Raw genomic sequence first — 72,089 nt, 5'->3', positions numbered from 1 at the left:
TGGCGATGCGTGGCTTTGTTTCCAGATCTTTCCGTAGACCTCTGAGTTTTTGTGCGTCTTGTCGACTGTTTTTGAATCTTTTCATCGACCAAATCTGCAGTAAACACTCCACCTCCGCATCACACCAACGTGAACCTTTCACCGCCATTGTTTGAAATGTCCGCGCATGGTCCCTCCTTCTTTTTTCTATGTCCCAACAGGCGCACAGGAAATGACCTCAGAACTGCCGTAGGCCTCGTGCTCGTACACGTGCGCACGAAACGCGCTCTACAAAAGCACTAGGCTTTAGCCGAAAAAACGGTTTTAGCACGGTGCGGAAGGACAGTGTGAGTGCGCCCTAAATCACCCGTAACTGTCGAGAGGTATCCTGGTTCGAATCCTGGCTGGGGCCCTTCTGTGTGTAGTTTGCATGTTCTTCCCGTGTCTGCGTGGGTTTTCTCCGGGTTCTCCGGTTTCCTCCCACAGTCCAAAGACGTGCAGGTGTTCGGTTCATTGATGACTCTAAATCACCCGTAGGTGTGAATGGTTGTCTGTCTCTGTTCGTCTCTATGTGTCCTGTGATAGACTGGCGTCCTGTCCAGGGTGGACCCCGCCTCACGCTCAATGTCAGCTGGGATCGGCTCAAGCCCCCCCACGACCCCCATAGGGACAAGCGTTTGAAGATGATGGATGGATGTAAAAATATAATGGAGAGGAGAGCAAATGCACCCTGCTAGCGGCTAGAATGACTTGACTTTATCATTTCTTCCTCATTCAAGATCACAGACACTCGAATATTTGCTCATACTTTTGGAAATGAAGTTTTCTCCTACTGTTTGCGCTCCCTCATAGCTCTTCATACATTTCCACCTCCTGCTGGAATGGCCGTGTTATGTTCAATACCAACTGCTGGCTCCGTAGTGTATATTTTCTTTATCTGTTTCTTCTGTTACTGCAACGACCTCATTTCCCCGCATGGATCACTGAAGCCTCATCTTATTTCATACTCAACTCTCTCTGTCTCCTTCTCCCACACTGCAGATGCATGTGCTTCATGACACGCTGAAAGCAATAAGAGAAGGCTGTCAGAGGACACAGAGAGATGGATGGAGACAGGAAGACAGACAGATGGAGATGGAGTCAGGTGGGTACACACTGACAGCTCTGAGTAATGGCCGCCATTAACTGTGTCAATCCGTCATCACTCCCAATCTTAACACTAACTAGGGCAAATCTATACTCTATGCTGCGGACTTCATGCTCAAAGACACACCAGAGAGACGTCCCGTAGATTTTCCTACATCATAACATCATTAGAAAGGAGCTATTTATATTATGCATACATTAAAAAATGGGTGACACGGTGGTGTGGTGGTTAGCACTGTCACCTCACAGCAAGAGGGTTCCTGGTTTGAAATCCTGGCTGGGGCCCTTCTGTGTGGAGTTTGCATGTTCTCCCCGGAGTCGGAGAAATTGTGTTTCGTGAACGACATGAATTCAGGATCACCATAGACGCTTCTGCTTGACGTGTACAGCTGTTTGTCTGCAGCGAATGACCTCATCATATTATACTGACACGGTGGTGTGGTGGTTAGCACTGACGCCTCACAGCGAGAGGAGTTTGCATGTTCTCCCCGTGTCTGCGTGGGTTTTCTCCGGGTTCTCCGGTTTCCTCCCACAGTCCAAAGACGTGCACGTGTTCGGTTCATTGGTGACTCTAAATCACCCGTAGGTGTGAATGGTTGTCTGTCTCTGTTCGTCTCTATGTGTCCTGTGATAGACTGGCGTCCTGTCCAGGGTGGACCCCGCCTCACGCCCGATGTCAGCTCGGATCGGCTCCAGCCCCCCGCGACCCCGACGGGGACAAGAGGTTGAAGATGAATGATTGAATGATACATTATCAGACTGCCAGCTGCATGATGAACTCTACTGTGGGCCCTAATGTTCAGCAGGTCATGAGCATGAGGAAATATTATAGATAAAATTAAATAACGCTCTCTGTATTAGCCACAGCATGCTAAGCCTAGACAGGGAGTGCAATGCTGAAATCCCCCAAAACAGAACCCAGTGCCAAGCGTTACGCCCATGCTAAGCATCAGCCAGACCAGGGGAACCATATCTATGTGTAGCAGCGAGCCTGCTGCAGACCTTGTCCCCAAAGCAAGTTCAGTCAAAAGCCGACCTTGGCTAACTCGAATGCTTTTGGTCGGGATGCAAGAATGCAACCCATGAGGTCATACTACACTTATGTGAAGTATCTATGTATAGCAGCAGCTCGCTGTTGACCCTTAGCTACCCCAAATAAGAAGGTTGGTCTTGCCTCGCACATGGATGACATTGCAGGTACCGGGACAAAGAAGATAGAGAACAAAAGCAGCGTTAGTTTGAAAGATGACAACAGTTGAATAATGTTTAATGCAGATGGAGTACGTGTGAGAATGTACTGCGGTGTCAGGAATGAGAAGCCCGTGCAAAGATTGTAGGAGTAGTGCATTCGCCGCACCGCAGGAACCCAAAAGATGCAGTGAAGAAAATCGCTTCCAGTAAAATGTGGCATATGATCCAAAGCCTACGGGGAGAAGCCTGTTTGTGCACTATAGGGTAATGAGAAGGGAAACCGCTTATCATTGCTTCCTGGCTGCTCCTTTTATCCGCTGAAGAGGAGACGTACGAAGGGGTTCCCAAGATGGCTACACACTGAAGGGTCTGCACATCTAAAACTAAACTGAATAAGTACTATGTAGAAGTACTACCGACGCTTCGATTGTAGACGGTTGCACTTTCAGATTTTAAAATAGTGAACAATAAAAGCGCGATCATAGGGATGTTAGCAGGAATAGCAGGGGCAGAGAAGACGACGCAGATGTATGTATGTATGAAATAATATATATAATAAATACCAGTCATACATTTTTAATTGTACACAGTTTTGATGCACAGATGCACTGATTTGTCACACACACACACACACACACACACACACACACACACGCACACACACACACACACACACACACACACACACACACACACACACACACACACAGGCTCTAAATCCAGCCAATCAGCAGGTTATTAAACAGTGGCGAGTGTGTGGAGTCCTCTGTAGACCTATAGGTCCATCTGTCACTCTCCTGCTAAGCCTATGATGAGTCACAGAGTCACTGCTCTACTGCACAGATTAGGACACTGACACACACACACACGCACACACACACACACAAACACACACACAGACACCCTCAGGCACCCAGGCAGCTCCAGTGATGCGCCGCAGGGTTGTGCGGCGATGGGAGTGTCACTTAAACGGCCCATTTGTGTTACATCCCGTTGTGTTCTTCAAACCCCGTAATGCAGCACAAGTGGACTTCACAATTATTGTTTTCCATCACATCGTTGTTATGATCTGGACATTTCCGACCACACTTAGAGTCGGCTTCATTTCAGGAGGAAGAGAAAAGAGAAAGAGGCACTGATGGACTGTGCCGGAGCTTTTTGGGAACAATTGGCTGCTGTTGCACAAACTTCCAGGCAGTTGAGTGCTTAATTCATACTTGTTTCATAGCTTTTGTGACAGTGATGGAGGCAGGATGTTTCCTGTTGACCATGCAGGACTCTCACACAGCCTCAAAATGGACGTTTTTGTCCATAAGTTCAATCCCTCCGACTTTTCCTTGCATCTCTCTGCGGGTTCTTCAGAATTTTTGATTCGTATACATTGTACCGTATTCTCCGCACTATAAGTTGCACCTAAAAACCCTCAAATGTCTCAAAAGCTGACAGTGCGCCTTATAATCCGGTGCTCCTTATATATGGACCAATATTGAGCCACAACAGGTCTCCAACTACGGTGAGCAGCCGCCGACTCTATTTTCCCCCGTAGAAGAAGTAACGCGCGGTGCATGTTGAGATATACGACTGCGTGAAGCGTGCCGTTTCATTTCCATGTGTGTGTTTGTGTAAAGAGCCCAAAATGGCTCCTGTTAAGAGACACGCTTACGACGCAGAGTTTACACTCAAGGCCATTAGTCACGCAGTAGAACACGGGAATAGAGCAGCAGCCAGAGAGTTGAACATGAACCAATCAATGGTGCGGAAGTGGAGGAAGCAACAAGACGACCTCCCCTGACTGTTTTGTTGACGTTCCCTTTAGCGCAGCTCCATCTAATGGATGCAGAACGTAACCCCAGCCTCGACTGTAGCGTCTGTTCTATGCTCCTTATAGTGCGGAAAATCTCATCTCATCATCTCATCTTCAGCCTCTTATCCAGGGTCGGGTCTCGGGGGCAGCAGCTTTAGCAGGGGACCCCAAACTTCCCTTTCCCGTGCCACATTAACCAGCTAACTGGGGGATCCTGAGGCGTTCCCAGGCCAGTGTGGAGATCTAATCTCTCCACCTGGTCCTGGGTCTTCCCCGAGGCCTCCTCCCAGCTGGACGTGCCTGGAACACCTCCCTAGGGAGGCGCCCAGGGTTCATCCTTACCAGATGATCCTGAACCACCTCAACTGGCTCCTTTCAACGCAAAGGAGCAGCGGCTCTACTCCGAGTTCCTCACGGATGCTGAACTTCTCCCCCTCTCTCTAAGGGAGACTCCAGACCCCCTCCTGAGGAAACACATTTCACACGCTTGGACCCGCGACCTCGTTCTTTCGGTCATGACCCAGCTTTCATGACCATAGGTGCGGAAAGTACGGTAGTTATTTAATGCTATATTGTGATATATATCGTCAGCCCTAGTCTGAATGCCCACTTACTCTCCGTGATGCGAGTAGAAAATGATCAGGCAGTCGTTTACAATGATATTCAACATGTCCCTGGATCAGTCTGTCATACCCAGGTGCTTCAAGAAGTCCACCATCATTCCCGGGCCTGAGTAAACAAGATCCTTCTGCCTCAGTGACGACCACCTAGTGGCACTCACCTCCGTAGTGAAGTAATGAACATCTGCTCCTCATTACCCAGCAAATTGGACCCAGTACGGTTTGCCTACTGCTCCAACCGCAGCTCACATCCTCCGCGTCACCCTCTCTCACCGGGACGACAGAAGAAGCTGTGAGCGTTTAACGGCAGTGACAGTCTATTTTGCTCTGAAGCTGCGGCCTCGCGGGAGTAGCTGAAAGTAAATATGACATCAGAGCGAAGAATGACAGGCAGATTTTTCTGTCTTCTTCCTCTCACAAGGAGCGGGAGAGTGTTCACTCCCTGAGGAGCGACTAATGAGCTTTGTTGTCTGGTGAATACAGGTGTCCCCCTGCACAGCAGCAGCTTTTAAGAGCCTGACACACACACAAACACACACACACACACACATACACCGAACTTGTTGAGTGCATGAAAGCGCAATCAAACACCTTTTAGACTATTAAAGTGAGACCCAAGCACAATTTCTGATCACTAATACAACAAAATCCAAAAGATCTACTCTGTAAACGACAAAGCGTCGCTCATTTCCTGCAAAATTAAGGCTTTGAATGACTTTTCCTTCTTGAAATAAACTTCCCGCATCACGCCGGAGTGATAAATGTGCAATTTATAAGCTTCAGCCATGGGAATTGTTACCATGGTACCCAGGTAAAGTCAGCCAGCGGTGTCATCTCACAGTAACACCAGGGCAAGGGTATCAGCTCATCACGGTGTTAACAGCATGCCACCTATCTGTACATGCAAATGAGATTTCGACGAGATGAAAACGCCTCATTAGGCCTGAAAATGACAACGTGACAGGATGAAAATGAGTTAGAGGAGGTGAAAGGTTATTCTTGTTTTTACATCAGTTATGATGATGTTGAAATCACGACGTTAAAAGCTGAGCGGCGGGAACACACCAACAAAGACACAGTCATTCAAACAGAGAGGTTGCAAATGAACTGGGTGTGTAAACTGATGCGCGGTCTGAGTCCTAATTGTAATGTTCATCTTAATTTTTCTCTTCTGAACAAGTTTGACTTTCCTTTCGATGTGTTTCCAACCTGCTTCATCTGCCTGCATGTTGATTTCAGTAATGATGACTTAGGAGAATACACGTTTACAGCCTTATTACTGACAGGACTGAAGGACAAAGTTAAAGTTGTAAGCTGTTCTTTTGACCTTGAGACAGAAAAACAGGACACTCGACCACAGTACACGACGTTTGATCCAATGCGAAAAAATGATTTACCTTGACTAAGATCTTTACAACGGGAGCGTACCTATGTTCCCCGGGTCCTATGTTCCCCGGGTCCTATGTTCCCCCGGTCCTATGTTCCCCGGGTCCTATGTTCCCCCGGTCCTATGTTCCCCGGGCCCTATTTTCCCCCAGGTCCTATTTTCCCCCGTGTCCTATGTTCCCCGGGTCCTATGTTCCTCGGGTCCTATGTACCCCGAATCCTATGTTCTCCAGGTCCTATGTTCCCCGGGTCCTATGTTCCCTGGGTCCTCTGTTCCCCGGGTCCTATGTTCCCCGGGTCCTATGTTCCCAGGGTCCTATGTTCCCTGGGTCCTATGTTCCCCGGGTCCTATGTTCCCCGGGTCCTGTGTTCCCCAGGTCCTATGTTCCCCGGGTCCTATGTTCCCTGGGTCCTATGTTCCCTGGGTCCTATGTTCCCCGGGTCCTATGTTCCCCGGGTCCTATGTTCCCCGGGTCCTATGTTCCCCGGGTCCTATCTTCCCTGGGTCCTATCTTCCCTGGGTCCTATGTTCCCCGTGTCCTATGTTCCCCGTGTCCTATGTTCCCCGGGTCCTACGTTCCCCGGGTCCTACGTTCCCCGGGTCCTACGTTCCCCGGGTCCTACGTTCCCCGGGTCCTACGTTCCCCGGGTCCTCTGTTCCCCGGGTCCTATGTTCCCCGGGTCCTGTGTTCCCCAGGTCCTATGTTCCCCGGGTCCTATGTTCCCCGGGTCCTATGTTCCCCGGGTCCTATGTTCCCCGGGTCCTATGTTCCCCGGGTCCTATGTTCCCCGGGTCCTATCTTCCCTGGGTCCTATCTTCCCTGGGTCCTATGTTCCCCGTGTCCTATGTTCCCCGGGTCCTACGTTCCACGGGTCCTACGTTCCCCGGGTCCTACGTTCCCCGTGTCCTCTGTTCCTCGGGTCCTATGTTCCCCGGGTCCTATGTTCCCCGTGTCCTATGTTCCCCGTGTCCTATGTTCCCCGGGTCCTACGTTCCCCGGGTCCTATGTTCCCGGGTCCTACGTTCCCCGGGTCCTACGTTCCCCGTGTCCTCTGTTCCCCGGGTCCTATGTTCCCCGGGTCCTATGTTCCCCGGGTCCTATGTTCCCTGGGTCCTATGTTCCCCGGGTCCTATGTTCCCCGGGTCCTATGTTCCCCGGGTCCTATGTTCCCCGGGTCCTATGTTCCCCGGGTCCTATCTTCCCTGGGTCCTATCTTCCCTGGGTCCTATGTTCCCCGTGTCCTATGTTCCCCGTGTCCTATGTTCCCCGGGTCCTACGTTCCCCGGGTCCTACGTTCCCCGGGTCCTACGTTCCCCGTGTCCTCTGTTCCCCGGGTCCTATGTTCCCCGGGTCCTATGTTCCCCGGGTACTATGTTCCCTGGGTCCTATGTTCCCCGGGTCCTATGTTCCCAAGGTCCTATGTTCCTCGGGTCCTTTGTTTTCCGGGTCCTTTGTTCCCCGGGTCCTATGTTCCTCGGGTCCTATGTTCCCCGGGTCCTGTGTTCCCCAGGTCCTATGTTCCCCGGGTCCTATGTTCCCTGGGTCCTCTGTTCCCCGGGTCCTATGTTCCCCGGGTCCTATGTTCCCCGGGTCCTATGTTCCCCGGGTCCTATGTTCCCTGGGTCCTATGTTCCCCGGGTCCTACATTCCCCGGGTCCTATGTTCCCTGGGTCCTACATTCCCCGGGTCCTATGTTCCCTGGGTCCTCTGTTCCCCGGGTCCTATGTTCCCCGGGTCCTGTGTTCCCCAGGTCCTATGTTCCCCGGGTCCTATGTTCCCCGGGTCCTATGTTCCCTGGGTCCTATGTTCCCCGGGTCCTATGTTCCCCGGGTCCTATGTTCCCCGGGTCCTATGTTCCCCGGGTCCTATCTTCCCTGGGTCCTATCTTCCCCGGGTCCTATGTTCCCCGTGTCCTATGTTCCCCGGGTCCTATGTTCCCTGGGTCCTATGTTCCCCGGGTCCTATCTTCCCTGGGTCCTATCTTCCCTGGGTCCTATGTTCCCCGTGTCCTATGTTCCCCGGGTCCTATGTTCCCCGGGTCCTACGTTCCCCGGGTCCTACGTTCCCCGGGTCCTACGTTCCCCGTGTCCTCTGTTCCCCGGGTCCTACGTTCCCCGGGTCCTATGTTCCCTGGGTCCTATGTTCCCCGGGTCCTATGTTCCCCCGGTCCTATGTTCCCCGGGTCCTATGTTCCCCGGGTCCTATGTTCCTCGAGTCCTATGTTCCCCGGGTCCTATTTTCCCCGTGTCCTATGTTCCCAGGGTCCTATTTTCAAAACAACCCCTCAAACTGAACGGACGTGCTGCCAAGACTACATCACTCTGACAGGATCTATAAATAGGCGTGTTGTGGTTGAGATAGGAGAAATACTTATTGTGTTTTATTACATCATTCTGCCGAGGGGAGCGGTGTGACCCAGATACAGTCAATACATAACAGAACCAGGCGTGCAAAAATACCATAGCCGACAGGCGCGCACATCCCTTCAAACGCATATCGATCTCTCTCTCTCAGTCCACACAAACGAACACTGAGAGGTTGTTTTCTACACATAATGAAGCTGCGGCTATAAGACGAACATGACATGTGTGTCTTTGATCACAGATATGGGCCTAAATACTGTATATGGCGTTCTGATTTCTGCGTGCGAGCCAACTGTAGCGCGCAAGATATGATTTCACCGCGTGTGAATAAACAGCTTTTAATCAAAAAGCAAAGCGGCAGAGGAGAGAAACTTCAAAGTAACATGCTCCGAGCAGCCCGGGCTTATCTGGCGTGTCACACTTCATGAGATATTCATGCACTGTCTTTCTCGCCAGCCACCGATGTGAGGGAGGCTCCTGCAGGCCCGCGTCCTTGAATGAAAATATATGTGGCAGGCATGGGAGGAAGTGGAGAGTGAAGGCTGGAGCGGCTCCGCGGAGAGGCAGCCAGTGCAGCTCTGTGTCGTCTACGTACACTGGAGTCACTAAATATACTGCATCTACTGAGACGTTGGTCTCAGTTCATCTTTTGAGACTCTCGCAAACGTAATTTTAGATGAAATGCATAATTCATTCGTAAATAGAGAGAAGTCAAGGCTTCTACGTTACTGTCAGAGGGTCTACAGCCATGCCAGAAGCTCTACGGGGTTGCACTGAGGCACAATGGCGCTTTGAGCAACTCTAAATGCTAACATCAGCATGCTAACGTGCAAAAACAAGCACGAGCATGTGTACGAGCACGTGTACGAGGCCTACGGCGGTTCTGAGGTCATTTCCTGTGCGCCTGTTGGGACATAAAAAAAGAGGGTCCATGCGCGGACATTTCAAACAATGGCGGCGAAAGGTTCACGTTGGTGTGACGCGGAGGTGGAGTGTTTACTGCAGATTTGGTCGATGAAAAGATTCAAAAACAGTCGTCAAGACGCACAAAAACTCCGAGGTCTACGGAAAGATCTGGAAACAAAGCCACGCATCGCCATGACGTCATCAATGCGTGTGACGTGTTACGGCGTGATGACGTATAGGCAGCAAGAAGCATTCTCCGAGGCCCAGGTAGTGTGAGTACAAACGGGCCTGGAGGGGGGGGACAAGGACCCTAAAGCACGGGGCACGGGACGGAGGCACAGTGTGAGTGCGCCCTGAGAGCGACAGACGTGGTAGGGAAGTCAGAAAGTATTGAGAGACAGACTAAAGAGCGCATCACATGCTCTATTAAACATGAATCCAACGTACATTTGACCCCATTCATGTGAGACTGATTCAAGGTTCAGTAACACATCACCACTGACAACAGAACTGCTGTGAGTTATCAATTATACAGCACCTGCACAATCTAATGCAACGGCTCTGTGATGTCTCCAGTGAGTCTAAAAGAGACTCCGACTTAAAAGAGTCTGGCAAATACAACGGCAGACTGTATGAAATATAATAAAGCGGGTGATGAAACAAGTGACACTATCATCAAAGCGTTACAGAGGTGGGGAGATTGATGCTGCTGATGGTTTCGCCTTCTGCTAACTGTATCCAGAGGCTCACAGCTGCAGCTGATTCAGCTTCATGTTCCCGTAGGGCCTCGATTCACAGTGTGTCATCTCCAAGAGCTTTACAGGGGATCGAGAGATCGGCTGTTCGATCCCCACCTCCCCCGGTCCACATGTCGAAGTGTCCTTGGGCAAAACACTGAACCCTGAATTGCTGAGCATGGGTGCGTGAATGTGGTGTGAATGATTAGATGAGATTAGATGGTAGGTAGGAGTCCGCTGCCATCAGTGTGAATGTCTGTGTGAAAGTGCCTTGAGTAGTCAGAAGACTAGAAACGCGCTATATGAGTACAAGTCCATTTGCCATTTACCATTGCAGGTCCACAAATTTGTGAAGTAAAGAGAACAGTCATCCTCATAGAAATGCCTCTGTGTTACAGTATCAGGAAGTAATGAGTGTGCGAATGACTCGTAGTGGGACTGTAACTGTGTGAAGCCTGTGCTCGTGCGGTGGCAGGAACTCAGGACAGAGAGGGGAGAGGGAGATCTGCAGAAAGAGATCTCACTCTACTTCAAATTCTGGTGTTTTTTATCCGTCTGCCTCCTGCAGATTTAATTAACTAACTCCAATTGCTTCTAAGTTGACACATTTTCTTACCGTGGTGTATTAGGGCCATTGAATGAATATAAATGATGGAATCGACCCGGGGGAGGGGGGTAATATTTAGAAAAAACCCAGATTTAAGTCATAAATCTCTGAGATTAAAGTCGCAAATTTGCGTACGCGTATGAGCATCCCACCCATCCACCTGCGTCAGTAGTGGGCTACGCAGAGCACATCGAAAACAATCTCATCACAAGGTAACGGACTCTTGGCTGTGTGCGAGGACGAGTGCACACCCATCTCCTCAAGGTCGCCTGCGGTCAAGTGAGCCGTGATTCGCTTCTCTGTTGTCATGCCGGCAGCCCTTTATGTTTGTAGTGCTCCCGTATTCTGTCATTTATGGTAAATGCATTGAAACTGTGACAATGTCTCTTCAGAGTCAGGATGCTTATGATAATATGGGGATTCTGGACTAAAATCGGGGTCACACAGGGGGGGATGGAGCTGATCCCAGCTGACATCGGGCGTGAGGCGGGGTCCACCCTGGACAGGACGCCAGTCTATCGCAGGGCACATAGAGACGAACAGAGACAGACAACCATTCACACCTACGGGTGATTTAGAGTCATCAATGAACCGAACACCTGCACGTCTTTGGACTGTGGGAGGAAACCGGAGAACCCGGAGAAAACCCACGCAGACACGGGGAGAACATGCAAACTCCACACAGAAGGGCCCCAGCCGGGATTCGAACCAGGAAACCTCTCGCTGTGCAGCGACGGGGCTAACCGTGGCGTGTATTATTGTATTTTTATTGTTATTATTATCATTATTTCTATTAGCATTACTGTTTTTGCAACTATTCATATCATTCTAGTGTATCCACTGCCATCATTATGTCTCTCTCCCTCTCTCTCTCTCTCTCTCTCTCTCTCTCTCTCTCTCTCTGGAGGCGCCTCTTTCCTTTTCCTGGTGAGCGGATAATTACAAAGTAGATCAAGACTCTCTGGGGTTGTTAGTGTTTCAGTTAATTAATAAACCAATAAAGCCTTCATGCTTCCTGGTCTTACCGAGCTTTTTACCTCCTCACGCATCTCAAATGCGAAACCTTCTCCTTCTGCAATCACCACAAACTACGGTCTGTTGTTTTTATGGACCTGAGGAGACATTTCTACAACATGCGTGCTTGCATGTTGTCCCCGTGTCTGCGTGGGTTTTCTCCGGGTTCTCCGGTTTCCTCCCACAGTCCAAAGACGTGCAGGTGTTCGGTTCATTGATGACTCTAAATCACCCGTAGGTGTGAATGGTTGTCTGTCTCTGTAAAGTGGATCGGGTGGTCGGTTCTTGAGATATGCAGAGACACAACAAGACAAACCGCTCTCCAGTTATAGTAGGAGGATGTACGGCGTCATATAGAGATAACACAAAGGGATGATATTATTACTGTAAAGCACATCTGACGTGACGGAGCAATAGCAACAGCTATAAAGGGTCTAAATCAGATCTATGGACCCATTAGTTTGTGAGGTACAGCGAGTCTCACATCTACTCTCAGGCTCAGGCGGATAATAGAGAACTAATAGAAAGAGAAACTGAGCAGGAGAGCAGGAGAAGTGTAGCTTTGTGCTTAAGATGGGAAAAGAACAGAAAGCTCTTCGTTACACGCAGCAACTCACACACACACACACACACACGCTGGCTGTTGTATTCCCAGAGAGAAGGTGGCAGCGTGCTCTGTCTATCATGTAATCAAATATATGCGTTTGCTGAAAAGATGCTGGTGAGACAGGCACACACACATGCACACACACACACACACACACGCACACACACACACGCACGCACGCACGCACACACACACACACACACACTGGCTGTCGGCAGCGTGCTCTGTCTATCATGTAATCAGAGCATTATCTTTCTAATCCAAACTAATTGATTCCAAAGCCTCTCAGGAAGAAACAAAGCCATTTGTTCATAACGAGTCCATCCTTACACATGCACATGCACCAGATCCAACAGGCCCCGCAGGGTACGATGGGGAGGAGGGAGGGGGGGGGGGGGTGTACTCTCACGCGTTCACACTTGAGTTTGTAGGTCAGGACACGCTGCGTTTGAACGACAGCTGCTCCAGGTATGAAATCACAGAGGTGGGATTGTGGAGATGTGTTGAAGGATCTGATTTGTGTAGAAACAAAGATGAACTGCTTTGTCACGTCTACTCAGCGACCTCGGCCAACGTCGATGCTCCATCACTCTGTATATAAACTCTTGTTTCCTGTCATCTCCATTACCGCTGCGTGACATGTGTTGTTGCTACTGAGTGGGGCCGTCCAGATGTACAGTGCTGGGAGAGAGACTGACATGATGTGTGATGTCTGCCGTCTCCTCTACAGCCAGACTGTCGTATCGGCCAATCACAGACATATCGTGTCAGTGTCAGCGTGGTGTTGAGATTGTTTACAGATCATATAACGCAGAAAATGATGCGTGAGGTGATTTAAAACGGTGTCATACTGTATACTGCAGTTGACTGATAATGAATACGATGGTTTTTTCCTGTCTTTCGTGAGTGTTCATCTCTAAAGAGCTTAAAGTTCTCATTCACCGTGCTTGATTTCACTAAAATGGAGCCGTTTTGAGTCACATAACTCTGAACTTTTACTTCATTCAAGGTCCAAATTTTATGAGCAAGAGGACAAGGCTAGGGAATTGTTGTTGTCGGTGCATGGGTGGCGGCAAATATCTGCGTTTCAGTTCATCTCACAGACGGAAACACTTTTCAGTTAGACGTCTCTTTCAAAGATGAAGTCACGTAGTCAAATCATTGTATCATGTGATTAACGGTTCACATGTGTGTTCTCTTAGTCACACGCGTTGTTTAATACATAAGTCCGATCATCACGCTGTTTCTGAACTTTGAGCGTTAGTTGACGTTAGTTGACGTTAGTTCGAAACGCCCCGTCTGGTCGGGACGTTTGAAACAGATATGACGAACGAAACTGCAGATTTTAAACACAAACTATCGACCTCACTCTTGTTTTTATGCAACGTACCGAACAACATACATATTTGTGTCCTGTGCGTCATTGTCGAGATGCGCATTTGGATCAGATTAACCAAACTTTGATGTAGTTTTATAGGCCGTTGTATTCTTCGGACCGCTCGGTTGCTCCGGCAGGACTTGATCTCTCCTCTGACAGGATGCACATCCCTGCTCCGGATCAGGGTGAGGCTAGGCTAGAGCAGGGGTGGACGATCCTGGTCCTGGTGAGCCACTGTCCTGCATGTTTTAGGTTCTTCTCTGCTCCAACACACCTGGGGGGGGGGGGGGTCTTTCTCACCTTAGACTGCAAGTTTACGGCAATTCCCGGCAGTTATCTCGAGCTGATTGGGAGTTTCATGGCAATTGACCGCGGCGATAACTGCCGTAAATCCCACCTTTCATGCAGTGCATATCATTACCAACATATGACTATACTAGGGGTCTGTAACCTTTACGGTCAATAGAGCCATTTTGCCCCCTCTTACCACCAAATAAAAATGTGTGTGGAGCCGCAAAACATATTTGATGTCACAGCTTATGAAGGTTTATATATAGTTACTGTTGACTTTATATTCCTATTGTTACCTGTCATTTAAAATGTTGTTGTTTGCTAATTTATCACCACATATCAAGCATACAGGTAAGCAATCACCATGTGAAAGCAAATGAATATTTCCACGCAACACTATTCTCCTCCGATCATTTTTTTTGGGGGGGACTTATCCGCGACTAGCAGCTAGCATACCAGTGCAGGTCACCAACTCCAGATTAGCACCTGCAGGGAAAGGCGCTGGGCTGTCGACCGAGGATGTGATGCACATGAACTCTAAGATCACAGGTGTTCCCTTGTCCACTGCCCGTTGTTTATGTAATTTTTTGGCAAAGCTACAGGGAGCCACTGAAAAGGGGCTGAAGAGCCGCATACGGCCCAGGAGCCGCGGGTTGGAGACCCCTGGACTGTACCTATGTGACGTGAGGGTGGTTGGATATGCGGTGGTTGGATCACTCTTTAGGAGAAGAAACAGCAGCATGGAGACGGATAACTTTCTTAAGCAACACTTTACTCTTTTTCCCCGTCCACAAGTCAACAACAACCCCACTTCCTACTTCCTGGATGACACGTCGCTGAACTAACCAATCAGAGGCTAGAAAGGCTTTACCTTAAGCAACTGAGGCCGATTCAGGAGGTGAACATAACTGTCTTTAAGGTTTCAACTGTAAATATAGAAATAATACTTGTAAACATGAATGTGTAACTAGTTACTGTGTAAACATACTGTTAAAGCTTACACCTATATCTGGTTAGAAGGTTCTGGCCATGCCGTATCATCAAACCCTAGTGTTTTCGATGAGTGTTAGTGCAGGTTGACACGTGCAAAGACGTGCAACAGAGAAGCTCTGAAGAAGAAACTAGAGTCTTGCTCCCTCCCCACCTCGCAGCACGTGCAGGCTGAGCCCTCCAGTGGACGATCCAGGAACATCAAGTGCTCCGTCCCACTGTAACTGAGTCCTTTTTTAACACAACTGACATGACAACACACTGTTTATGCATGTTACTGTGAAATATGATGGAGCAGAAATCCAGTCTATATTCTAAATACCCTTTTTGACAGACATCTGATGAGGCCAGAGCTTCCTGTGGTAATGAATGACACACAATGGGCAATTATCCTCCAGGCAGGTCCTGTTTAATCCAGCAGACGCTTCCAATCACTTTACAAATGGCGATAGCTGCAGGATGACGCTCAGTGCTCACTAATCTCTCCCACGGATGCTGCAGTTTCCCAGGCATTTCCATTATTCCAGATATAAGGAGAGGAATACAGAGACCTAGGGGTGGGTTTTCATCTCATCTCATCTCATCTTCAGCCTCTTATCCGGGGTCAGGTCGCGGGGGCAGCAGCTTTAGCAGGGGACCCCAAACTTCCCTTTCCCGGGCCACATTAACCAGCTCTAACTGGGGGATCCTGAGGCGTTCATGAACTGCCACTTATTAAAGAGTTCAACGGTGATTTAGCCGTGTTTTAATTGTACCTTCATGGAAATCAGTGCCACAGAGGCAGATATGACCCGGACTTTGCTTCCACGGTGTGAGTCAAGCCCCAAAAATACAGCTTGAAATCATCTTTCATGCCTCGTAAACACCCGCCTCTGTGCCCACTCCCCCATGATGCAACTGAGTGCAATTAATGACACTGACTCATAAACCCACTGCACCATCAGGATATACTGTACACCCTATATGGAAGATTTGCAGTTAACTATGGTACAGTCCCAGTCCAAACGCAGAGCAGGAAGAAGAAGGGCTGCCTTCCCGTACCCAGTGTGGAGATCTAATCTCTCCACCTGGTCCTGGGTCTTCCCCGAGGCCTCCTCCCAGCTGGACGTGCCTGGAACACCTCCCTAGGGAGGCGCCCAGGGTTCATCCTTACCAGATGATCCTGAACCACCTCAACTGGCTCCTTTCAACGCAAAGGAGCAGCGGCTCTACTCCGAGTTCCTCACGGATCCTGAACTTCTCCCCCTATCATCAACCCATCATCATCAACAATTCAATAAACCTCTTAATGCTGCTGCAGGTGGTGTGTCTACTGCCCTACCAGACTTTCATGAATCAGCATAACAGTATAGAAATCTGTTAACTCGACAGCTGTCTGAAAAACGCACTAGATACTTTTTTAAATCGCATTCAGACGGTGTTGCACAGGGGCTGGAGCCGATCCCAGCTGACATCGGGCGTGAGGCGGGGTCCACCCTGGACAGGACGCCAGTCTATCACAGGGCACATAGAGACGAGCAGAGACAGACAACCACTCACACCTACGGGTGATTTAGCATAATCAAATTGTATAAACTGTGATAACTGTGCGCGGGTCGGAGAAACCAGGAGAGGGCATCACATGTTTGTGACAATGGACCTAACACATGCATGTCTTTTGGATTGTGGGAGGAAACCGGAGAACCCGTACCGGCCACTTCTGCGTAGCAAATATAACAACATGCACAGCAGCAGCAGCAGATACGCAGAGGGATGAATGGATCTGACAAGTAACAGCTGCAGCTTCTAAATCAGACACACCTCATTGTTTTTAACTACTTGAGCTACAGGATCCAGATGCTTAAGGTCCCGATCAGGACCAGGATCAGGATCAGCATTGCTCTGCTTTGTTGTAGGATAGCGATGTATTCAAACATGCCTGGTACTGCTCCTGAGGCTCAGCTCTGGACTGTGGGTAGGACATGGTAATGACTGGTTTACTACTGCTATGCAACGCAGTTCTCTTGCCAGTAGATGGCGACAGAATACCATTTTTTCTTCCATTTTTGTGTAAGACACTCTGTTGGACACTTCATTAAGTGCAAAGTAAATAATCACTAGCTGCAAACATATAGAAATAATGCAGATGATAAAAAGTGATGAAACGACTAAAAACAGACGCAAACCACCACAAAAATGTGACAAAATGACCAAAAACGGATGAAAACACCACAAAAATGTGACAAAACTACTAAAGACGGAAGAAAACACCACAAAAATGTGACAAAACTACTAAAAACAGATGAAAACACCACAAAAATGTCACAAAATTACTAAAAACAGACACAAATCACCACAAAAACATGACAAAACGACTAAAAACAGATGAAAACACCACAAAAATGTGACAAAGTTACTAAAAACTGATGAAAACACCACAAAAACGTGACAAAATGACTAAAAACAGACGCAAAACACCACAAAAATGTGACAAAATTACTAAAACATTGATGGAAACACCACAAAAATATGACAAAAAGACTAAAAACAGACGCAAACCACCACAAAAAAGTGACAAAATTACTAAAAACAGATGAAAACATCACAAAAATGTGAAAAAACGACTAAGGTTAAGGTTCAAAACTTACCAGTGAGAGGCACAGTGATTGACTGGTTTACTACTACTATGCAGTGCAGTTCTCTTGCCAAAAGATGGCGACAAAATACCATTTTTTCTTCCATTTTTGTGTAAGACACTCTGTTGGTTACTTTGCAAAACTGTGGCGAATGTTTCTAAGCAGTAAATTAAGGCTCAGAACCTTTAAAGCAGGGGTGTCAAACTCAGGCCCGTGGGCCAAATCTGACCCGCGCTGTAATTGTATTTAGCCCGCAAGATCATATCAAGGTCAATGAGAGCTGGCCCGCGAGTATAAAGCACACACACGTCTACTTTTCTGTTCACACACATGAGCATCCATGCTACCAGTCTCTGCAGACACACTTAATCCACCCCTCCCCAAAAACGACCCAAAGAAAGATGGAGGACAGGAGCTTTCAGCAGATGATCTGTGTGTGAAGGTAAAGAGCTGTTTGTCACCGTGGCTGTAACCAAAGAATCAAACAGAAGAAACACCACGACAAGAACAAGGACCTGCACTGGAAAGGTTCAACGTTACACATCTGGAGAGAAGGGACTTGTTTTCTAAGTAAAGAAAGATGAAAACACCACAAAAAAGTGATGAAACAACTAAAAACAGATGAAAACATCACAAAAACATTACAAAATTACAGAAAACAGGCGCAAAACATCAAAAAAACGTGACAAAATGACTAAAAACAGACGCAAAACACCACAAAAACGTGGGAAAATTACTAAAAACAGATTTTCAATTTGGCCCACTGTGTATTTGAGTTTGAGAGCGCTTATGACTCCGTCTTTGTGGAACACATCTTACCTCGCCCGCCAGTGAGAGGCACAGTGTCCTTCGCTCTTTCCTGCTGAGTCCTTTTTGAGGCATGTTGACTTCTTCCTCTTACGAGCGAGAAAACTGCAGAAGAAGAAAACAGACACGTTAGAATGGACAGAACGTGGACAGAGGTGGTTAGCGCTGTCGCCTCACAGCGTGGGTTCTCTCCGGGTTCTCCGGTTTCCTCCCACAGTCCAAAGACGTGCAGGTGTTGGGTTCATTGATGACTCTAAATCACCCGTAGGTGTGAATGGTTGTCTGTCTCTGTTCGTCTCTATGTGTCCTGTGATAGACTGGCGTCCTGTCCAGGGTGGACCCCGCCTCACGCCCGATGTCAGCTGGGATCGGCTCCAGCCCCCCCGCGACCCCGACAGGGACAAGAGGTTGAAGATGGATAGATGGATGGAGCGTTCGGACCCGGAAGTTACGTCACACTGAACACCTGGATGGGACTCATACCGTGGCTAACAACCAATCAGATTGCTGGATTCGAGCCATCTGTTTAATAAGTTTAAACTAAAGGTGCCTGGGATGAGTTTGAGCTTCTGATCACAGAGTGCACACACACACACACACACACACACACACACACACACACACACACACACACACACACACACACACACACACACACACACACACACACAGTTCCTCTCACAGGAAACACACTTCTGAGTGCAGGGGGACTTTAAGATGTGACCTATCTGTGATGCAATAAAAATATTGTTCATAAATGTAAAGCAAAATTAATTCCAGTGTGTTCAAGTGACGTTTTAATAGTTTTAAGTATATTAAGTATAATCATCCATCCGCGCAGGTGATGGTTCGTGAGCGCGCTCTGCTGCTGTGAGAGCCGGTCCGCGGTGCAGGGACCAGCGACCGCACAGCTGAAGGACACCGGGGGGACGGGGTCCTACCTCGGTCAGCTCCAGGAGTTAGTGCAGCCTCTCTGGAGTCTTAAGCCGGCGAGACAACAGCGACAACCGGCTCCAGGTTAGGGCTCTGACAGCACCGGTGTCCGGTCCCCTGCAGATGTCCCACCAGCCCCGGTAGCGTCCACCTTATCTCTTCACACTTTTCCGCATCTTCGTTGTTTTAATTACCGGATCTTTGGTGGTGCAGGCACAGGTCGGCTCTATATGGTAACCCTGGATATGCGCGAACTCTCGCGAGACTCGCTTCCTGACCACCTACACTAAGCTTAACCATTAGATTTAAATGCCTAACCTTAACCATCTAACTGTAACCATTCGGGTTCAGTTCCTTACCTCAAATAAACGTAATAAATCCTGGGTTAATGCTTAAGTTCAACAGTTCTCGCGAGACTTTCGCAAATGTTGGGTTACCATCTGGACACGACCGAGCGCACGGGGGTTTCGCTGCTAAGACGCATGCGCGGCTCAGGTCAGTCTGCTAAGGTGAATGCTGCGTTCAGGTTACGAGTAAAATCAGGTAAAATAGAAACCCACCAACAAAATAAATACATGAAATAGAATCCAACTGTGTTAAAGCATCAGCAGCGGGTCTGGGGTGTGGAGATCTAATCTCTCCACCTGGTCCTGGGTCTTCCCCGAGGCCTCCTCCCAGCTGGACGTGCCTGGAACACCTCCCTAGGGAGGCGCCCAGGGTTCATCCTTACCAGATGATCCTGAACCACCTCAACTGGCTCCTTTCAACGCAAAGGAGCAGCGGCTCTACTCCGAGTTCCTCACGGATGCTGAACTTCTCCCCCTCTCTCTAAGGGAGACTCCAGCCCCTCTCCTGAGGAAACACCTCTCGGATCAGTGATGAGTAGTGGTAATAACAGCTGTGGTACAGTGAGATATATTACTGATGATGCTTTAATGGCTACAAATGTTATAACTTATAAGACTAATGATACTTTATATGAGTAACAGTGATGATAGCAGCAGGAAGCGTCATGCAGGACCACGGCAGCAGCACCACCACCATCAGCAGAGACCTGAGAGGAGAGTTTTCAGATGACGGAGCGTACATTGGGCCCTGAAGGCAGCGTCGCCCCTATCTGTGTCTGTTCCAGCAGCAGTAACAAGAGTCCTATTCACACACACGCACACACACCGACTTAGTGTGCATGTGGTGTCCGTTTACCAGGGCAGCAGTGATGGAGCGGTGGGATGAAACCTTGGCAGCAGCTACTGTGTCAAAGCTGAGATGTTAAACCTCACACTGTACCACAGGCTCTCTCAACACAACACAACACACACACACACACACACACACACACACACACACGGAAATGTTGACAAATTGAAATGTTAAACATGCGAATCAGCAGATGATTGTTTGTTCTTTTGATGCCTGACTACTTGTGTTGGATTTGATCAGCATTACCCTGCATTCACACCAAAAGTGATGGAGGTGATTCCAGTCTGGGACAGGACCAGGACCAGGACCAGGATCAGGACCAGGACCAGGCTGGGACTGGACCAACTAACTGGTGTGGAGATCCAGGTATTGAACCTCTCACAAGGCCGATGATGTCACTGGAACCCTTTGTGCTCCAAGTGCCGACAACCGTCATTAGAGTGACAGTCGTTGGTGGGAAGTAGGCCTGGACTTTGTTAGTGCAGGTCCAGTTCCAGCCTGGTCCTGGTCCTGGTCCTGTTCCATTCGTTGGTGGAAGTAGGTCTGGACTTCATTAGTGCTCTATTGAGTCTTAACGACTGTGGAGTCACAGGAGGCCATTTGTGAACAGTTGTTCTTTGAGGTTGGATTGTTGAATGAAGGGATGAAAGGGCAGCATTGTAAACTGGAGATAAGTGGTGTCCCCCCCTGTTTAGCGATGGTTTCTCTACTTTTGCATTGAAGGTGGAATTCTGGGGTTTAAATCTGCAAAGTGAGTGGTCGACCATGTTGGTTTGTGCGAGGGGCCTCATGGTTGCACTCTGCAGGGGGCCCCCGGATAATTGAGCTACGCCACTTCACTAAACTACAAAGTTGACTCTGAGTTTGGGTGTCTTGTTATATGCAGACAGAGTGGGGGGGCCTCTCTGTGCCCAGGGACCCATTGTTTCATAATCCACCCATGGTTGGACTCTGCAGGGGGCCCCTGGATAATTGAGCTACGCCACTGCACTAAATGACAAAGTAGACTCTGAGTTTGGGTGTCGTGTTATATGCAGACAGAGTGGGGGGGCCTCTCTGTGCCCAAGGACATATTGTTCCATAATCCGCCCATGGTTGGAATAATGTAAAAAGTGTAAAAAGCACACACTGGAAACCTTCCTGTGGTCAAAGAGACTGTGTGTGTGTGTGTGTGTGTGTGTGTGTGTGTGTGTGTGTGTGTGTGTGTGTGTGTGTGTGTGTGTGTGTGTGTGTGTGTGTGTGTGTGTGTGTGTGTGTGTGTGTGTGTGTGTGTGTGTGTGTGTGTGTGTGTGTCCAGTAGCCCGTTGCGGCTGCACGGTGGCGCTGCTGATCCATCTCACTGCTCAAACGTCTCCAAAAGGATCCAAATAACGTCTGATGGTGAATCCAAGCCCGGGATACCTGCTCTTGACTCGTGACGGAGGCGCGTGAGGATGGGAGGTGTCAATGTCACGCGCCGGCATGAACAATTTATTCTCCAAATGTGGGAAACAACTGACCTGTTCCTGTCAGTCTGTCTGATCCATCTACTGTCTGTCAGCATTCCCATCCGTGCGCTGTCAGCTGGCGTCCTCCTCCCCAGTGCGCCTGCGCTCTCCCTCCTCCTCCTCCTCTTCCTCCTCCTCCTCTTCCTCCCTCCGTCAGCGGGGCTCCGTTCTCTACCTGACAGCTCTTCGGAAGACATGCACACAGCCGAGTCCCGGGCTTCCCACTAGCAGCGATCAAGGGGCCTGTGTGTCGGGGAGTGCGGGCCGGATCACTGCGCGGCTGTTGTCCCCGAGCATCCTGCTCCTCTACGCGGCGGCATGGAGCGCTCCTGATCCCGGGCTGGACGCTTTTGGAGAGCTCAGCCATTCTCGTCCCCCTTTCGTCACATCTCGGATCTCTCTTTGGATTACTCAGAGGCCCCGACCATGTCCGCGAGAGAGAAGGGGATCCCGACCAAAGACAGCGTCAGCCTGCTGCCCTGTTTCTACTTCGTAGAGGTGGGTTCCGCGCCGCACGCTCCCCCGGTGTCTGTGTCCCTCATCCAGCAGCGCTCCAGCAGCGAGGATGTAGTCTGATGTAATCACCACAGAGCCCTTAGCGGGGCTGTAGATGCACCTTGCATGGCGCGCAGCCTCATATGACTCCGCCGGTGCTGTTTTAGGTCAGATGGTTTAGGAGAATGGGGACATTAAAGCGCATTATCCAGCCCGTGGAGCGTGCACGCAATGCGCTCAGGTGACGGAACACCAACAACATACACCATCATTCATATACCTGCACAGAGTAGCTGCCTGCATGAGCCATACTATAAATACACGCACTGCTGCTTGCTCCATTTGTTATATGCTGTTTTTGGATCCATCTGTCATCACATGCGTCTGTTCCTATAGTAAAGTGCTGCTATGGTAACAGTTGACATGTGTCTCTGGTGATGGAAGAGCAACGTTTGGGTCATTTTTGCTATTAACTTTTCCAGCAGATCCAAACCGAAGACCTCCATTAGCATCAGTCCTCAGGATCAGGGGCGGACTCAGGGATTTGGGGTTCTGAGGCAAGGGGCCACCTCGAAGGCACCCATCATTATAAGAACTGAGAGAGACTGTGTGTGTGTGTGTGTGTGTCTGTGTGTGTGCCTGTGTGTGTGTGGTGAGGGTGAAAGTGAACAGTTACAATAGCAATAACCAAACAATGTGTACAGTCTTAACTAGTATACACAGTGTGTGGGGCGGAGGGAGGCATGGAGATGGGGAGTCAGTTTTGTTTCGCTCTAGCTCAATGTTGTTATTTTTGGTCACCCGGTGGCGGCGGCGGTGGCACTGACCTTTGGTAGCGTGGCGATATATATTTTCCGGCGTCCTCTCGCCTTCTCCTTTTATCAGCCCAGGATAATTCTGCTTCCTGTTTCCCTCCAACTTCTACTCGTGACTCATTCACCGACGTAAACAAACCTCTGCACCTGACTTCCTTCTTCTTCTTCTTCTTTTTCTTCTTCTTCTTCTCCTTCTTCTTCTTCTTCTTCTTCTTCTTCTTCTTCTTCTTCTTCGTCTCCTTCTTCTTCTTCTTCTTCTTCTTCTTCTTCTTCTTCTTCTTCTTCCTCTTCTGATGTATGATAGTGTGTTTTACTATATTTAACCCTTGTAATCATCAAAGACACTGTTGCCAATTACGGTGTTGACAGGACTCCATTTGCTCTGGACTCGGTCTAGACTTGGTCTCGACTGCCTTTGAACTTGGTCTTGAACTTGACCTGGTCTTGGTCTTGACCTGGTCTTGGACTTGACCAGGTCCTGGACTTGGACTTGGACTTGGACTTGACCTGGACTTGATTACGTTTGTCATGAATACAGCTCTGCAAGACAACAGACTACATTAATACAGGGTTCCTACGCAGTACGGATATTTAGATGCTTATTATTTACACAACAAGCATCTAACATTTGGTATTTAGATGTTTTATATCGCCCGAGAGGTCTGGAAATTTGAGTCTGGAGAAGTCTGGAGTTTTAAAATGGAAAATGTGTCAGAACCCTGATAAAAAGTGATGGTTTTTAAACGGGGGTCAGTCAACCAGACCCCTGTGATGATGTGTTTTTCCTGTTTTACGCAGCATATCAGGTCAAAAAAGGTTTATCTGAGAATAATTCAAATGCACCAATGATTCCAAGCAGTTAACACAGATTGCACGCAGCTTGTGGTGACTGTCACTTGCCCCCCTGCTTTACGCACGCTCCAATTCACCTCTGGCCGGTGGCTCTCCAATCAAACGGGCATTGCCGGTGTAGTGTTGCCTCTAATGCTGTATGATGGGCGCTGCCGGGATGACTGCATCGGCCCCGCGGATTCCTCCCGCAGCCACCCGCAGATAGGGGATTCCCTGGATCTGGTAACGATTTTGGAAGCTTTCATTTCCATTTCAGTGCATTCTCACAACGGTAATGTGGCCGAACGAGAAACGTCGGCCTTGAGCTTTCCTTATACGGCTCTTCTTCACTGAAGGATTTTATGCCATCTATTTTTACAAACAGCAGTAAGCGTTTAAACTAGGCCAGTGCTGAAAGTTAATTCTACTCGGTGAACTAGCTACATTACTTGTGCATATAATTAGGCCAACTCAGGCTCGTTCTGTGTGTGTGTGTGTGTGTGTGTGTGTGTGTGTGTGTCAGTGACTGGTATGCAGAGAGCTGGTGGCCCGCTCAGCTCAATCCCATCCCGCTCTCCTGTCAGCCGTGACAGCAATGTCTCACAATAGATGCGGAGAGCGTGCCAATCATCCCCGGAGAGCTTTACCTCAGCTATCAGGACTGATGGCTCTTCACCTGCCGTATGAATTCTTAATGCCGACTGCTTTAGAGTCAGAAAGAGGCAGATCTTACACCGCACTTAAATGTAATAGGGCTAAAAAAATACTCTGCATGGAAATTTGTAGTTTGGGTTTAAGGGCGCACTCCCACTTTGCGTCCATCCCGTGCCCCGTGCTTTAGGGTCCTTGTCCCCCCCTCCAGGCCCGTTTGTACGGAATTCTTCTTGCTGCCTATACGTCATCACGCCGTAACACGTCACATGCATTGATGACGTCATGGCGATGCGTGGCTTTGTTTCCAAATCTTTCCATAGACCTCTGAGTTTTTGTGCGTCTTGTCGACTGTTTTTGAATATTTTGATCGACAAAATCTGCAGTAAACACTCCAGAATGGAGTAAATGACCTCAGAACCGCTGTAGGCCTCGTGCTCGTACACGTGCGCACGCTCGTGCTCGTACATGTGCAAACGTGCTTTACAAAAGCCCACCTCTCCCAAACGGGCCATGGACGGCATGCTGGCCGCAGCTAGGCGCGGTGCGGTTGCACTCACACTGGTCAAAGGAACCAGGCTTTACCCGTGAAACCTGTTTGGGCACGGTACGGATGGACAGTGTGAGTGCGACCAAAGTGATGCAGAATATAAAGTATGATTTCATAACTCAGACTAAAGATGCCCTATTATGCTCGTTTCCAGGGTCATATTTGTAATTTTCGGGTCAAAAACAACAGGTTTAGATGCTGTGATCTTTAAAAAACACATTACACTTCTCATATTTCCATTGATGCAGCACCTCTGTGTTCAGAGTTGAGCACAGCCAACACAGGCGGTCGGCAGGCCTCACGTCTGAATGCAAGTACTTCATTATTCACGCTTTGGTATTATTAAACATGACTATTAAACATTACACCTATATTTATAGGTCAGAAATGACGGGAAAGCCTAATAGGTCCTCTTTAAAGGTCAGATGGTAACATTCAGTGAAGAGAGGAAATAAGAGAGGAGGAGCGAGCAGCAGAACAGCATTTTGTCTTGGATTGTGTAATGACCCCATGACCTGTTCTCTACCTTCAGGACAAACCACATATTTAGCTCTAAGGGCGTACTCACACTGTCCTTCCGCACCGCGACCCGGGCTTTAGGGTACTTGTCCCCCATCCCTCTCCCCCGCGCCCCAGCTCGTTTGTACTCACACTACCTGGGCCTCGTCCAACGCTTCTTGCTGTCCATACGTCATCACGCCGTAACACGTCACACGCATTGATGACGTCATGGCGATGCGTGGCTTTGTTTCCAGATCTTTCCGTAGACCTCAGAGTTTTTGTGCGTCTTGTCGACTGTTTTTGAATCTTTTCATCGACCAAATCTGCAGTAAACACTCCACCTCCGCATCAAATCAACGTGAACCTTTCACCGCCATTGTTGTTGTTGTTAAATGTCCGCGCATGGTCCGTCCTTGTATTTACATGTCCGAACAGGCAGACATAACGCTACTGCCGTAGGGCTCGTGCTCGTGCTCGTACACGTGCGCACGCTCGTGCTCGTACATGTGCAAACGGCTCTGCTAAAGCCCACCTCTTTCAAGCGGGCCGTGGGCGGCGCTGTCGGCTGTTTTGCGCGGAACGGGTGCACTCACACTGCTTAAAGGTACTAGGCTTTAGCTGAAAAAATGGTTTTGGCCCGGTACAGAACGCCAGTGTGAGTGCGCCCTAAGGCTCATGATTGTCATCTTCTATAGTGCAGTAATTGAGATATTCATTATTTGGATAAGTGTTGGGCCTTCTGCCACACAACACTCCTCTGAGTGATTTCCTGACAACAATCCCTCCACTGGGCCCGAATGTTCCAGGTGGGTCCTCAGTGACTACAGAAGAGACACTTTGAATAATAGATGTGTAAAAATGGAAGCAGGCTCCACTGGGCTTTGGCTGGGAGTTATTTTTATTGACAGTCATGGACATTTCCCAGTGGTTTGAGGCTAACGTTACTTACATGTTTAAGGTGGTATGTCGTGTTCATCTAATGTCACCTACATGTTTTAAGGTGGTAGGTAGAAACCTGCTCCTAGTGGACACTCAGAGCCTACTCACACTGTCCTTTTGGCCGCGGCCAAAACCGGTTTTTCAGCTAGGACCGAGACCCGGACTTTAGGGTACTTGTTCCACCTCCCTCTCCCCCCGCGCCCCAGCCCCGTTTGTACTCACACTGCCAGGGCCGGCCAATGCTTCTTGCTGTCCATACGCCATCACGCCGTAACACGTCACACGCACTGATCGCGTGTGTGTGGCTTTGTTTACAAATCTTTCTGTAGACCTCGGAGTTTTTGTGCGTCTTGTCGACTGTTTTTGAATATTTTCATCCGACCAAATCTGCAGTAAACACTCCACCTCCGCATCACACCAACGTGAACCTTTCACCGCCATTGTTGTTGTTGTTAAATGTCCGTGCATGGTCCGTCCTTCTATTTACATGTCCGAACATGCGGACATAACGCTACTGCCGTACGGCTCGTGCTCGTACACGTGCGCACGCTCGTGCTCGTACATTAGCCGTGGACGGCTCGCTGGCCGCAGTTATGCGCGGAACGGGTGCACTCACACTGCTTAAAGGTACTAGGCTTTAGCTGAAAAAACGGTTTTGGCCCCCGGCCAGAAGGACAGTGTGAGTACACCCTTAACGGCTGATTTTGCAGTGAATCTAATGAAAGCTTGTGTAGAAAACAGTGGTGTCAGAGTGGAGGAAGAGCAGGGATGAATCACAGAGCAGAATGTCTCAGTATTCCTTGCGCTCTCTTTCTCTAAAACAGCCTCGGCTCCTCTGGGAGAGTGGGGCTCAGCAGAGATGCTCCATTGCCCTACATCTGCTAACACTGGCAGCCTCCTCTGTGTGCTTCATTCTCTTTGTCGCGCCTTCATTCCCTCTGTTTCTGTCACACGCAAAGACTCTATCTGTGTCATCTATTGTTCTATCTCGCTATCAGCATCTTTCCTTTCATGTTGACTGGATCTCTGGACACGTCCTTCCTCTTTTCCCTCCGTTTGTCTGCCTGCCCTGGGCTCATCTGAGATGGGCTTTTGACATGATAACAGATGTAGTCCATGAGGCAGGAGGGTCGGTCTCTACCATCTGGGGGGAATAAGGCTCAAAGGGATTTTAGGCAACGTATACATTACTAGAGTTAGAAAATGTGTGCTTTTGTGTGCTGGCATGCATTTTACAACACAACCCCATAACGAACATTTCTGAAAAGTGGCTGAGAAACGCTGAGAATGTAAACCGAGTAACAGCAGACAACACCTCCACCACAAGTGACACACAATGGAGAAACAAACATGGGGGCTGGTTCTAGCGTTGGTCCTCTGTTATAACATCATTACTCCAGGTTTGTGAGCGGCCACTCATGCTGGTGTGTTGTTGTTGTTGTCGTGGTGATAGGGGATGTACTTGATCATTTCGTAAATCACGTAGCTGCCTACAGGAGCTGGGTTGGTCCAAAAATGCCCAGTGCTTTCTGCAGTTAGTGCGGGCCCAGGTCCGATCACGTTCTCACCCCAAAAGAACCGCACCAGAGTTCGCTTGAAAGTGGACCGCCTCTTCTACCAGGTGTCGACCCAACTATTCGGTCGACTTCTGGTGCGCACCCGAGTACAATCGCTGCATTCCCACCTGCACAAACGAACCGTAGCAAATGAGGACACACACTCAACTTCGATTCAACCCAACTAAATAGGGCTGGTGTGAAAGCGCCCTTAGTTCACACTACAAGACTTTAAGCTGTACTGTTAACACTGTTACACTGCACAACTTGCTTTCCCACTACCTGGCCGACCAGCGACACTCTACTAGGTCAGAGCCTGCTGTCGGAGCCTATAGGAAAAACACATTGCTATCACCCGATGGTTTTATTGCACCTTTACTTCAGTTGGACCTCCAGTGGAAGGCCGACCCAGCCATAAGCACAACGTTGCCCCGCTGCTGTGCGGGTCTGCTCTGATGCCAATGCCCGGGACAGCAGTGTCCGTCTATGGCTGCACATACAGTAAAGTGCCAATCATTAAAGGCCGCCACTCCCCCTTGTTTCCCTTTAGCACATGCCTTGCACTCTCATTGGTGACAGCTCCAGTTATTTGGCCCACTAGATATTAGGAATGTGTCCGCGAGGCACCCGCTCAGCTTGCGCTTTCAAACACTTCACACATTGCACTCAGGTGCCGATATGCGAACTGAGCCAACAGAGACTTGCCTCCGATGTGGGGCGCTTGTCAGGGAGCGCCCCACATGTGTCAGTGTGAGGAAAATCAGGGCTGTAGAGGGCACTAGCCATTGAACTGGTAATGGAAACATAAATCTGCAAGGCATGGTTTGACTCGGCGCCAACAAAGGTGCCATAGAAAAACCCCATTGGAGCTGTGGGAATGACATTGATTTTTCAGACACACCAATATGTCATTTTATCTTGTATAGTGTGTCACAGTGGAAGAATCTGTGTCTAGTGCAACTTCCAAGACTGAAATACTTTTTTGTGTGTGCCTTTTTTCCCTTGGTTTGACCTCGTTTATGACGTGATCTGTGACTGATCAATAGTACCATAAGAAAAACACAAGCTGTGGTGTGTTCAGGTTCAACACGTCGCTCTGTCCAAGTCCCAGCAGGACCAAGACCACCTAATCTGAAAGAGAGACCATCTCAAAAGAGGCGAACGTTGTGTATCAGAAAGTATGATATAACAGTGCAGATGCAGCATCAGCTTTGTCCTTTATCTAGGCTAATGTTCATGTCCCTCCCAACAATTATACATGTGATCTCATCTTTTGTTTTCACCCAGTTTTTAGATAACAGCGGTTCAGCCCTCTTCATGCTTCCATTTGTTCCACTTTGGAAGAAAAGCAGCCCGAGGCTTCACAGTGGAGCCTCACTGCACTCCACCACTCAGTCCAAAGTAATGTAGAGCAGCCAGCCCCCGTAACAAGGCACACAGGAATCCTATCTGCAGCCACGGGTGCCAGGTTATGCTTTAAAACGGGGGAGCAAACTTGGAAAGATCTATAACTGCCGTGGGTCTTGGGGTTCTCCCCTTGAAAAGCAAAATTCAAACACATACCCTGCATTATCTAACTCTACCAAACCTCTGGGATGAAGTCGAGAAACAGCCACTTGCCCTAGTCTGGATTAGATCCCAAATAATGAATCTAGAGTAATATGATATTTCATCAAGCTGCCTACTATGATGTGCTATGATGATAAGCTAAATGCTACGAAAAGTGCACCATGCTAATTCTGGCATCATGTTCACGTTAACCATGTTCTTTTCTGTCCTAGTCGTGAGTGACGTATCTGTCTCATCACACAGATAACAACAGTTTTTCAAATCAACCGAAACAATGTATATTTAATAGTTTCTATTTCTCTAGGTCCATTTATAACAACCGCACATGTTGCCAGGTTGTGGGCATGGATGTAGCGGTAATAGAAGGATAGCGTCTCCATTCTCCATCTCAACTACAAAGCTCTAATTGATTCTGACTCTTTTTACAACCAGAGAAAACAGTCATGATTTCTTCCCCTTAAAAACTGTGACACATCCAACTTAATAATACAAAAGTGCCTGAAAACCAACACCTGAAGTCAGCCAAGGCCCTCTGTTGAAGCTACTCAGGGCGCACTCACACTGTCCGTCCTTACCGGGCCAAAACAGGTTTTACGGGTAAAGCCTATTTCGTTTGACCAGTGTGAGTGCAACCGCTCCGCGCCTAGCTGCAGGCAGCTGGCCGTCCACGGCCTGTTTGCTGTTTGGGAGAGGTGGGCTTTAGTAAAGCACGTTTGCACATGTACGAGCACGAGCGTGCGCACGTGTACGAGCACGAGGCCTACGGCGGCTCTGAGGTAATTTCCTGTGCGCCTGTTGGGACATAGAAAAAAGAAGGAGGGACCATGCGCGGACATTTCAAACAATGGCGGTGAAAGGTTCACGTTGGTGTGATGCGGAGGTCGATGAAAAGATTCAAAAACAGTCGACAAGACGCACAAAAACTCCGAGGTCTATGGAAAGATTTGGAAACAAAGCCACGCATCGCCATGACGTCATCAATGCATGTGACGTGTTACGGCGTGATGACGTATAGGCAGCAAGAAGCATTCTCCAAGGCCCAGGTAGTGTGAGTACAAACGGGCCTGGAGGGGGGGACAAGGACCCTAAAGCACGGGGCACGGGACGGACGCACAGTGTGAGGGCACCCTTTGTTGTGCTGATGGCCACAAAGAGACAAAAGACATCATCTGTCCAATATTGTTTAACTTTATGAGAATATGAGTCAGCATTTTTAGTGATGGGTAAATGAGGCTTCACGGAGCCTCATGAAGCATTAGTCGTGTTCCCTGAGCATGGAGCGCAATCTCAGGAAAATAAAGAAAAGGCTTCATGTAGCTTTATGAAGCCTTGTGATTTCTTAAGTATGTATTTTGATCCATTTACACTTGGCCCTCCATACCGAGCAGTTCAATTTACTATAAACGACACACATTCAACAGGACGGCATCTTGGATCGCCTTGATCTAGGAGAGAAAAACAGAACAACTGCTCAATGGAGACGATGCAGGTATGAGCACATACTTTAAGAAGAAGAAGAAGAAGAATTACTTTATTTATCCCGCAACGGGGAAATTGAATTTTTTTCACTCTTATTATTAATCATGTTACACACACACAGGCCCGAAATACACACATGCACAGACAGCACCTATACACATGCAATTAAGGAGAGATGTTAGAACGAGGGGGCTGCCAGTGACCGGCGCCCCGAGCAGTTGGGGGTTCGGTGCCTTGCATGCATGGTCCAGGGACTTGAACCAGCGGCCCTACAGTTCCCAGCCAAGTCACCTATGGACTGAGCTACTGCCGCCCCCAAAGGAGGAACATTTTAGGAACATAAACACAGATTTCTAAGTTTTCTGTTCGTCTTCTAACTTTACTTTTCTTTGCAAACGTTGAGAACATCTTGCTGCTAGCAAGAAGGATTCTGGGAAAAATATCTTTTGCAGTTGGCCTTTATTAAAAGCCTACTGCTATATGTTGATATATATCGTTATCAGGATATGAAATGACCTATATCTTGATGTGAGATATCGGTCATATTGCCGAGACCTATTATCAAATATGGTTAGCTGCCATTGGCCTCAGCAAATTGCGCTGCACTTGCAAAATAACAGGATGTGACATAAAATATCCTGCAGAGAAAAATCTGCTTTGAAGTATGAGAGTACAGTATCCCTCCGAGAGCAGCTTCATCTGCAGAGCATGAGCGGTGCGAGTGCTGACACCAGTGACCTATATTTCTCATTTCCACGCGCTGAGATGCTGGACGAGAGGTGAGGGAGGCTGACGGTGAGCCATAAAACCGACCTGAGAGAGGGGGAGGGAGAGGGCTGAGGAGCTCAGCGGGGGGCTGCATGGAACATAAGCAGGAAGCTTCCTGCATGCATGTTGCCTCATGCATTTATTCATCAAGTCAAGCTCCTATACATAGCTTACTACGCTTTATAAGCCTCTTTAGAGACGCAGTAGAAGTACAAAGTATCGCGTCACCTCAAAGGGGATTGTCGGATCTCTTTTTACTCCTCTTTCCCCTGTTTGTTGTCCTGGGGCATGAAGTGACCATTGCTTTCCTTGCTTAAGTTGAGTGCTCTGGGTGAGGGTTACAGACTTACCTTTACTGGGTGTAAGAACACACATCACAGAGGACCTCACATGGACAGTCGACTCCACTGCTCTTGTTAAAAAGGCTCAACAGTGCCTTTACTTCCTAACGACACTGAGGGAAACCAACCTGTCTCTGAAGCTCGTCTCCTTTTACAGTCACACTGCTTGGTAGATATTGTCTTTGCTACACTCGTGCCAATAAAGCATATTGAATTTAACTATGTAACTCTGTGAGTGTGCTGACATTCGGTATTACAGTAGGGTATGCCAGCTGTTCAAAAGCAGACAAAAGAGCTCTCCAGGGAGTCATAAACAGCCCAGAGAAGACAGCAGGAGGACTCCCCCCTGCCCTCACTGAAAGACATCTTCAGATCCCACTGCCTCTGCAGAGCCAGAAGCGTCTCTTCTCTCTGCCGCCATCTGGCAGGGCGCTACAGGGCATTTAAGTCCTGCACTTCAAGGCTCAAAGACAGCTTCTACACCGGAGCCATCACTGAGCTGAACTCCACAAAACACCGCTCCCCCAACATCATCACAACACTCCACACAACACCACACCACCGGAGTAAAACTGGAATAACATGTTCCATAATGTAAATGGGGACATGCACAATAACTTGCAATAATGCATAAGATGTAAATAGCGCCTGGCACAATGTACCAAAATAGATATGAGAGTTATGAATTCTGGTATGCCTCCTTTCTGTATTACTTATTATTGAATCGTCCTTTTTGTCATTATTATAGTCAAGGTTTGTAACCACGAGGGCTCATCGATTCAATTTGATATCGATTCGATATTGATCTAAATCAGGGGTGTCAAACTGATCCAGTAAAGGGTCGTGTGGCTGCAGGTTTTCATCCCAACCGAGCAAGAACACACCTGACTGGACTTACTCCATCACCTGAACTGTCTTCACACAGTTGATTTGTTGGATCAGGTGTGTTTTTGACTGGTTGGAATGAAAACCTGCAGCCACACGGCCCTTTACTGGATCAGTTTGACACCCCTGCACTACCAGGAGACTAACTTTATGGCTTAAGTGTCACTGCTGTGTGCTGCTAAGTCTGAATCAACCTGTCCTGCGTATGGAGACTTGTGCTGTATCTAAGGGTCTTGTTGTGTTTTAGGGACCTGTGGAAGCTCTCTGGACACGCAGTCAGACACGATCCCTTTACTGGATCAGTTTGACACCCATGATCTAAATGCTTTGATATTAATTCAATATAAGTGTAGATGACAGACATTTACAACGTAGTGCCTTCTGATAACTCTTAAAGTAAAATAAGTGGAATAATTGTGCTGGTTGAGGACAAACTGACTCCAGGAGAAATTAAGAGTAGATAGTATATAGGATAATCACTTCATGAACAGGTTTGTAGGATGTCATACGAAAAGATATGCAAAGATTTTGGTAAAACAGCGAGCGACAGTTGGACCAAAGATGAACTGTGATGGAAGTAAATCGCCAAAAGCAGGCCGGAAGTGGTCCAGGATGACAATGCACCAAAGACACTGTTATGTGACCAGTTTTAGCCTGCAAAAGGTGACAGTTGGGGTTAGACATCGAAACAACTTGGTTAGGGTTAGAAAAAGCCCGTGTTTTTTTTTTTTTTATGTCCAAGAGATGGACGCCACCAGGACAGCCATATCCCGGGAAATGAACCCCATTCTCCCAGGTGACAGTCCTGCTGCTGCTGCTCGCTTCAGCTGCTATTGTGTTTGAATAAACGTAGTTTGGTCGATATTGAATTGGAGGGTGACACGGTGGGTTGGTGGTTAGCACTGTCGCCTCACAGCGAGAAGGTTAAGGTTTCGCTTCCCGGCTGGGGCCCTTCTGTGTGGAGTTTGCATGTTGTCCCTGTGTCTGCGTGGGTTTTCTCCGGGTTCTCCGGTTTCCTCCCACAGTCCAAAGACGTGCAGGTGTTCGGTTCATTGATGACTCTAAATCACCCGTAGGTGTGAATGGTTGTCTGTCTCTGTTCGTCTCTATGTGTCCTGTGATAGACTGGCGTCCTGTCCAGGGTGGACCCCGCCTCACGCCCGATGTCAGCTGGGATCGGCTCCAGCCCCCCGCGACCCCGACAGGGACAAGCAGTTGAAGATGAATGAATGATATGGAATTGGGAAATACCATATTGCAATGCATATAAGAATCAACATTTTACCCACCCCTTGTAACCATCCTCAAGGTTAATAACGTAGTTAACGTAACTAACTTAACACTGGCTACCCTAGATATGCCACCCTGCCACAACGACAGATACGCCACTGCTCTCAAAGACCTCCACACCGGGTCTAACCAGCGTTTGCTGAGATTGAATATGAATTGGGACGCTCCCCTTTTATGGGACAGTGAGAAAGAGCTCCTGGATGTGCAACAGGAATCCAATGACATCCAGTGTGAGGATGTTTTTATCCTCAACCTCCTTCACACTTGTTTCCTGTCTTCCAACTGTCTTTTCATTGTGCCCCTATCTCTCCAAATATGCTAACGTGCTAGTGTTGAATAAATGGATTGGTTCAAAACCAGGATGGAAAGCCAGCAAAACTATTGAGACAATCAAAAGGAAGGAAGTCTGCAAACAGAGGCCGTCTGTGTGGCTGTGTGTGTGTATAAGTGGCCTGACTCCCAGCAGGAGTGTGTTGAATTGAAGAGACCCCCCTGGGTTGGGCTCCTTGTGAGGCCCTCCCCAGTCACATTGCTCCACTGAGCATTAGCTGAGCGAGCATCGCTCCTCTGTGTCCCAGTGACTCAGGGTATTAAGCTTCTTGATCAAGCCCATGTGATGCTCCAGGCCACATTCAGCTCCGACTGCAATCCTCCGTGGACACCTTCAATTACACATCATCTTTCTGCCTACACAAGCACCTCACTTCTCTGCGCCTGGGGAGGGTGTTAGAAAACTTTTGGGAAGAATCTTGACAAAGTAGAACTGCAGTGTCGGCGTGTGTCTTCGATATTGGCGTTTTCAGCTTTCTTGTTAAGTCGCAATGAGCAATTTTAGGTGCACACATTTCCCCCAAGAGATATACAGTGTTATTACCAGTGTTTTATTGGCTTGTATGTCTCATTTACTCACCTCAGTCATGCCATTTCAGCCCATCGCTATCCTCATTATATGATGTGTGTGTGTGTGTGTTCTTTATGGAGGGTTATAAAACAAGGTGGTGCTCCGCCAACACACAGTCGGTCTGAATGCTGCCTTTTTTCCTGGTTCACCTTCGTCAAAATCACAAACGGGCGACTTTTGGACAGAATTACGACAGATACAGATCTTCGTGGTAGTGATGTTAGTTGCCATGGTGAAGTCCTCCCTCGGTTTAAAGGTAATGCTCTATTGTTGTTGTTTTATCATGTGTTCTTCGGCGCCGTCGGTTCCTGGTTTATCTACGTGGTCTCATGGGAGGGCGTATAAATAGCACGCCACTTTTCATGACTTTCATGACTTTTCGCGTGCATGTCTACGCATATTAAGCTTTTCGCGTGTAATTTAACGCCCGTAGTTCCCCGGGGTTAGGGTTAGGGTTAGGGTAAGGGTTAGGGTTAGGGTTAGGGTTAGGGGTTAGGGTTAGGGCATTTCATGCCCGTTATTTCAGCCATCCTTCACATGAAATATTGATTTAAAAACAACCCTCTGACAGAAAGCTCCACCATTTCATATTTCTCCGCAAGGTGGTGGAGAAATACGAACACGTGGGTTTTCCCTCAATGACATTTGTGTGTGAAATAACAACGCCATCTCTGCACAATACAAGTCAATTGAGACTATATGGCGTGAAATGACACGCAAAAATCATGAAATGCGTTGTAATTATACACGAGATGGCTTGAGAGAAATAGCGTGTCATTCACACGCCTTTTGGTGAGACCAGGCTGGGTTTATTCTATTTCCGGGTCAAAAGCCATTACCGCGGAGTGGGTAGGGGGAGTTATATCCTACGGAGCATGTGCAGACGCAAAACCCGATATTACTCCGGTTAAGATGTGTACATACAAGAATAATAGGGGTACTGAAGGAGTTCTCTAGGTCTGTTAACCGGGGTATAAAAACTCTGGTGTTTACGTGGTGTTTGAGAAACCGGAGTGTGACCTTAACCTGAACAAAATCGTGTTTACAAACTGCATGTAGACGCACTGAGTAAGAACTTGTTGCTAGTGATATTAGGATTATTTTAAAGCTGCAGTCGGCAAGTCTGGCAGATCGAGTTGACGAGTTGACGAACTTCGAATGTTTACATCTCTCTGAATCGAATTGAACTCGATGTGAGGTGAAGGGGTGTAGGAGGGTTGAATAAGGTCTTATGTTACTAATAACTAATGGTAAAGATTATTCACACATTTGAAAATCGATGTGATGAAGAAAAACTATCCAGTGGTGCCATTTCTCTTGTTTTTGATCCATTCTTTTCAGTGCTTGTTTGTGCAGTGATTTACATTTAACTGTGCGGCTTGCCTCCATATAGTAACACACTATGATATGTGTGAAAATAGCATGGCGTGCATGAACAGTTAAGCTGCTTTAAGCGGTATGTAAGGTTGAATCACTCAAAAACAGTTCAATTAGAGAGCCACTGATGCACAACACAGACTCATCCAGCCACAGAGAAAATGCTCTGGTTAAGCAGCTTTCAGTGAAATGAACAGGCACTATTTCGGTGTTTCCAGTGATCCTCGTTCTATATACGTACTTGTGATAAGTAGCTATTCTGTGGACTAGTGAAAACCTTCTTTGTCCACAAAACAGCCCCAGAGTTTATTGGTCTTTCTGGTGAAAACAGTTTCAATCAGGAGAGACTTCATTTAAATTAACAATTAAACACGCACGATGAAGATGATCGTGAAAGGTCTTTGGTGATTAGACTCCATTGTGATGTCAAATGGAGGTGAATTGAATTGAGGAGTGAACTACAGCGGCAGATGACAGCAGCAGAGAAGGGAACAGATTTAAATGTTGACAGCAAAGAGTGTGATTGGCAGAATCTGGTTGGTTTAACTGAACCGTAATAAGCTGATAAGAGGAAGAAGGTGAAGGGTCTGGCTGCAGAGCTCCATGTTAAGGCCCGCCTCCTCTGTTTGACCTCTTGGGTCTTGGCTTGGAGAGAGCAGTGACGTCGGAAATGTTAAACATCAGGACACAATAGCATGACTCAAAGTTCATTTGTTTGGATAATCCACACGACCTCAACGAATAATGAATAATTAACAAAGGTAAAAAATACAACCTTAACCTTGTGTTATATTATCTGTCTGGCCTTTCATGCCTTTATCCATATAGAAGAGCTGGATGTTGACAGGAAATGTGGTGAGAAAGAGGGAGAGAGGGGCCGCAGGTAGGGGTCAAACCCTGGCTGCTGCAGCGAGGACGTTTAGCCTCTGTGTATAGGGCGTCTGTTCTGATGACTGAGCCACCGGGTGCCCCAGGGTTGTACTGTTTACCTTGGTGTTACTGGTGGAGGTCATGTGGCTTAGCTTAGTGGTGTTCAACATACTCAAAGAGATTGATTAGATTTCGACCATGGATAACAGGGTTCACCACATACTGTAGCTACAGTACAGTAGCTGTATAGGTAGTCGACTCATCTAATGGTGACGTTAAGCTAGCAAGTTAGCTGGCTAGCGCACTCCCCATCCGGCTAGTAGGGTATCGTCGGGATGAGAGCTGGAGGACTGGAGATGGACTGGAGTGTACCTTTGTTCCCCGCTTTGTTTGTGACCGGGAAACATCGGACCTTTTTTTAAGAAAAGGGTTAGTTAGATGGCTAATTCACCCATGATTCATTAATTCAATCATCTTCAACCGCTTAACCCGGGATCGGGGTCGCGGGGAGGCTGGAGCCGATCCCAGCTGACATCAGGCATGAGGCGGGGTCCACCCTGGACAGGACACCAGTCTATCGCAGGGCATGCTCCGCTGATAACCACCACAAAGATAGAACACTGAGGCTATGTCATTACAATGAAATGAATGAATGAATTTAACGCATTAACTCCATGAACATTATCTCTGCCTGAGGTTTTCATCTGCACTTAACAATTCAACACCTATGATCCTATGTGCACTACTTCACGACAGTGTCATGTTTTGATTTGGAGACCCCCAGTGGTGATTTTCCACCAAGGGTCCCAGCGCCGGAGGGGGCCTGAGCCTGGAGCTCTGCAGTGGGACACTATTGGGGAAGCAGGAGAAGAGGGAGAGAGAGTGAGTGGGTAACATACAGTGTAGGGCAGGGGTGGGCAATTCCTGTCCTGGAGAGCCACTGTCCTGCATGTTTTAGGTTTCTCTCTGCTCTAACACACCTGAGTCTAATGATTTGCTCGTTATCAAGCAGCTGAAGCTCGTCACAGTTTGATTATTGTCAGACTCTGGTGTGTTAGGGTAGGGAGAAACCTAAAACATGCAGGACAGTGGCTCTCTAGGACCTGAATTGCCTACCCCTGGTGTAGGAGGTAGACGAATAAGAGTACTAAGATTACTTGCTTTGTTTGTAACGGGTAATGTAATGCGTTAGTTTTGCAATTCAAAGAATCAGTTATTTAGGTATGTTTTCAAATAAGTAATCTGTTACTTTTAAACTATTTTAGTAATTCCCTGCAAGCACCACTGAACTACAACCACCTGCACCTGCACCGGAAGGGGATCGCGGGGCGTTCGTTGTCAGATTGTTAGCAGCCAAAGGTTGCACATAAGATGGTCAATACATTCATAGGTAGGCGTACTTTTAAAAGTAACGTTACCCAACACTGGTAACATAAGATAATCTTCCTGGTTGAACTTACTTCATCAGTCCTTCAGCTCCACAGCTCTGCTCTCTCAGACTCACACCAGGACTGGTGACACGACACTGTGACAGGTCAGTGGTGACATAACTGCGGTCAGCCATTCAGCACGCCTAAAGCAAGCACTTATATCACCAGGCAGCCTCTGCAGAGTTGATCCCTCGCTATCTTCCACAGACCGACGGAGAGATCAACACTAGCTTTATTACTCTAACTTCATTTCAAGGTTGGGAATGAACCGCTGTGCTGCGATTGGTCTTTTATGATTTAAAGACCTCAAGCTGGCTGTAATAGACATGAACTAGCCGTTTCTAATGGTTGTTAGGATGAGGAGGATTCATAGAGAAGACTTGAGCTGAGCTTAGCGGGAGCTCTCGATGTTCATAAAGGCAATAAATTCCAAATGCCATCTTCCATCACCCTCAGCACCCCCCTCAGGTCATGAGAACTGTTTTCCATGCCTTCGTCCTCATTATCAAATCAAATTAACATGGTCATTGAACCATAGGGTTATGGGGACATTTGCAGCACTCACTGCCTGTTTCTCTATTTATTTATTGGCAGCCTGTTAAAGCTCCTCCTTGCCTCAGCTGTTTGCGGCTTTGAAGTCCCTCACATCTTTTTCTCTGTGTCTCTCTCTGTTTCTGCCGATAGCTGCCAATCCTGGTTTCATCTGTGGTCAGTCTCTACTTCCTGGAGTGGACGGATGTGTTCAAGCCGGTGAAGTCTGGCTTCAACTGCCATGACCGCAGCCTGAGCCTACCCTACATCGACCCCAACCACGAGGTCATCCCCCTCCTGATGCTGCTCAGCCTGGCCTTCGCCGGACCTGCCATCACCGTAAGGACTCTTCACTAGAGTCTTCTTTAGGCTCATTTATGCTCCATTTCGTGTGTAGATAGAGATGTACATTATCAACGTTCTAAACGTCACTGTCCTCATGCTTTCATGCTCCTTTACATTGAGCAAAACATCCTCTAGAGGGCGTTGTTAAGGTGTAATCATTTTCTAATATAGACACCCCCCACCCCACCAGCTAGGTCAGGGGTGGGCAATTCCCGTCCTGGAGAGCCACTGTCCTGCATGTTTTAGGTTTCTCCCTACTCTAACACACCTGAGTACAAGCAAATCATTCAAATCAGGTGTGTTAGAGCAGAGAGAAACCTAAAACAGGCAGGACAGTGGCTCTCCAGGACCGGAATTGCCTACCCCTGAGTTAGGTGACCATCCCTGCCCACCTGCTGAATCTACTTCGTTGTCTGCCATTGTGATTGCCTCACTATCACGGCCCTGGTGACATGGCAGGAGCAAAGAACGCGACTTGCTCTGTTGTTGGCTGCAAGAACCACCAGAAAAGTCCATTTATTTTTGACTGAAATGTCCTCACAACAACTGGAAACCTCTTTCTCAATGAGGGTCAGTATACAGCGGGATTCACTTCAAAACTGAAGCTCAAGGATGGATTTCTTTGATGTTTAAAGACGTACTCTACCCATTTTGATCCAGTCTGTGTCATGGCAATTTGTTGGCCACTGTGTTCAGTTTAACGATGAATGGAGCATCAGAGGTCCGCAAAAGGATGCAAAACGCACTGTCACAATCTCTGATGCTTCATTCCACCGGGACTTGCACCATGGAAACAGGCCAAACACCGGTTATCTGAACACAATGCCTTGAAACAGACCTGGATCAAATACACTCATCAAATAAGCCGTCAAGACAATTTTTTCATGTAACAACTATTATATATCCGGAGAGTCGCTAACAGCCGGACGTGGCTAACACTGATTAGCTCGGGGCAGCACAGTGAAGGCATTCAAAGGTCTTTTTTAACCACTAATGCTGCTGAAAATAACAGCAAACCTCTGCAGCAGCATGAGAAGAGTCCCTACACACAAAACAAAGCACCAATGGGCTCCTTCCTTTGGGACTGACTTTGGTAATCCACTTGAATGGACTTTACTATGAGAGGAGCTGGTACAGGGGCCAGATGCTAAGTCTTTAAAACACTCTTTTAATAAACTCTGGGTTCACTAACTACGTTGTTGGTGCTTTGGGACTCTTCTCATGCTACTGCAGAGCCACCTACTGTACCAGAGGTCGAGTTACTCCATCATTTTTTCCATTTGACCCCCTTTCATGTATACGAGGGGAACTTAAACAATCCCATTACTCCCTTAACCGGGGTAAGACCATTTTCAGGTTACTGATGTGCATGTAAATGCACGGACTGTCATGTTTGGCAGAAGAGAAGCTAAACTGTGTTTTCCCCAAAGCTCACTATCTGAAGCCAAGAAGTCTCACCACCTTAACGAGGGTAAACTCCGTGGATCTAAGCCATGCACATCTCACACAGCACAACCCTCTGATATTAGTCCAACAGGCTTTTTAAAAAATGTGTACCCTAACATATCAATAGACTCCGACTCCCCGTATCAGCTGATAGTGCATCATTTCTCATCTCCAATCACCTTGTGGAGCACAAGACCTGAGGCCTTCCTGTCCTCTGTGTTACAGTCCTTGACCGTCACTAATAGAGTTGCTGCTCTCCCTCAAGGCTTATGGGAAAAAACCTGTTTGACTGAGTTACTCCAACTCAGTTCAGGAAAAGGCTAAGAAAGCCAAATGAACCACAGTATTAGCAAGTGATTGTAATTCTTGCAATATACTTTTTCTGTAATATCTGACACTGTCGCTGTGGTGTGAGCTTGATGTGTCTGTTGGAATGGAAATGCCAGCATGTCCTCACTCACTCATCAACTATTGGATGATGACATTTTGTACAGACATCTCTCTTCCTCAGAGAATTAAGCCTGCTGCCTTTGATGATCCTCTGTCTTTCCCTCGGGTGCCACCATCAGGCCCAAAACGTTTTATGGTTTATGACCAAATATCTTCAGATCTAATGACAGCCCCATCAAGATGGTGAGCATGGTAAACCTGCTAGACTGTGTGGTCTCTCTCTCTCTGTATCTATATGTATATATATTTGTATATATTCGGGCATCTGGTAAGGATGAACCCCGGGCGCCTCCCTAGGGAGGTGTTCCAGGCACGTCAAGCCGGGAGGAGGCCTCGGGGAAGACCCAGGACCAGGTGGAGAGATTAGATCTCCACACTGGCCTGGGAACGCCTCAGGATCCCCCAGTTAGAGCTGGTTTATGTGGCCTGGGAAAGGGAAGTTTGGGGTCCCCTGCTAAAGCTGCTGCCCCCGCAACCCAACCCCGGATAAGAGGCTGAAGATGAGATGAGATGAGATGAGATGAGATGAGATGTTGTATTAGTCTAAGATCCAGAACACAAGCAGTGTGTGTGGACAGACCTCGTCAGTGTCAGCGCTCACTACAGAAGTGTTGAAGCTCTGCCCTGCAACCGACCCCGGATAGGCGGTTGAAGATGAGATGGGATGAGATGTAAAAAACAAGTAAAAATGCAAAGATTGTCCTTGGAGGGCATTAAAGGAGTAATACACACTGTCAGTGAAACAGTAGAAATGACCAAATGTGATGGCCTCTCAATAGAAACCTCTAGTCTGTAAATCAGACAGAGAAATTGACCTAAAATGGCTGTTTCCCCTTTGCAAGAGAAAAATAGGGAATCCATTTCCCGGAAAAGCGCTGGTTTAGTGAGACTCTTCAGTACAGTACAGTGTGTTGGTTTCAGTATCATGCAGATCCCCGAGGGCTCTCCTCTCTGCTCCTAATCCCTCTCTCTGGCCATCACTGCTGCTGCCTTCCTTTTTCCTCTCTCCGTGCATCTCGGCGATGAGGGCCGTGGCACAAAGACCCAAAGCATGAACGCCTGAGAATAGAGGATGTGATGTAAAGGGTGGAAACAAGCTGAATGTACAGACAGAGTTATAAACACTGCTGATATAACTGTCGAGTGTGCAGCTGGGCAGGGCCGATATAGGTAGTTGCTGTGCAGACAGCCAGGTATCCCACTGCAACGCCATGTGTCACTTCTGGAGAAGTGTGTATTTGTGTGTATGCAGTGGTGATATTTGGTATGAAAATTTTGGTGGGGCCCAACATATTTATAAAATAAATTATGATGATGCAATCCAAACATACCATAGAGATAGTCCTGTGAATGTTCTCATTTGTCCAGGTCGTCGTCATCCTCAAAGCAATTTCAGTCCAAAGCAGCTGGACTTGGTTATTTGTCTAGGAAGACGTTTCACCTCTCATCCAAGAGGCTTCATCAGTTCATGTACGCATCTGACCAGGCTGGGACTGGACCAGGCTGGGACTGGACCAGGACCAGGACCAGGACCAGGCTGGGACTGGACCAGGACCAGGACCAGGACCAGGCTGGGACTGGTCCACCATACCATAGAGATACTGTATATTTCATTGAACCATACTTGCAGAAACCAGGGCCATGTCACCCACCTCTGCATGCTAACACACGTGTTGTTGTGTTTTTTGCTAACAGATAATGATCGGAGAGGCCATCCTGTTCTGCTGTCTTTCTCGGAGGAAGAATGGTGTCGGGGCGGAGGCCAACATCAACGCCGCCGGCTGCAACTTCAACTCCTTCATACGCAGAGCTGTTCGCTTCGTTGGTACACTGACTTTTTTCCTTTTTAACACCGTGTACACCATGTTTGGTGGGTGACAGATGACAAAGTTGTTCGTATGATGTTCAATTAACGTATTTAGACACATAGCAAACGGTCATCTTTCAAAGTCTCTCCTCTGAGCAAACATTTACATCACGTCCTCTACCCTCAGGCGTTCATGCTTTCGGTCTTTGTGCCACGGCCCTCATCACCGACATCCTCCAACTGATGACGGGATACCCAACGCCGTACTTCCTCACCGTGTGTAAACCCAACTACACCACGCTCAACGTCAGCTGTGAGAAGAACCCCTTCATCATGGAGGACATCTGCTCAGGGGCCGACCCCGCAGCCATCATCCAGGGCAGGTAAGGAGGCATTTGTGAAGACAGAGAGTCCCACTGAGAGATCCAAGGAGCCGCACTTGTTTTGTTTAAGTCTGATTGAAGTTTGTATCTAACAGAAGCCCTTTACTTATACCCTTTTCCCACCAAAATTAGAGCGTGTATGCAGATTTTTTGAACTTGGCAAAACCCTCCAAAAGAAGGCTATAGACTCCTAGTCCATTGCCAGTAGACCAGTATACCGTTTCCTTGTCAGGTTCAATGCCACAAAAACAGGAAAACAGCAAAGAAGGCTAAGGTTTCTTCTATGGGCAACATTTGTTTGATCATATTCACTGAAGCCGACGCTCCGATACAAGATAAATCATCCGATTTTAGAAAAAAAAACGCGCCTCTATGTGCACGTAGAGCCTGTTGTTTCTTTTGCAAAAATCCTGTATCATCCTGTCCACTCAGCGCAGTTCACAGTTCCTGCACACGCCACAGATCCCCCTTCCCCCTCACACAATTTACAATATCACAGGCACACGCCTCAAGCTAGGTGTACGCTAAATGACCTTAGCAGTTGCTATCTATGAGTAAGTTAGCCAGTCTACCTCCTTCTCGCGTGTACTCCATGCTGTTTATTGATGAGAGAAGACACGGGCGCGTTCACAGGAATCTGGTGCACGCGCACTGACGAGCAGTCGATGGGAGGGAGCGGAGGAGCTTGGTGGTAGAGGGGGAGGGGGTGAGAGTTGGAAACATTCGAAATTTGACTGAGTCAACTCGATCTGCCAGACTTGCCGACTGCAGCTTTAATTATTCGGTCTCTCTTTCAAACTCGCTGCAGAGTCATTCGGACTGATGTTTGAGGGATGCTTGGGTTGTGACAGACACAGTTTGTGGCTGAGGTGCGAGTCTCAGAAGTTACAGACGGAGGCCACTTGTGTTACCAGAATGTGGATGTTATGTTTCTATCACTGCCATCAGAGCTGGAGCCGATTAATGCCCATGACTGCTGCCGAGCCATTTGTTCGGGAATGAATGCTGATCATTACCTTTCCCACTGAAGACAAAAAACAGAAGTTAGTGTTTGTGTTTTTGTCCTGTGGTCAAAGGGCTTTAGGGTACAATGTGATGAGTCACTGTGTTCTTAAAAAAAACAGGAGCAGAGGTTTGACTGTCAGTAAGAGCCCTCTTCATTGTAAACCTGGGGATGATTTCAGGTTTGTCCCATGAATTTTGGACACAAGTAGTTTTGGCTGCAGACTACAGGCGTCTAAATATAGGCGTCTACTGCTGCTGGCATAAACACTGTCCCCCACTGTCTCTTTGGCGGATTTAGCTTCAATTTTGTTTGCAGAGAAGCATGGAAAGCTGTTTTTTTGCGGTGGCTGTGCACCAGGAGTATTACTAACCCATTTTAATAGCAGAAGCACCAACTGACTAATAAAGACGAGACAAAATAGTGCATTTCCATAGAAGGAGTTTTTCCAGAAGCCTTTTTAACTCTAAGAACTAAGAATTTAGTTCCTAAAATATGGTAAATGGCATTTAAACAGCGCCTTTCTATTCTAGAAAATAAGCCCATGAAGACATATCCTGTGTTTCTCTTCTGTGGTGCTGTTCCTGCTCCACGGTCCACCAAAACAATCCTGGACCTGTTAGCCTATTAATACCAGCTCCCCTGTACATATGTCTTCATATTTATTATAACTGATTTCTTAGTATTTAGAAACAATGACTATAGCATTCATAACAATATACCATTTACATACATTTGCTGGGGGCTACACGGTGGCCTGGGCCTTTCTGTGTGGAGTTTGCATGTTGTCCCCGTGTCTGCGTGGGTTTTCTCCGGGTTCTCCGGTTTCCTCCCACAGTCCAAAGACGTGCAGGTGTTCGGTTCATTGGTGACTCTAAAAAAATTGCCCTTAGGTGTGAATGGTTGTCTGTCTATGTTCGTCTCTATGTGCCCTGCGATAGACTGGCGTCCTGTCCAGGGTGGACCTCGCCTCACGCCAGATGTCAGCTGGGATCGGCTCCAGCACCCCCACGACCCCGACCCCGGGATAAGCGGCTGAAGATGAATGAATGAATGAATACATGTGCTGTTACACTCCAGTATATGACTGGACATCAGATATGTTTCACTGGTACTTGCTAGTGGCTCTACTATGTAAAAATCAGCTTCATTGCTGTCTTACTGGCTTTGTTAAAATATTTCCATGAAGAAACTGGAGGAGCATTAAACAATGCATCTAATTTGGGTCAATCACTCTACGCATAACATCCCAGTGTGGGTGCAGGGTAGCATTTGAGGTATGTCATTATGCCTGTGTTTTGTTGACTGTGGTTAAACCCTCTCCCCACCTCCTGTTGACTCACACACACACACAGATGTGACACGTGGCTGAGTCTATTTCTGTCCTTTTATCTCTTGTAGAAAATCCTTCCCTTCACAGCACGCTACCCTGGCATCCTTTGCTGCTGTCTATGTTTCGGTGAGTAATAGTTTGAGCCCACACAAACACTTAACCCTGCTCATCCTTCCATGAAGCGTCTAATGATACAGTCAAACACTGAGTGGTGGATGGTGGAAGAGGGCCAAGATTAACTTTTCAACATGGCTCTATTCTCGACGCCGTTTGTGCTTCACTCGATATAATCCACACATAGGACCATTTTCCCTTTTCAGTAGTAATAAAATATTAATAATACTGTGATAAAATATACTAAGATATTACCAATACATTTAATATCAAACTCACAACCCTAGTACTTGTACACATGGTTATATGATCTAAAAATATACATTAAATTGAAGTATTACGAAGCGATATATTGCCATTGTGATGAAATTTGGGACTCTGGTAGCCTCGCAAGACCGTCCTGATCTCTGAGCTCCATTGTATTTTACTCGCAGATCAGTCTGGTAACGTGCGGCCAGCGTCCGAACCAATCAGTGTTGGTTTTGAGTGTGAGTGGGACGCAACGAGACGCGACTGTTCTTGACAGTGTAAACAACATGGCGGCTTCTGCGGTTAAGATGAGCGTAGCTATTGAGCAAGTCATCCGCTTACGTTTTTTCCTAGTGGATCCTTCTGTTTGAATATGGACCGGGCTCCTGAAATTGTGCTCGGCAAATATCCTTTACCGACATGTTGTTTTCTTTCTGAGCTTTGCCTCGACGATGTTAGCTCGTGATACGCTTCGTTGAACTTCATAGTTTATCCAATCAGCAACCAGTATTTTCGCTCCTTCCCAAAAGATCTCCAAAATGAGAGTTCCCAGATGGATATGCTGAGCAAATGCGAATCAATCCATCTGGCGGAGTCAGGTTAGGACTCTGGGAGTCCCAAGTGAAATGTTACAGTGATTGGCCATGTTTACTTACACTAGCAGAAGTCAGAAAGTATATTACTAATGTCCACATCAGAGGAGATGATAGCTCTTGTATTTTGTATCCACCTAAATAAACAATGCTGCCTGGGAGGGGTTATGGAAGAGCACACCGCTTTAACACACTGTGTCATGTGTCATCAGATGTACTTCAACAGCACTTTGACGGACTCATCCAAGCTTCTCAAGCCTCTACTGGTCTTCTCCTTCATTATCTGTGCCATCATTTGCGGTCTGACCCGGATTATTCAGTACAAGAACCACGCCATTGATGTCTACCTGGGCTTCCTGCTTGGAGGGGCTATCGCTGTCTACCTGGTAAGGGCCCGTCCCATCAACAGTCCATTGGTTCTAAGTTCAGAAGTCCTGTCTGAAGTTTGTTTCAAACTCTGGGAGCAGCAGTCTATAATGGAAGTCATTAGGATTCATCATTCGGAGGAGCTAATTTCACATCAATCAATCAAATTAAAGATGAGATATTTCAGTCTGGACCAAAGTAGTCGACTGACAAACTGAGAGACATTGCCCCCATAGAGGCGTGCTGCTGGCATAGCTAAAAAGACCTTAGGGGACAAGATAGGTACTATTATGTAAAGTGTTGCCCTTTAAGTCCAGAGAAGAAAGAAAATTGATGCTATGTCCTATATTTGCCTGATGTAGATCCAGCTCTCTGTGGTGCATGCATTGGAGGTCCGCCGAGATCGCCTGGACAATGCAGGTGGTGGTGGTGGGGGGGCTTTGGCGCATCTCAGTGGACCTCGGCTGCACCACTCTACAGGGATTTCTGCCAAAGAGAGAAGCCAAGAACTGTTCATCTGCACATGCTGCCCTGACACAGAGCTGGTATCAAATTGACCCTTTAATTTTAGGAAAGCATAATTTGGTCAATTCATAAATAACATGTAATCCCCCAATGCCCTCGGTTTGGTTGAGCCCATGACATACACAATTTAGGGTATCAAGAAAAATGTGCATATATGCAAGTACAATGTTGCACTGGACATAATGTTTCTGTTTCCTCTGTTGCTAGGGCTTGTATGCAGTCGGAAATTTTCAGCCTAGTGAGGAGGCCAGTGCCAGTCCCCCTCCAATGCTTCACCGCCCTCCCTGCTCCTTGCCCCACATAAGCCAGGAGGCCGTACTCCACCACCTGCAAATGAAGGCCAGCATGGCAGGGGAGTCTGGTATACCCACCTCACTCTCTGAGGGCCTCTTACACCGAGGCCTTCAACAGCAAAGGCCCGATGACAGTTTGAAGCATTCCAGTGCAGATGTGGAAGTGATCTCCCCCCGCAGCCCTCAGAGCAAAGACGCCATCATGACCTTTAGCCACACCCTTCCTCGGGTCCATACCCCCCAGGCAATGGCAGCGTATGAGGAAGCAGCCAGACGTCATGCTGCCACCCTCCACCATGCCTCCATGGACTCCAGCCGCTCAAAACAGCTTCTATCTCAATGGAAAAGTAAGAACAACAACCACAAATGCTCCCTGCAGGTCCCAGACTCCTTCTCCTCCTCTGTAGATTCGTCATCTGGCCAGTCCTCCCAGCATCCGCACCACCATGGCAGTATGGAGCTCCGATCCAGCTCTGAGCCATTAGCTATGGGCCTGAATGGAGGCTTTGATGGTCATGCATACATGTCCAAACTGGCCACAGGTGCTAGTACAACCCTGCCCAGTAACTGCAGTGGCATCACCGGAGGAGCCAGGATATCCATGCAGTCTAGACCTGGGTCGTCACAGCTTGTCCACATACCAGAGGAAGCTCATGAGAATTACAACGCCACCTCTCAGAGGATGGTAGTAGGAGGAAGTGAAGGGGTGTCAACAGTAAACAGCACTGTCCAGGCAAACTGGCAAAGGGCAGCAGAGAAGACTGCGGGACTAACCTGCAGGACTAACGATAATGGGCACACCCAGCCGCGAATCATGCAAGTCATTGCTATGTCCAAGCAGCAGGGCCTACTACAGACCCACTCTAAGAGCTTAGACGAGAGCAGCATAGGCTGCAGCACCATTGGGAGTTGCCAGGGCTCTGCTCGCTACAGAGCACTTACTGATCAAGACCCCACTAGCACCACAGGGCCCAGCTCACTGGGTAGCAACACAGGCAGTATTTCAGGGAGTACCGGAGCAATTGTCAGAGTAGAGGCCCACCCTGAAAACAACAAGCCGGTGATCCAAGCTCCATCCACAGATGGAAGTGGATCATGGAGGTGGCGGTCCCTGGATCATGGCACTGGAGCTTGCGGAGGTACAGGCACTAGTGGAGTAGGAGGAGGATCAGGAGGAGGAGGATCAGGAGGAGGAGGCGGGAGTTTGAGGCAATCCTTTGAGCTCAATGATCTAAACAGAGACTCAGAAAGCTCAGACTCGTTACGCGAAGGGTCCATTGAGAGGAAGCATGGCAATCACATCGTAACCACCACTGCTACCGTTAGCACCCCACCCATAGTTACTGTTCACACCCAGAACACTGGCCAGTCAGAGCACAGGCTCCACCCCCAGGGCCTCTCTACCATTAGGGTCACTCCAGGGGATGGTGGTGGTTCTGGATCTGGAGGAGGTGGTGGAGGAGGTGGTGGAGGAGGTGGTGCCGGAGAAAGCGTTTCAGAAACCGCCTCTGTCGCCTCCAGTCGTGAGTCCACGCTGCGGAGAAAAGGCAATAATATCATCCTGATTCCAGAGAGAGCCAACAGCCCTGACAACGCTCGGAACATTTTCTACAAGGGAACGTCGATAACTCCTGTTTTCAAGGACTAACGTACTAAATGACTGAGATTTCTGAGAAGATGTAGCTAATAATGCAAGACTGCTGGATTTTCAGAGAACCCCACCTGTGACAAGTCAGTATTACCTGCCATTGTACGTATCATTATAACTCCAAAAGAAAAGGTTTTATTCAGCATGAGATTTTTGTACGTGTTTACACTAAATCACAACCTTTTAAGTGTTGTAGAAATAATCACTGTGTACTTTTGTGGTCACTCCTAAGGAAACCTATCGTAATGTTGATGCTGCGCCAGGAGAAGCTTTTTTAAACAGTACTTTTTGGATGATGAGAGAAAATGAAAGTAGCACAGTCACGTTCAAACTGTAGCAAACTACAGCAAAAATAATTGTATCATAGCTGTTGAACTAGTGTTTACTTCTCTGCACTGTAAATACTGTGTATGTTTGAAAAGGGTGCTACACCAGAAAATACTATTTACGATACGACATACTGTATAATTTGAATAGATAAAGAATGACTTATTTTAGCGTGAGCAACGATGACATTACTATGTGACAGAGATATGTTTTGTATTTGATCTCTTTTCTGTACAGATACCACATACCCAACAGAATACTGTTTTGAACCATAAGTGTGCTTAGCATTCCTTCTGTAGCTATGAAGTCAAATATGCTGTGACTTGCACTGAAATATGCGTTTACTGTACCTTGTATAGTGTAAACCCTGACCTTATCTTTATATCCTGTACTTACCGTTGGATGTCCATGCCAATCCCACATCTACAGCACAAAAAAGAAGCAAAGTAGTGGAATATATATAGACCATAACATCATTTATACATTTCCAGAACTCAGCGCCATACTTGACTCAAGCCGCCCAATTGAATTTGGCAGGTTTCAACCAGCTTGAAGCAGTCTTTGTAGATTTCATTTAAACATTTTGAGAAATACATTTGCTGCTGTCAGACCCACAACCAAATGCAAAACATTAACAGAGTCATGGGGTGAAGTTGTTATTTTCTTTGGGGGGGCTGGCGGATAAAATAGGTGGCTGGCAGCTTGAGCACTTTAATGTGCGTGGAACTCATGCACTTAAGGAGATATTTAGCTCATTCATTCATTCATCTTCAACCTCTTGTCCCTGTCGGGGTCGCGGGGGGCTGGAGCCGATCTCAGCTGACTCAGCTACACCCTGGACAGGACGCCAGTCTATCGCAGAGCACATAGAGACAAACAGAGACCGACAACCATTCACACCTACGGGCACTTTTAGAGTCATCAATTAACCTAACACATGCATGTCTTTTGGATTATGGGAGGAAACCGGAGAACCCGGAGAAAACCCACGCCGACACGGGGAGAACACGCAAACTCCAAACAGAGAGGCCCCAGTCGGGATGCGAACCTGGAACCTTCTCGCTGTGAGGCAACAGTGCTAACGTAAATCCAGGTCTGTGTCATGGCAATGTGTGCATCATGTTAAGATGAACGGTGTTTGTCTCTGTGGTGGAAGTCCCAATGGAACAGAGCATCAGAGATTTGCCCGAGTTGGGCGTCATCCCGCGGATTTGGCCTGATCTCTGATCTCCTCCTCCACGGACACAGTGCAAACACCGGTCATCCGAACATAATGCCCACATTGCCGTGACCTGGATTAGAATAGGTAAAGTATCCATTGAAATTACAACAGATTAACAGCTGCCATACCAAACCAAAAGAAAAACATGATTTCTCAGAGACAAACGCAAGTAATTCTAACTGGGTGCCATAACGGGATCCACCCATGTTTCCATGTTGAGGAACATTGAGGGTATCAATTACAATGTAAACAGCACTATACAGTGGAGTTAAAAAACACACTTCCCAAGTCTCTATCACTGTTAATCTCTGTGTGTTTGCGACAGAGTTAGTTGCTTGGGGATGAGGTTAGCCTAGCTTAGCACAAAGATGTAGCCGTCTGCCGTCTTTGCACCAAGGTGGTGCAAAGGTTGCAAAACACAAGTAGCCTATCACCATATCTCCTTTTCTGCTTCTGTCCATTGCGCTGTGTGAAGCTACATACGTTGTTGAACGCCCTTTTATCACTTTAGATTGAGGCTAGTAGTCTTTCTGCTTAGCTTAACATATCAGGGACCTGTTTCTGCACTGGATGCACAAAGACAAGACTGATACTGATCTTCTCTCATGACTCTGTTGAAGACGGCAAATATATTTCCCAAAATGTTGCAGTTTTTCTTAAATCATCTTTTTCCTATAAGATAAACTTTAAATCATCTTAGATCTCTCTTTATGAGCAGGACGCTCCGTAAAGCACTGTGCTCACCATCGTCAAAAATCGAACTTGATTTGTACAGGTACGACATGTAGCATTTGTTTTTGACAAGCATTTACGATATCGCTGTTGAATTTTAATACCTCAGTATAATTCTCATCATATATGAAAAAAACATTTTGGGCTCTTTGGCTTTTTCTGAACACGATGAGCGTATAACGGGTGATTTGCCGCGTTACGCTCTCCCTCCACCGTCCTCCGTACGCGCTGGAAGTAAAGCACCGTCTTTCGGTTTTGTGCTGTGACGTAATTTCCTTTTGTGCCATAAAGCAACCAGCAGATTTTCTACCAAATCCAAAACCCAGTGTATCAAATGCTACATCGAGGCCGTGGAGCCGCAAGTTCTCTGAGAAACTGCTTGGTTTCATGATGCTAATATGCTAATAGCAGCAATCTCAAATGAATATGTCGTTATTTAGTTTGTTTTTTTACATTGCTACAAAGTACGAACAGGATAGCGACTGTTGTTTACATTGGTTTACATTAAAGTGCATATCATGAATTAGTATCTTAGTGGTTAAATAAGCACCCACTGGATATAAACGACATTTGATACAAACATAGCATTGGCACCAATTGTCCTATGACGATGTGTAGCCAGAGTGACTATATGAGAACATTTGCCAAAGCTAGAATTTTTCATTGAGAAATGATTTCAATCATCAGATGTAATTTTCACTATTTGTATAGCATGCCTGCATTATACTGTACATGATTGGTTCTGTAGCCCAATGACATTTGCATGGTCACTTTTCTAACGTGCATATCACAATATTTTTTATCATAAATGTGCTAGAGAATTGAATTTACAGATGTATTTAACAACATGTTCTTTATTTCTGTGTTTCATAGTGAGAGTTATATGACAATCGTGTTATCTCAGTACTGTTGCCCCTTCAGGTCGATACTACAGGCTGATTTTCCTTTATTTTATTTGTTTTGCTTGCTTAAATGAAGCTCACTCTTGAACATTTTCATTTGAAATGTGTACATACTTTAAGTAATGTGTGGGAAAAATAGCTGAGGTTTCGATTCAAGCTTTCAAAAAAGAAAAATATTTATTTTCAAAGTTTTCCAGGTGGATCGGATATTTTAAATGGACCATTTTGTCTTTGGGTTTTCGAGTGATTCGGTGCTTCAAACCCTTACGTTGGTGGTATGGTTTTAATCTTCACCTCAGAATTATTTGTACCGAGTGACATCACGATAATGGGTCTATACCCAATTACTTTACGTGTGCAGGCCATCACTACAGGCTGGTTTTCTTTATTTGCTTAAACGAAGCAGCACTTATCCGCTCTCAACATGTCGAAACATGAGAGAACGCTGGAGGTTGTTAGATTTTGTGGAGCACAAACCGACGAAGGTTTTATTTTAGCATGAGTTAACAAGGATCGTGTAATTTCTAAGTCTTTGAGGTTCAGACATGCTAGCTAGCTTAGCCAGTGTTTCTATTCTTCACTGTTGTACTGAGGTGCATTTCACCCGCATCCAATGTTATCACTCCATTAAACGGCCATAGTCAGTGCTCAGCAGCCTCATAGACATAGGTTAGAAGGTGCCTGCTACGCCTACCAGCAGCTTCAGAAGGCTGTTATCACTCAGTGCGTTAACAACCATTTATGGGATTATTGAAGTTCCCAATGTATACATGAGAGGGGGTTGAATGGGGAAAATGTCGGAGTAACTCTTCCTCCGGTACAGTAGGTGGAGCGCCCAGACATACAGCTGGTTTAAATACGGCTTTTTTCCCCGGTTCATCAAAGACCAAAATCCAAAATGGCCGACATTTGGACAGAATTACCACAGAAACGGGTCTTCTTGGTAGTGATCACGTTGTTTTCGGCGCCCATGCTTCCTAGTTTATTCTATTTCTGGTGCAAAAGCCACTATGCTCCGGGTCACAACCCCCGTAGCATACGCAGGCTCGAAACCCGATATTAACCCGGTAACGCTGTTTACACGCACGGATAATTGGGGTATCGGAGGAGTTCTCTAGGTCTGTTAACCGGGGCATGAGAACTCCGATTTGTACCCCGGGGTGCGGTGTTTACCTGGTGTTTGAGAAACCGGAGTACGCCCTTAGCCCGATTATGATCAGGTTTTTAAACTGCATGTAAACACATGGATTTATTCCCATGGTAACGGTCATCATTAGGACTCTTTGGGGTCAGTTTTTAGAGCTCCGGGAGTCATGTTGTGAACTAATTCTGGTTTAGACAACAGAACTACTTGGTTAGGTTTAGACAACACTACCAATATCACCAGACTGATCCTTTATTGTTATATTCTGCTTTCTTACACTGCATCCTGTACCAACACTAATCAATAATTGACCCACTATATTGATAGCCCTTTTGGCTAATGTAGAAAACCTACTAGCCTTCATGCTAGGTAAATATGACTGCCTTAAAAATTACAGAAAAAAGTACAAGAGCTCATTTTCAAAGTCTCACATAGAACTAAATGACTGTTGAATATATTTCCTATGATGTTCAATACAAAACAGCTACCCACTGAAACAATACAGCACTCATTTATTAAAGCTTAACGTGTCATCTTTACAGTAGACATATCAAAGAAGACTGCCATTTTTACTCTTTACTTCGGTACATGGTACTGTGTATGTGAAACCAGCCTGTATGACATCACCTGATCATGGACATCTTTACAAAGTTGATGCGAGGGTGCAAAATACAAGTTACATTCTTTAGATCAAAGCCTTAACATTGTCCATACTCCCTTTAGGATGACACATAGTAACAGAACCCCCCCCCCCCCCCCCCTCCACCCCAGAGTAATGTATCTTATATATAGATTGGATATGAAGAAAAAAAGATCTGACGTGAATATTTCTATGGCACTGTTTTAAATGATTTGTCTGATTTAGTCTTTCCCAAAGGCCTGTGAGATCAAAGAGTGTAACGTGACACGTGGGTAGAAATGTAGATCCAATAGGTAGAACTGTGAATGGATGCTCTCTGCATGTGTAGCCTCTTGTGTTCATCCTGAATGAATAATTAATGTTTTCTGATACTGTGATCAGCTGTGTGAATTCTATGCAGCAAGAAAAAAAAACCCTGTAAAAGTGGATTTACGGTCAGTTGAGTTCAAAAAAGAAAAATAGGCTCAATGGTTACGGTCGAAATAGCGAAGTATCGATTGCTTAACGACCGCTGAACCTAGCAATCACACCGAGTATTGGGAGCACGTTGATCAGGGTAGGTGACGGATTGTGCATTGTCCAAATAATTGGAATAAATGTTTGCTATTGAAACCAATCAATGTATGTCCTCTCATCCATGCTGCTGTCATTGCAGATTCACAGCTTATTTTTTCCTCTGGCTTAAACTTGTACTCAATAAGATTTGAGATTCCTTGTTTCTAGCGACCTCTGTGGCGGTGAGATGTAACTGCAGGTGAGCCTTTTATCCCCAAAGCAATTTCAGTACGCAACTGACCAGGTTGGGACTGGTCCGACTGGTCTGGACCAGTCCCAACCTGGTCAGATGCGAACATGAACTGATCAAGCCTCTTGGATGAGAGGTGAAACGTCTTCCTAGACCAGGGGTAGGCACTTCCGGTCCTAGAGAGCCACTACGTCCATTACTGGCACCTACCCATGGATGGATTCTCTTCCACCAAATGCATAACTGCAGTGCACTGTGGGTGATATCCACCCCTGGAGGGCTGAGTGATGGTCGCTCCAGGGTCAATCTAACCAAGTCCACGAGTTTTCAGACTATTGCAGGGGTAGGCAATACCAGTCCTGGAGAGCCACTGTCCACATGCAGGACAGTGGCTCTCCAGGACCCGAATTGCCCACCCCTGGTCTAGACAAATAACCAAGTCCAGTTGCTTTTGACTGAAATTGCTTTGGGGATAACGACGACCTGGACAAATGAGAACATTCACAGGCCAGGTGAGCCTGTTCTTTCAGAGCCTCCATCTTGTCACGTTCATGGTCACTATGTGTGTTGAGAATTGTCTTTTGTGAACTTTATTGAAACACATTCACCTCTCTACTTCCAGTCCGACGCCTATATGTTCCCCTCTTAATCCATCCACACACACACATGTTCCTATTACACTTCTGCCCTTACTACGAGCCTGACTCAGAAGTTGGAATTTCCAATTACAAGTGAACGCAGCATAACCGTTGGTGACGATCTGGGGCGACAGACTGTCAGCAGCTTCACTAACATGGCGGCGTATTTACATCTAGCCCGCAAACGTCTCCACAGACACGGATACTCGGCAAAAAGGCAACAAGTGCTTTAATTAGTGGGTCACATGATCAATTACCATTGGTTTAACTCACTCTTTGATAGATATTGACTTAAAAGACAATTAAATGGATGAAAATCTTACTGAGTACAACTTTCAAACCCACAGCAGTTTACATAAAGGGGTAGTTCTGCTATTTTGAAGTGGGTTGTGTGAGGTACTCATCCATAGTCAATTGAAGCTGCTGTGGAAGGTGCAAAACTAAAGGAGAGGACTGTCTCACAGCCAGGTAAAGATGTAAACTACTCTAAATATGGCGTACTCTTAAACTGAGACAGCTTTTGAACACTGAAGTCCATTTTCCTGCAGCTGCTGACCCGTCCACAGCAGCGTCCGTGCCCTGGCAGCGCGCTCACTGTCTTTTACTGTACTTAACGCACTGACCTCATACAACCCCACTTCAAAATATCCGAACTACCCCTTTAAGTAGCTCTGATTATTACACCGCAAAATCCACAAATGGAGATGTAATTGAGTCACCAACGTCAAGTCCATTGCAAAAAATAAAACAGTTGTGACTCGTGTGACACGTAAATATGTTAACCATTGATTTGTTCGACTGCACATGAATTATACTTTTGAAAAACCTTTATAGTAAAGTATGAAACTGCCTGAATTTGAGCATTTCTTTAATGTCTTTGTGCTGTTTTCCCCTGTATGCACCCAGATGAGTTTCTTATTTTGAATTATAAAATTACGTTTGATTTAAACAAAACAAAGAAATAAAGTGAAATACAATAAACATTGTTATAATATTCCATCTACTGTGTATTAAAAGGACTATGATTTAGCTCAGATGATTTGAATTTCACAGAGGTTTGTTGCATTTCCATGATGATCAGGACCTGCCAATATCAATGCTCTGTATTTTAAAATGGACAGGAGTGCTGATTCACCATCATTTCATTACATAGCTACAGTATTTAGAGCAGGTTGTAGATTAAACTAGAGTAAATAGTTGGAGTTCAAGTCCCTCTGGATCATGTTCACGAGTGAGGGGACGATGGAGCGTGAGTTTGGCCGGAGAATCGGAGCAGCAGGGGCGGTGCTGCAGTCGCTCTACCGCACCGTTGTGACGAAAAGAGAGCTGAGGAAGGCAAAGCTCCGGATCTACCACTCAGTCCTGGTTCCTACCCTCACCTGTGGTCAAAGCTGGGTCAGGACCCAAAGAACCAGGTCGCGGGTATAAGCGGCCGAAATGGGTTTTCTCAAGAGGGGGGCTGGAGTCTCCCTTAGAGAGAGGGGGAGAAGTTCAGCATCCGTGAGGAACTCGGAGTAGAGCCGCTGCTCCTTTGTGTGTAAGCTGTGGCCTCTACACTTCCTGTTCATTCTTCATTCATTCATCATTCATCTTCTTGTCCCTGTCGGGGTCTCGGGGGGTTCAATAACGACAGTGTTGCCAGGTCAGAATGTTTGAAAAATGGAAATGATGCTTGAAGCACTGAAATCTCACTAGTTGTCCCCGAACCAATTTCAGTCAAAAGCAACTGGACTTGGTTATTCGTCTGGAAAGACGTTTCACCTCTCATCCATGCATCTGACCAGTCACAGCCTGGTCCTGGTCCTGGTCCTGGTCAAGTCCCAGCCTGGTCAGATGTGTACATGAACTGATGAAGCCTCTTGGATGAGAGGTGAAACGTCCTCCTGACAAATAACCAAGTCCAGTTGCTTTTGACTGAAATTGCTTTGGGGATAACGACGACCTGGACACATGAGAACATTCACAGGCTCACTAGTTGTGTTGTGTAGTTATGTATGAAGTAATCTCCCCATGATGGCAGACCAAGTCCTTCCCCTCAGTGCCCAGTGGGTCAGCTAATGTTTCACCACCACCTGACACTCCAGTCTCCTTTTCCACTCTCCGTAGAAAGCCTGGCGTGATGGAACGGCGCCGACTGAGGGAGCAGCGCACTTCCATTTTTAGAAGAGCCACCGCGATCCTCTCTGCACGGGGACCCGGGACATCTGGGGCTGTTCATAAATATGAATTGAGACTGTTTCAAGAGAGCATTCATTATTGAACGCGAACGAGCTGAATAATATGTTTTCGAATGCTGCAGTTCTTGTTGACTTTCTCTTGACCTGGGGAGGGTGCTGACAGCCAAGACCCTCAACTCTTCAAGGACCTAAAGCACACGGAAAAAACATTGTTATTCACTTTTAGTCCATTTTAGACGAAGTTTTGCTATCTGCGATAACCCGTCCTGATGTATTCAGTCTTGATACATGGCCTTTAAGTGATGACAGGGCTCATGTCAGAGTAATGGCGTTTGTATGTCTCTAACATCCTCAATGTCGTCTGGTCTTGTTGTCAGCAGTAGCTTCTGAGTTCCTTCACCATCCAGCGTTATAAATAAAAATTCCCCAAACCAAATTGTGGCTATACGGTGGCGTAGTGGTTAGCACTGTTGCCTCACAGAGGGCAGGTCCCAGCTTCACATCCTGGCCCTTCTGTGTGGAGTTTGCATGTTCTCCCCGTGTCTGCGTGGGTTTTCTCCGGGTTCTCCGGTTTCCTCCCACAGTCCAAAGACGTGCAGGTGTTCGGTTCATTGATGACTCTAAATCACCCGTAGGTGTGAATGGTTGTCTGTCTCTGTTCGTCTCTATGTGTTCTGTGATAGACTGGCGTCCTGTCCAGGGTGGACCCCGCCTCACGCCCGATGTCAGCTGGGATCGGCTCCAGCCCCCCCACGACCCCAACAGGGATAAGCGGTTGAAGATGAATGGGCTAGTAGGCTGATTGGAGAGCCACAGCTGAACCTGGAATCCCTACACAGCAGGCGGCTACAGAGGCTCGTGGGATCAATCTTAGAGGATAGATCCCCCCTACACAGCGAATTATAGCCTCTCCCATCGTCGTAGGTACAAAATGCCCGCCTGCAAAACTAAAGATACAGAGGCAGTTTTGTTCCCTCAGCTGTCATAATATTAAATAACAAGTATAATAAGTATTTTTCGCACTATAAGGCGCACCACATTATAAGGCGCATAGAATAGACGCTACAGTCGAGGCTGGGGTTACGTTAAGGACCGCCTCTAAATTCATTGATGTTAAGTTGGCGTGCTAGCGCTGTTGCCTTCAGTGGAACAGTGATCGTACGGACTCTTCTACTTGTTGCTCTCTGTTCAACAACCCATTGTTGGAGTTTGTCCTCCAGCTGCAGCCGTCTCGCTCTGTTCCCTCTAAACTCTGTTTAGTCTTCTTTACTCGGCGCAGGTCGTCTCGTTGCTTCCTCCACTTCGGCACCATTGATTGGTTCATGTTAAACTCTCTGGCTGCTGCTCTATTCCCGTGTTCTACTGCGTGACTAATGGCCTTGAGTTGAAACTCTGCGTAGTAAGCGTGTCTCTTAACAGGAGCCATTTTGGGCTCTTTACACAAACACACACATGGAAATGAAACGGCACGCTTCGCGCAGTCGTATATCTCAACGTGCACCGTGCGTTACTTCTTCTACGGGGGAAAATAGAGTCGGCGGCTGCTCACCGTAGTTGGAGACCTGTTGTGGCTCAATATTGGTCCATATATAAGGAGCACCGGGTTACAAGGCGCACTGTCTGCTTTTGAGACATTTGAAGGTTTTTAGGTGCAACTTATAGTGCGGAAAATACGGTAGGCTATTAGACTACACACTAATTTATTGAACTATTCTGTATTTTATCCCCTGTAATATTTCAGAGGTCTAACCTTGTCTCTATGTCTGGAGCACTGTTGCCACTGTTATGTCAATGTCATTGATGTCGTCTATGTGTGTGTAAGCAGCCTCCTCTTTACCTGCAACCAAATCGACCCTTGGGTACAATAAAAGTTACCTTACCTTACCTTTAGGAAGAATTATTCATTTCTCCGATATGTGCTGTAGGAGAATCACATTTTACAACCACAGTGCATCGTTTTTACCACAGGTAACAGAATAAATCACATTCATAGAGGTTTTTTTCACAGGTGCTCAACGGCATTCAATATTAATTGCCGTGAAAACAAAGGTATGGTTGGGTTTACAAAGAGTTACATACATTTAAAACCCTAACTGTAGCATTACCATTATGAGGAGCTGAACAGGCTGCTCTGGAACCACACAGTCATGTCAAGTTAACAGTGAATAATTCACATGGTCGTAGTCAATAATTTAAAAATACACAGTGGAAATGCTAAAGTCGCCTCATTCAAAAGGATAAAGAGCCTGACAAATTATTTAAAGGTGCACTGCACTGTGTCCTAGATTAGGTCTGTAGAGATTTATCTCTGCTGTGATTTGGGGGAAAGAGGACAGATGCACTGTGCTCACACTTTCCTGTTTGGTGTCATCAGCGGGCGGTTTGGCTAGCTCCAGGTCAGCAGTTCACGCTCATTAAAACGGTTGTTTGTGTTAATTTTACACACAATACTTTAGTCAAATCAGAAGGACCTCACAGAGTATATATTGCGTAATTCAAATTCTACAGGAGGCTTTCTGGAGTCAGCAGAGTCGTTGGTAGTTTAGTGCGCCAGCAGGCATTTATTAGCAGGAGGACATCGGATGATACAGACGTCTGGAGAAATGTTCTAGTCTCTATCTAGAGTAACTGTGTGCAACACAGTACCCAGGATCAGAGCCAAGAAGTTCTGATATCTATTCTAACTACTCCAGCATTTATGCTTGTCACAAAGGCGTGGTTATGTGTCCGCTTGTGCGTGCATATGTGTATTTCAGAAGTAGCCGCTGCTCCATCTTCCACCCCCGCGCGTCGGGGTGTCATCTGTTCTGCATTACTCGTCTTCTCTATCTGTGAATGAAGCACATTTTCTCATCTTCCCTACAGCCTGTCTCCTTATATGATTGTTCCTGTCTCCTTATATGGTTGTTGTTTGCGAACGGCGATGCTCTATCTCAACTAGTTGCCAGGTGCGTTTGTGCAAGCTGGCTATTTCATTGTCTTTGTGACCTTGACTGACTGCCAAAAGTTTGTGTGCTGATGTTTTGCAGAAAGTTTGAGCTTGGCAGAGGCACATCACACTCTTAAAGGATTATACTTATTGCGTCTTATTATCACACTCTCATTAATCATTACTAATACACACGCTAACACATGATTATGATACTTCACTACTGAATCAAATAAAACGAAATGTCATGAGGTTAGTAGTAGTGATGAAAGTAATGGCTAACTCTTCTCTTCTAATTTACAGCTACGAATAGACCTTAGGCTCCAGTCTCGCCACTCTGATCAACCTCGAAACGATCTACACACAGTCATTTTCTCCCAAACGAGGTTGCTTGGTAGGTCCTGGTGACCTGGTGGTTCAGGCGCATACCATGTAGTTGCTGTGTTCAAATCGTGGATCTCTATTTTCACTAAAAAGAAAACAAGCTTGTCCAGAATCAAATGTCAAACCAAAATGATTCAACTAGCTCACAGTGGAGCATGTAGCAGCTGAAGAGTCAGCTTAAAGGTCAGTGAAGCTCTAATATCTATAAACCAGGGATGTCAAAGTCAAATACATCAGAGCGCCAAAAAAACAAATTTGCTACAAGCCGAGGGCCGGACTGGTTCAATGTTTATTAAAACATTAAAATGATTGCATATAACCTGTTGAACCAAGACCTAACACAGTGTACCGTATTTTATTTAATAAATAAATAATGAATAATCCAATCCGAGCCAGGATGCGAACCTGGAACCTTCTCGCTGTGAGGCTACACACCTTCAAAAATTCAATCAAACATGTGATTAAAACATGTGGACCTGATAATTAATTCAAACTGCATCTTAACTGCGTGCCAACAGATATACCAACATATATATAACTATATCAGTATAGCCTATCCACACTAAAGCTAGGCTTAAAACAGTGTGAAATACATTTGCTGCCGGTTATTTTATAGTTAATGTGGTTGTTTTCTGCTGACTCAGCTGTATTTCATGGTGTTTCCATCGAGTGTCGCTGATTCCAGAGTCAGAAAAACTCTGCGAATGCTTCTCCACAAATCATTTTTCTATAAGTACAAACATTTGCCACCGCACGTTTCTGCCTGTCTAGGAAAGGTTTGTGTGTGCAGCGAGCTTTATACATGAGGCCCCAGATGATCTGTGGAGCACAATGTAAAATATAAACTACCACTTTGTTCAGTGACCTTCAGTCGTATTAAATGGCTGGACCAGACACATGACTCACAGTGACTGGTCCTCCCAGTGATGAGTCTCAGAGTCACTGCATCAGGATGACCTGCTGTTATAGGACACATGTGGTAATAGGCAGCATTCTTCAAAGCAGCTTCATTCCCAGCTGTCAGCAACTAAAGGTTACGCCTCGATTCGTTCTCTCCGATGTATGCTAAGTGTCTGTTTTCAGTGGACTCAGTGCTTTAGGTGGGTCGGAACACAACAGTACGCAGGACCCCCATTTCTAGATTTTACCCCCGGCGTACCAGGACTTTTTTTTTTTGACAGTTCTGCACTTCAAAGATTTTTCCAAGTCTGAAACCCTGAAAGTCAGAAAGTCCGGAGATCAGGAAGCTGTGGTGGGGGACAGCACATATCCGTGAGCATCCAAGCTCCAAGCCCGAAATGCCTGAGGTCATCACGCCCCGGTCTCTGCCTTTGTCTGCCTCCAGCTCACAACTGCACCCAACACCAATGCCTTTCCCTGCGAGTGGTGGGCCCACAGAGCGGTACACCATGTTTTTTATTTCGGGCTGTGCCGCTGCTCTTTGACATCAAAAGGGGCCGGTTGAGGTGGTTGGAGGTTCTGATCAGGGTGACACCTGGGCGCCTTCCTTTCCAACAGAAAGAGGGCCCTTGGGTAGACCCAGATCACACTGGGGAGATCATATAACACGTCTGGCCTGTTACTGCTTTGGGGTCCCCGAGGAGGAGCTGGGATGTGTCGCTGGGGAGGGGGACATCTGGTTTAGCTTGCTGGATGGATGGAATAATGAAAATACCAATTTGTGCTGAAACGACAAGTCAACCTAGTCAGCTGAGCAACAGAAAATCTACAGTATATCATCAACTCACATGCCACATTTCAGTCCAGATGATCAATTGGCAAAGGGTTGATTGATGCCAGTTGACCAACAAGAAGCATGAGTTTCTGGGTACACTGGGGTCAACAACGGACAACTGACAAGCCAACGTAAAAAGCAATGCAATCAAATGTCTTGCCTTCATTTCACACCCACCCAAGCAGGACTCAGACCAGCTTTATGTGAACAGTATTTATAGAAAGTTATACTTGTGCTAAGCCTGATGAGATCACCCAACATTGATTTCTATCTAAAGTAAATCTGCCTGTGAGGCAAGCACTTAAAAATCAGATTTACAGACAGCTGCAGCTTTAGTGAAACAGAAACAGCATCACGATATTTAACAGACTTCCTGGTGATGTCCTCCATTATTTTCATATATTTCATTTACCTTGAACAGACAGAATAATTCAAAGGCACAAGATTAATGTATTATGCACAAAGACAATGTGTAGTAGTCGGCCAGGGGATAAACAGTCAAGGAGTCAAAGAGGCAGTGCAAACTTAGGTCAGCTAATCACACTGACTGGTGTTTTTCAATGACTAAGAAACATTTGCGTGTGTGCTACTCTATGCAGGCCACGCCGGGCTCCAAGATGGCCGATGGAGAGTCAGGGAAGTTGAAGGGAGAGCAGTTGCAGACGAGTGGAGCTCAAGAGAAAAAAGAAATAGCTATCTTCTGGTGATGTCGTCCGTTCTAGGTCAGTCTTTGACCAAAGGTAGCCGACAGTCGGATCTTCTTGGAAAGTTTCACACCTGGGTCAGTGAACTGCAGGGGATCGTGGGCTACATGGCCGTCCTTTGTCTTGTTGCTCACAAAGGGCCACGCGGTCAGGGACAGGCTTTCGGTCTTGTCTTTTGTCTTGTTTGATCAAGTCGACATCTTCTTTGAAGAAAACGGAAATTTCAAATGAATCGAGTGGTTCCTTACCTGACTCCGCCAGATGGATTGATTCTCATTTGCTCAGCAGATCCATCTGAACTCTGGTTTGGAGATCTTTTGGGAAGGGGTGAAAATCCTGGTTTCTGATTGGATAAACCATCTGTCTGTCACCAACACACGGGCCGAATCAACCAATCAGATGACTGAAGCGTGTGACGTGCTAACAGCGTGGAGGCAAAGCTCAGAAAGGAAACAACATGTGGGTAAAGGAGATTTTCCCTTTGTGTTTAACGCGAATTTACGGATCAAAGGCCCAATTTCAGGAGCCCGGTCCATATTCAACAGAAGGATCCAGAGAACAAAGAGTTAGTGAGCGGCTCGCTCCATAGCTGCTCATCTCATCCGTGGAAGCCTCCATGTTGTTTACACTCAACATCATTTAGTTTAATCTGAACTTTACTTTTCTAACGTTAGCTAACCCCCTCCTCTTTCAGTCTATTTTCCTGCTTCGTCCTTCTTCTTCCTTGTGTTTTCTGTTGGACGCGCCGTTTGTTTCCATGGTTTCTCGCGCTGGTTTCACTGCAAATTGTGCACAGCCAATGGGCGTAAGAAACGTCATGACGTAGCATTACGGCACAGTGTTCATGGGAAATGTAGGAAGTACTTCCAATGGGGATAAATTACCAAGAACAGAGCCTTGTATCGTGCGTGTAATGACTCTTATCGTACATCAACGGGTTGTTATTAACACCCGCCAAAATTAATTTAAACCCGCATTTGGCAGGTGTTCATTAAGAACCATGCACACGACCATTACGCATCGCCGCTATTATACTATTCACTGCACTAAGGACATTAAATGACAACATGTTCACGTAGTAGTGATATTTCTGTAACCAATATTAAACATCAGATCTATAATCAGTAATTTATGTAGCACACATATCAAAAATAAAGTGATGCCCCCAATGCATGTGGTATTTGAAAGGTAAGGAAGGTAAGAGTATGGAATTGGGAAGAGATGCAACAACTACTGATGTTACCCACAAGGCCTCTGGGTCTAACAGATGTGCCTGATTAAAACTGACACAGAGCAGAGATGGGTAAAAGCAGTCCGTGCGTGTGCAGCAGGTAGTCTGCGTGCTATTTATATCTCTGTCCCTCCGATGCGGGTTCACGGATAACACAAAGTGTGGCCTTTGAGAGCAGAGCAGAGAGAAGCTTCCAGTCCCAGCTCAGTCCAACTCTGTAAGTCTTTGTTTGCCCTAAAAGCACTCAAGCAAATGAGTGGTGTTGTTTTTACTCCGCGGACCATGAAACCGTTTGATCCAAAGTGTCACGGCCTCAGACAGCGGTGTGAACTGACAGATGATGGAGAGCCTGGAAACAAATATTCCCTCTCATTCATTCCCTTTGCATTCTCTATTTTAATAAGCCTTACTTCTCCTCCTTTGTAGCCATCCCCATCTTTCTTCCTCAAGGTTGCTATAGCAACAGGGTCCCTGTCTCAGTGTATAATTGTCTCCAAAATGAAAAACCAAAAAGCTCTGTGTCTTGAGCTGGAAGCACACTGAGATGTGATGATTCGGGCTCCCACCAACCAAACAGGGACAATTGTTGCGGAAAATACACCACCCCTGCCTTTCAAACGGAGCGGAGGGTGAAATGTAACCCGAGATTAAGCTTTAAAACCACCACCCAACCCCCTTTAACTATTGATGTCGTATTAAATGAAAGCCATACGATCAGCTCCAGTTGGAAAATCCTCCTCTTGGATTTAGACGAGGCACAACGCGAGCGTCATTGTCCTAAAATAATCGTAATTATCTTAATATTACGAATGAATGCAGAGGAAAATGTGCTTCCCTTCCTCTCCTGTGGGCAGTACAGCTGCTGGCCTTGTCCTACTTTCTCTGGCTGCAGAGAGGGAGAACGCGAAGCACTGAACACACCAGAGATCCTCACAGTTACCCACAGTCCTGCTGGAGAGATGTCTCATTTCTCTCTTACGTGCAACCCTCAGTCTCCCAATCATGTGTATATGCCGTTCAAGTGTGTCCAGTCGAGGTGGAGTGCGAGGGCTTTGTAGCAGCTCCCTCGCTTAGGCTCCATAAGGAAGGCGTCCAAGGGCTGACCCAAAGAAAAGAGAGTCAGAGACAGTTAAAGAAGTGGGCAATCCAACCAAACAGAGTAATCCCTAATCAGCAGTATTAGTGGTTAAAAAAGACCTTTGAATGCCTTCACCGTGCTGCCCCGAGCTAATCAATGTTAGCTGTTAGCGACTGTTAGCTAAGTCCATGGGATGATTTTATGCCAGAATTTTGCAGTAAGTTCTGTGCCTCAACATCAAGGGGTGTTTTAGCCATTTATCAAAAGACACTGCCCATGGGCTTAGACCCGGGTGTGTGTAGTAGAGTTAGCCTCTAGACCAGGGGTAGTCAATCCCGGTCCTGGAGAGCCACTGTCCTGCATGTTATGTTTCCTTCTGCTCCAACACACCTGAGTCTAATGATTTGCTCGTTATCAAGCAGCTGAAGCTCGTCACAGTTTGATCATTGTTAGACTGGGGTGTGTTAGGGTAGGGAGGAACCTAAAACGTGCAGGACAGTGGCTCTCCAGGACCGGAGTTACCCACCCCTGGTCTAGAAGCTAACTCTACGACACACACCCGGGTCTAATCTCATTGGCCGCGTCTTGTGATAAATGGCTAAAACACCCCTTGATGTTGAGGCACAGAACTTAAATTGAAATTCCGGCATAATATCATCCCATGGACTTGGCTAACAGCCGCTAACAGCTAACCCTGATTAGCAGCACAGTGAAGGCATTCAAACAGCTTTTTTAACCACTAATGCTGCTCAAAATAACAGCAATTTCAGGAGCCCGGTCCATATTCAACAGAAGGATCCAGAGAACAAAGAGTTAGTGAGCGGCTTGCTCCATAGCTGCTCATCTCATCCGTGGAAGCCTCCATGTTGTTTACACTCAACAGTTGCTTCTCGTTTCGTCAAATGACGCCTCGAAACCAACGATGATTGGTTTGGTCGCTTGGCAAACTTCTCCAAATTGTCTCCGCTGCACGTTAGCAGACTGATCTAAGAGTAAAACACAGCGGAGCTCAGAGATCAGGATGGACTCACGAGGCAGAAGTGTGATGCAGCCTGTAGAGGCCGATGATGCAGAATAATTTTCCGAGTCATGTTTAATTTATTTGCGTTGATAGCACCCAAAAAAAAATGCAAATGAATCTTTATCCAGCTTGAGTTGTGTGACGCATGAATGGCTCTCGAAAGCTTGTATAGCATCACACCCACAGCTACATTCACCCATCGTTGTTTCATCTACTCATTCAATCATTTCTACATTTATTATTATGACTTATTTGTCCGTTCATTCAAAAATGGGTCATCCACTAAGTATGGAGAATATAATGTAGTAGGACACACATACGTACATGCACACACAAGCATGCACACACACACACACACACGTACGCACACTATGTGAACCATGTGTTCCAGCTTTGACATCGTGAGCATGCCTTAGAGGAATTCAGAGATACTGAATATTCAGTGATGTGGCTCTGCACGCTTCACTGGACTTCCATGAACAGTGACATCCCAACATTCAGAGCTCAAGACTGGGAGAATACCTCCAACGATAACATTTCTATGAGACATTGTAGCTGATATGATTAATTCATAATTAACTAATACCAAAATAATGTTGATTGATAACTCAAAATGATGTCGTAAACACATGGCATTGGCATTAAAGGTGAAGGAGATCGAGATCGATCAGAGGGATGGAATGAGTCCTGACCCCAAGTGAAGGAGTTCACGGACCTCGGGATCATGTTCACGAGTGAGGGGACGATGGAGCGTGAGTTTGGCCGGAGAATCGGAGCAACGGGGGCGGTGCTGCAGTCGCTCTAACGCACCGTTGTGATGAAAAGAGAGCTGAGGAAGGCAAAGCTCTGGATCTACCGGTTACTCTTCGTTCCTACCCTCACCAATGGTCATGAAAGCTGGGTCAGGACCCAAAGAACTAGGTTGCAGGTCCAAGCGTCTGAAATGGGTTTCCTCAGGAGGGGGTCTGGAGTCTCCCTTAGAGAGAGGGGGAGAAGTTCAGCATCCGTGAGGAACTCAGAGTAGAGCCGCTGCTCCTTTGCGTTGAAAGGAGCCAGTTGAGGTGGTTCAGGATCATCTGGTAAGGATGAACCCTGGGCGCCTCCCTAGGGAGGTGTTCCAGGCACGTCAAGCTGGGAGGAGGCCTCGGGGAAGACCCAGGACCAGGTGGAGAGATTAGATCTCCACACTGGCCTGGGAACGCCTCGGGATCCCCCAGTTAGAGCTGGTTAATGTGGCCCGGGAAAGGGAAGTTTGGGGTCCCTGCTAAAGCTGCTGCCCCCGAGACCCGACCCCGGATAAGAGGCTGAAGATGAGATGAGATGAAGTCAGAACCAATAACTACAAAATTGTAGGAATCTGGCCTCTCTCTCTTCCCCTCCAGGGGGATATCTCGACCCCTGTGGTGACACCCATGCCACCCAGATGTCTTCTTTAAACCCCATATTATGTTACTGTGCCTAATAATAGTCTTGTGTTTTAATGCTTAATATCTTTGATCTCTAAATGCTTGATCTTCTCGAATCGTCTGACTGTGTTATTGTGTGATCCATGAGAGATGGCAAACACGTCTGAAGGTTTATTGAGTTTCAGTTATAAACAGAGAAAAAAGTACTTTTTCAGTGTCAATCGGTAGTTTAAAGCAAAAAGTGCCTCGCGTTCAGAACAAAGGGAGGGCTTTTCACACAGTTTAATAGCACCAACTGAAACACGCCTTTGTTCGTAGCTCAATATGACAACGGCACCGTCTTTGTTCGCTCTCTCTAGTTATTCTCTTTTTATCCTTCGTGTCTCTTCCCTCGTTTTTCTCTTTCTACACGTAACGTTTCATTAAGTTTGTACCCGAACTTTATAGAGGAAGTTCAGTGTCTCGTTGTGTTTTGAAGTTTTGTTCCTTTGTGTTTTTGATTAGAGATTTTTTGTTTGTTTGGCGTTTCATGTGGAGGACATTCATTACGCATGGTTGATGTCGGTTAGATCTGCTGTCACAGTCCAAAGACATGCAAGCAAAGACCAAAACGTCAAAGGTCTGGATGAAGTTTTAGTCTGCGACTGCACACACACACACACTGTCATCGCAGAGGTACGGAGCACCTAAACACTCATGGAGAGAAATCTTGCGTTCCCTTTGCAATTCTTCCTCACTCCTCCTAAGCCATGTGTCTATGTCCTCTCACTTCAGGCTCACTGGATTTTACTTTGATCTGGGCATATAGGTCTGCTGCTGTTCGTCTCTATGTGTCCTGCGATAGACCTGCGTCCTGTCCAGGGTGGACCCCGCCTCACGCCCGATGTCAGCTGGGATCGGCTCCAGCCCCCTGCGCAACGGGTTAAAGATGAATGAATGAATTTCACTTTAATGCCGTTTCAAAGTTAAACCCGGTGGGCTGATCCACAGTGTGGTGTTGTGCTGCAGCTGAGCAGAAATTAATGTGAACGAACGCAAATCTAATCCTCTCCGTGACCCTTGGAGGGCGACATGCAGATGCGCGCTACTGTAAATGACAAGAATTAATTATTATTGATTAATGGTGTGTGGTGATGGCCTTTCACGCCTGGCTGCTCTGTGTGCCGCTCTCAGCCTGAGGGAGACGGATCTCATCTGACAGACCACACACTGTAAAGCGCCATGGGAATGTCATCCCCGCCCGGGTCACAGCTTGTATGAGTGTGTTCTTTAATCAGCATCATAGGTCAAAGAATACGCGTGTGAATGTGTGGAACTGCGATCACGCGGGTGTGTGTCATGGTGTTCGGGTGGAGAGGTGAGAAGTGTTTCCCTCCTGTTGGACGACGTGATGGATGCCGTTCAAACTGATGTTATTGTGGTGCCATGAAGGCTAGTGGCGCATCGTACACATTTCAACGCGTGTGTGTGTGTGTGTATGTGTGTGTGTGTGTGTGTGTGTGTGTGTGTGTGAAGAACGATTTTTTCACTCTATTATTATTATTATTCATGTTACACACACACATGCACAGACAGGACCTATATACATGTAATTAGTGGAGAGATGTTAGAGCGAGGGGGCTGCCAGTGACCAGCGCCCCGAGCAGTTGGGGGTTCGGTGCTTTGCTCAACAGCACCTCGGCAGTGCCCAGGAGATGGACTGGCACCTCTCTAGCCACCAGTCCACGCTCCATTCATGGTCCACACAGGGACTCGACCCTCCGGTTCCCAGTGTGTGTGTGTGTGTGTGTGTAAGACCCACTGCTTCTTACTCCTTCAATTCAATTCAATTCAAGAAACTTTATTTGTCCCGAGGGGCGATTCAAGGGCCCACAGGGTAGCTGTACATGTGTCATCTCAACCTGGACTGCGGTCATTCGTGTGGTGGCGAAGATGGTTTGCTCTTTGATCGACTGAACCAACAGATGCTTCAGGAACACACCGTGTTAACGTTAGCTCTGTTATGCTAATTAAATAGCTGCATTTGCACGAGAAGCGGGAGGATTTGAGACGTGTTTTAACCCCAATGCTGTGTTACTAACCAGTAGTCCTGCTGTTTCTACTGGTGGAGGAAACAAAGCTTCCCAGAGCACTAGTGACGTCTAAATAAAGCTTCATGAAGCATTGGTTGCATTTGTTGAGCCCACTAGATGGATCTCTGTGTTTAAAGAAAAAGGCATGATTCAGTGTGTTTTCAACCCTTTGTTGAACAGAAAATAAAGAAAATGCTTCATGAAGATCCACTCAGAAATACTGAATGGTTTGTTACATCGAACACTGAGGAAGTCTTTTCTTCTGGTGGCCATCAAACTCTATATCTACAGGTCAGGTGAGGAACAGTGGAGACACTGTATCCTGAGAAAATGTCACTTCATCACTTTATTTAGTGGTACTGTCACTTACTGCTGCTACTCTTTACTGTACTTTACTGTAACTTAGTTCAGTAGGAAATGCTGCTACATTGTTAACACTGTTATCACTTATCACTCCTTATCACTTCTTTAGTTTGTACTTATTTTATTTCAACATGCTGCTAAACTGCACGCTGCGTATTGTTGTATATTGTATAAACCTGCGTTTAACCATAATGTCTGTTGCACTCTGTCACATTTAGTTACTGTTTGATTTATTTGATGTT

The 72,089-nt window shown here is 46.8% G+C and overlaps 1 protein-coding gene across 1 annotated transcript; it reads left to right on the top strand.

Moving 5' to 3' along the window:
• Positions 1 to 22,489: 22,489 nt before the first annotated feature.
• Positions 22,490 to 50,397, top strand: plppr4b (phospholipid phosphatase related 4b; the record flags this gene model as incomplete). Its single annotated transcript, XM_083935878.1, has 7 exons — positions 22,490 to 22,561; positions 39,996 to 40,181; positions 43,779 to 43,908; positions 44,078 to 44,273; positions 46,678 to 46,735; positions 47,778 to 47,951; positions 48,664 to 50,397. 7 exons carry the CDS (start codon positions 22,490 to 22,492, stop codon positions 50,395 to 50,397), a joined length of 2,550 nt encoding a protein of 849 aa, XP_083792004.1.
• Positions 50,398 to 72,089: the final 21,692 nt, after the last annotated feature.

This window comes from Echiichthys vipera, assembly GCF_963691815.1.
Source record: "Echiichthys vipera genome assembly, chromosome: 21".
In the NCBI taxonomy this organism is placed as follows: domain Eukaryota; kingdom Metazoa; phylum Chordata; class Actinopteri; order Perciformes; family Trachinidae; genus Echiichthys; species Echiichthys vipera.
Note: the sequence above shows the minus strand (reverse complement) of the source record. Positions and strands in the feature narration are given on the sequence as shown.